At 43.1% G+C, this 72,089-nt stretch overlaps 1 protein-coding gene across 1 annotated transcript; it reads right to left on the reverse strand.

Moving 5' to 3' along the window:
* Positions 1-9,215: 9,215 nt before the first annotated feature.
* WSB1 (WD repeat and SOCS box containing 1) lies at positions 9,216-24,956 on the reverse strand. Its single transcript, XM_044744621.2, has 9 exons — positions 24,607-24,956; positions 19,103-19,271; positions 17,868-18,136; positions 16,568-16,699; positions 14,806-14,906; positions 12,377-12,549; positions 11,746-11,859; positions 10,618-10,725; positions 9,216-10,344 (listed from the first exon to the last, which is right to left on the reverse strand). The coding sequence occupies exons 1-9, from the start codon at positions 24,644-24,646 to the stop codon at positions 10,185-10,187; spliced, it is 1,266 nt and encodes a 421-aa protein (XP_044600556.1). The 5' UTR covers positions 24,647-24,956; the 3' UTR covers positions 9,216-10,184.
* Between the last annotated feature and the right edge of the window lie 47,133 nt (positions 24,957-72,089).

A 72,089-nucleotide genomic window follows, 5' to 3' on the forward strand; every position in this document is an offset into this window, starting at 1 on the left:
TATTATCTGTGACATGTTTTGCGGGGAACGTGACATCCACCCAGTCCTCCTTTCCCTCACCACTTGCACATTTTTGCTCAAGATTATATATTCTCTGCTTGTACGTCTTGTTCTTGAAATCCCATAGCCTCAGGAAGCAGTTTTAGTTTAGATAAAGGGAAGATAGTAAGCTTCCCAGTGTAAACACTAAACCCCCTGACTCCGGCCCACCCACAGGCCTGCGTGATCCTCTGTGCTCTCCATAACCTAATATTTCATCCACCTTTCATGAGCTTTTTCCTCCATCCAGGGACTCGGTTAGGGATGTGAACCCCAAGGAGGAAGAAGCTGCCTGTTGAGTAAGCTGGGTACCAAACCTTTGTTTGGCAAGACAATACCCAGTGCAGGCGAGATTGTCACACCACGCTCGTGCTTCTGCTTCCGGTCTCAATGCACGCTACACTTTTGTAAAGCAATCCGGCAGCACACATGAGAGCTAAGGTATAACTTTCGACCTGCATGAGTCCATCTTTGGGGTTACAAAAGCTTGGTTCCTCAGGGAGCTATTTTTAACAGCAACCTTAAATGTCTAGCCGTGGGAAGTTGTTCATCAGATGGAAAGCTCCTTATGTACAGGAAAGGGAGTTCTCTTCCCAGGCATGGAGCCTGGCAGAGGCTGTGGCTCGTAGTGGGCCCTCAGCGAATGTTCCGGAGCCAGCAGGGCCGAGAGACACAGTGTCGTGGTTAGAGGTACAGCTCCAAGAGCCAGCCGGCCCAGTGCAAGTCCCAGCTCTGCCACCAATTAGCCATGCGACCTGGAGAAAGGACACCACCTCTCTGTGCCTAGATTTCCTCTTCTGTAAAATGAGGGTGATGATTAGAGAAGGACCCATCTCACAGGATTGTTATAGGAATTGAAGAAGGCAAAATATGTGAAGTTGGGGTATAAATATTAGCTATTACTATCATCACTGAACAAACCAAAATATTCTGAAATATCATATGGTGATTATAAATGATAATAACTAACTCTAGGTAGCAAAATGGAGAAAACATTAATGAAGTGATAGTCTCCACTCCCTTCTCCCGGCCTCTTGCCTTGCCCTCTTTGGAACATTCTTTCTCAGCTGTCACACAGCCGACAGGCAGAACTGGCCCTGTCACTGTAGTGCTGGGCCTCTCCTGCTCCAGTTCCCCTCAAATGCCTAGAAGCTGCTTCAAACCTTCACGCCTTTACTGTCTCCCTCACCAACCTGGCAAAGGCCCACTCGCCCTCCCACCTTAGCATTGCATCTAGAACCTTCCTTCCTTGACAAGGCTGAGTGCTGCTGCTGTCTCTTTCTGAATCGTAACAATTGGATCAGAGACAAACAGGCTACTGGCCCTGCCTGCCCTCTGGGTCTGGGGCTCCAGCCACACACACAAATATTGTCAATGCCCTTCTGGCCCCTTGATGGCTCCCATCCATCCTTGAGTCATTGAAAGGCCGGTGCAGCTGCTCCTTCTCCTCTGAGGCCTTGCTCTCCCTGAGGGCAGGCAGCACTGCTATCTAAGGAACGAGCCTGGAGAGGTGTGACCTGCAGAAGGGGTCATAGAGTGTGCTTCGAACTGGAAGAGGCAGCCAGGTAGGGGGGCTAGGGGGAAGGACAGTGGCACCGCCCTGCGTGGAGTTTCCCAGCATCCTCTCTGGTTTCTGGTGCCCCACCCCCAGACCCCCTTCTTTTGAGGGTCCCATTTGCTGTGGGGACTGCTGGGGCAATGGGTCCAACAATAGGAGTGAAAGGAAACAGCACCTGCTTCCGAGCCCAGGGCCGCTACTAACTTCACCTTGTCTCGATCGAGTTGATGGACTTCAGTACAATTAAGGCATTCGAACCAGATCAGCGGTTTTCAGCTGGGGACCTACGTTTGTGCAGCACGGGTTGTGGTTCAGACTCAGAATCTCCAGGGAAAGAGCCTGGCAGGTACGTTTGCAGAAATTCCACAAGCGACTCTTATGGTCAACACTGGCCTTAGTTCATCTCTGGGGTCCCGAGTCACTCCTCCATTCTCCAGTGAGGACCGTGGGGCACCTCACTGTGAGCTTGGGGTGGGGTGGGTATGGAGCCCCAGTGCTATACCAAGAACTCACAGCACAGTAAAGAAAAAAGACTTAACAACGCTTACACCATGCCGTATGCCAGGCCCTGTTCCAGCCGTATAATTATTAAATCCTCGAATCCTCACAGCAACCCTATGCGAATGTAACTCTTATTATCCCCATTTTACAGCCGAGGAAACAGAGGCACAGAGAGGCTCAGTTCCTGCCCAAGGTCTCACAGCTAGTGAGTAGAGGGCTCGGGTGGCCCCCTGGCAGTCTGGCTGCAGACGCTGCTGGCAACCAGCTCTCTGTCGCTTGCTGGGAGAAGCCCAGCAAATAAAGCTGTGATTAGTGATCCTGCGTGTGCCCCATTACAGCAATCGTGAGCTTGTCTTCTCCTTAGCGGTCTGGTGGTTTGCAGGTCTGTTTTGTCTGCTTCCTAGACTGGGGTTCTTTGAGGGCAGGAACTGTGCCTTGATATCCCCAGCACCCAGCATGCAGGAAGTGCCCAAGTGCTGCTGAGTCGATGAATGAATGCACAAATGAATGAATGCATGCAAGAATGAAAAAGGAAGGCATGACACATGGATGAATGAAGGCGCTCATGAGCGAATGAATGAGTGCATGAATGACAAGTGCTGGAAGAGAGGGAGGCACAGGATGCTGAGGAAGCCAGGGTAGGACAGTCACTGCCTGGTGGGAGGTGGGAATCAGGCTCGAGAGGGTGATTTTGTGCCCAGTTGGGGCAGTAAACAGTGTCCTCTGACAGTCCGCACACAGCCCGCCTTGAGGAGTTAGCCAAGTACTGGTTCCAGCAAAGCCCTCCCTCCAGCTGCCCTGGGCTGCAGCCTCCCAGCGCCCGCAGGCTCCCCGCCTTCGCCTCCAGCGCAAGGCAGCTCCTCCTGGCTCCAGGCTCGCATCTAGGGGGCTGGAGGCCCAGCTCGCTCTTGTCCACTCCTCCGCCTCCCTGCCATCAGTCCCTGATCATCTGACTGCTCACATGAGGCCCAGAGTGGGGTGTGGCTGTTTTTAAGGCCCTTGGCATTTATTTCATGGAGAAAAAAAAACTTAGAACAACTGCCTAACACACTAAAAAATATTCTCTGAGTTCCCCTTTGGGGGACGGGGGAAATCGTAAAGGCCCCAGGCCCCTGTTGCTGCGGGATGAGATCTTTTAGGCATAATAATAACAGCTTCCTCCCTTAGGCTAGGCCCTGTGCTACGTGCTTTTGGGGCTTGATCTTTTAATCCTGATGACCCTGGGCCTTAGGTACTCTCGTGACCTCTGTTTCACAGGTGAGGAAGAGGAGGGTCAGAGAGGTTAAGGACTTGCCCAAGATCACACAGCTATGAAGTAGTTAGAGCTAAGATTTTAAACCAAGTATTTCTTGACTCTGAAGCTGATGGTCTTATAGGTGTGTAATCAATGGCCTCTCAGTGTTTATTTAGTACCCAGAAAACAGGCAAAGTGACCCACTTTCCACAGGAAAGCTCCACATGGCCATTCCACCTCTCTCTCTCTCATTTGCAAAGTGAGATACCAGGAAGGGAATCTCATATGTTGTTGCTGGGAGAAGAAACAGTATGCAGTTTTTTGTGGTCTTTGTGCTTTTCCACATAGCTTGACTTTAAAAAATCCTGAGCATTTATCTTTAAAAACAATAAAGTCGTGAAGACATTGCTTTAAAAATATGCGTGGAGCTTTATATTTATTGAGCTTGTATTTACTTTTTAGATCCTATTTTGCTCTACCTGCCAGGAAGCTCAAAGTTGAACTTTGCACTCAATTGCACCTTGAGCATTTTGCTATGTTTATCCCAGGGCCTGGAGTCAGAAAGCCTGGGTGTGAATCCTGACTCCACCATTTACCATCAGGTGGCTTTTTGGCAAGTTAGTGAACACCTCTCTGCCTCAGTTTCCTCATTTACGAAATGGAGATAACGGTATCTGCTTCATGGGGTTGTTGTGGGGATGAAGTTATACAGGTTAAGCACTCAAAACAGTGCCTGGATCATAGCAAATGTTTGTAAATCTTAGCTATGTTTCAAATTAGTAGACTTTCGTTGGCTGGATTTCATGGTCAAGCCATTTTTCCAGAAGGGCTCTCAGATCTATATGCATTCACTTGCGTCATCTTATCTCACACTTCATTTATCACCTGTTTCTGGTGTCTTCTACCGACATCACTGATAACATCTCACTGACCTTTTAATTACGTATAAATTCCACTGACTTTGTATTTCATGAAATCCCAGAGGCCACTGGTTATAATCTGTCCCGTTACAGTGTGTACCTCTTAAGACAAAAACTTAAAGACACCATCAATTCTACAATCCATCCCCACGGCAGAGATGTTCAAATGCAGAAGGGTAGAGGTGTGACTTCTAATCCATGCATACGGTGAGAGTGAGCTGAAACTTTATTGCTGACTTGGACCCTTCCTGGCTATGGACTGTCCCTGCTCCTTCGGTGGCGTCTGTATCAGTTGACCTGGGTAACTCCTTGACCCAATCGAGTCTAGTCTCCAGGACGCCGGCCCAGGGCCACCCTGGGTGGCTGGTACTCCCGCTGGGTCAGCTCCAGGCAAGTGAGCCTCACCTTGTCCACACAGCTGGTACAAGGGGTTCAGGGTCCCCCTGGACTTGGCAGTGTGTAACCTGACGTGGTGTTGATCTTTTTAAAGCCAGCGGCTGTGAGGTCAGCTGACTTTCTCACCTCCAGGACCCGCTCTGCTGCTTCCTGCTTTGGCCTGAGTGGGATGGTTCACACGGGCAATAAAAGAGATTTGTTTGAGATAAGTTCCTAAGGAGAGCAGCGTGGAGGAAAAAACCAACCAACGTCCGTCCGGTGTAATTTCCCCAGGCAGAGGGCAAAGGACACAGCCCAACAGTCATTTTCTTGTCTGTGTGGGTTTCAGTCGCCAAGTTATATTTGGAGTCATTCCTTCTATGTTCGTTTTTTCCACTATTCAGTGAAAGGCGGGGTGTGTTGGGAAAGGTTAAGCCTGACATCAAGGCTGACCCCACGGGATTGGCAGACACAGGCAGGGACTAACAGGAGTCTGGTGTTGACTGAGCGCCTCTCCTAAGCACAGTGCCCATCCACGGCCATTACGGAAACAGGGCTCTGGAGGCGTAACCAGAATTTAAATCCTGGATGTCATTTCTTAGCTGTATGACCTTGAGGAGTGAGTTGGTCTCTCTGAACCTCCACAGCTATAAAATGGGGATAATAATACTTCAGAGTTGTTGGGAACCCCTGGGAACAGCAATGAGCTCACGGCCAGTGCTCAACCACGGGTATACCGGATGTCGAATGTCTGCCATGTACCTGACACTGTGCAGATGTGAAATAAAAACTGAACACTGCTCACTGGGGGGAGGCATCATTACAGCATTTTTTAGATCAAACCCCCAAAGTTACGTGCTGTTAAGTGGCCAAGCCAGCAACCACCCAGGTCTTTCTTGGGACTGCGGCCTCAGCTAGCACTTCTGCAAAGTCCTCTGGGCAGCAGGCCCTGGGGGAGAAACTGGGCGGACCTGCTATGTGAGCATCCTCCTGATCTGAGGCCAAATGCGGCCAAGCCTCAAAGGCTGGGTCTCTGCCAGGTGTTGGGCAGCGTGACCCAGACTGTCTGAGGGAGCTGCTTTCTCCACCCGGCACAAGCTGGATGGGCTGGCACTGGGCCTGTCTTCCAAACTCCCCAACCCAGGGGTGCTTCCATGCCTGCTGACCAGGGGCCGGTCTCTCCTTTCCATGGCTCCACCCATCAGTCACTGTGACCCAAATGCCAGCCAAGGGCAGAGCCTAGTGAGAGAAAGCCGAGAGCCCCCACCAGTGGGAGGCATTCGCCTTCTAAATGAGGCTCCAACCCCTACGGAGGAGTAACTAGCAACAGGGCATATTTGAAAGTCCAAGGAAGGGGTTTGGAAATTAATACTGATGGAATTCAAGAAATAAAGGGGCAAGACCACTTTGGGCTGGGGCGGCTTGTCTGTGACCACCAAAAAGAGGCCATCTAGGTCATAAACTCAAATATCTACAGGGTTTGGACATGTGAAATTGAGTAAGACAATTGAAAACAGGCTCGTGTCACAAAATAGGGGATGGCGGGAACAACCTTTGACTTGGGGCCTGCAGACCCTTGCAACACAGTTGGCCCACAGTTGCTGTTTCTCTTCAAAGCTCAACTGGTATCATTCGGGAGAGAACTCGAGACTTATGTAATTCTTGCCAAGCCATCCCAGGGGTCTTAGGGCAGATGTTTGAGGACCACAAAGAAATGGATGTGTGCGCGAGAACAGAGCTTCTGTCTGTTTAAGGTTTACGGAGGCTTGCCTGCTGAGCCTGCAGGAAGCTTGACCTGTGCCGAGACCACATCGAGTCAGATCACTTCACCGGGTGGGCTTCCCATTTCACGTTAGTTTAGAGCCAAATATTTGGCTCACTTGGTGCAAATGTCACATCTTTATGGTTTCCGTCTTATATTTGCTTCATTCCTGGCTCTGTTTTATATCATTACCTTTCTCAGGTGTATTTTAACATCCATCATCCTTATTCTTTTTTTTTCTGTAAGAACATTATTAATCAAAAATTGGGAAACATGCACAAAACTTACTGGAGTCTTTACTTCATCTGTCTTCTTTGCAAGTCATTTCATCGTCCTCATTTCCTGACCAACACTAGATTTCTCTAGTTCACTCTCTACTTTTGGAGAACGATTTTTAAAAAGAGCCGTCAGTGCTTCAGCTCATTTAAAACAAAACAAAGAAACATCACCGTACTACAGGTCCTCCTAAACGAAGTCTAGTGTTTTCAGACCAGAAGAGCAACTTCTCTGTGGTATTACAGGTGGAGAAAGTTCCTGAATTTCTATCATTCTCTCTAAAAGAGAAACCATAACAGGGGAAATAATGCTGGAGTTAACCAAAATTGAATTAAATTGCTTTTCTTTCCCCAATCCCAGCCTCAATCTTTTCCTCTGATTCCTCAGCTGTTAAAATAAACCTATATAAATACCAAACTGTAACCAAACAAAGCTACCCAATCACCTGTAATGTAAGTAGGCCCCCTTATACCTGATTCAGACCAGATGTTTAGCTTTGGGCTAAAGGCAAGCCTTAGAGAGCAAAGGGCAGGCTGAGACTGCCTGCTAATCTTCACTCCTCCCAACACCTCACCGTAAACACGAGTCACGGTCACGACGGCCATTTCTCCAGGTTGCACTTTATCCCTCACTTCCGAGGGGAATGGATTTAAAAACAAAACCCAGTACACTCCAACTGATGCTTTATCTATGATTTTGAAATGGGCATACAACAGTAAACTCATATATAATTCTACTATAGTTATTATTTTTTTTTGTAACCTGTATGTTCGATAGTTAAAATGCATTGGGGCCTGCCCCATGGCTGAGAGGTTAAGTTCACACGCTCTGCTTTGGGGGCCCAGGGTTTTGCGGGTTCGGATCCTGGGCGCAGACATGGCACCACTCGTCAGGCCATGTTGAGGCGGCATCCCACATGCCACAGCTAGAAGGACCCACAACTAAAAAATATACAACTACATACTGGGGGGATTTGGGGAGAAAAAAAGCAGGAAAAAAAAAGATTGGCAACAGTTGTTAGCTCAGGTGCCAATCTTCAAGAAAAAATAAAAGGCATTGTCTTAGGCCAGAACCTGGTCAGAATTACTTGGACAAAATGTTTGTCATCCATAAGCTTCATTCTGATTCATCTGGAGGTTGAATTCACTGTCTGGTTTCCAGCTTGTGAGACGTTTCACTTCTTCTTCTCTGTATTTTCTGGTCCCTGTGCTGGCTGGCCAACAGCCAAGTCCTCCGCACCTGTTAGCCACTGCGTCAGCCCATAGGCGTGTGACACCGCAGTCCAGCCATTTTTGGTCTCATGGCCCTGAGGGCAGTGCAAGCCAGTTGAATCCAACTTTTTACCTCAATCACGAGCAGGCAGGGAATTTCAAGGATCATAAATTTAAGATGTGCCAACCTAAGATCAAGTACAGGTCTGGAAGTCATTTGAAATCGCTTTAAATCATTGGAAATTGTCAAGATAGCTTGGCTGTGGAGGGTGAGGCATTTTCCTATGTTCACATGTACTCTATGGGGCACTAAAACAGGAAATCAAATCTCAACATAAACAATCTCTCGCCAGTTCTCCAAATGACGTGCTTGTGGCAAAGAGTAGAAGACAGAAAGCGGCAGCAGCACTTTAAAGTCATGTAGTTAGAATCTGCGCCATGTCAATAACCCAACCACGCCTCCCCTACCTTCCTTGCTCAGTCAGTCTAAAGTAGCAGCATCCTGCTGTTTACTTCTTCCCGATAGACAAATGGAAAGTTTCAGTGTTTCTACTTACATTCTGCACTCTTTTATCTTGGCACTATGGTTCTCACGGGAAGAGGCAGCAAGCAATTCTGGTCGCCTTAGAGAATATATCTTCCAGAAATGCCATTTTTACTTGGTTGGATATGTTGGTTGGAGAGCAAATAATTTAATGGTGTGAACAGTATGAAACGGTATCTTACCATTTTAAAATTATAAAGCAGATATATTACAAAGTCAAACCCAAAAAAAAATCACGACAGGTTTCCAGATAAGATGCTGCTGTGCTTGTGTAAAACACAGGTGACTCTCAAGAAGTAACTGGGGCAGGTTCTCCATTGGCTTTTCAATGTATAACCTCTACCTATATACACCCTGAAAAGGGCCAAGGGTAAGAACTTACAAACAGTTTCTCAGTGGAAACAGCTCTTCAAAAGCACATGGCTAATCGAAGTTTTCCCTTTTTGCCTCCCCAGAGGGCCCACAGGACTAGCTTCTTCTCACGGCTACTTGAACCAGTTAGGTTTACTCTGAGTCTGTTACCATGTTAGATGAGATTTTTCTTTTGCTCAGTATTCTCCTTTGTTCTAGAGGTCTTCTGTGATTTGAAAGTAAGCAGTACTGCGACAGTGCTCTGAGGACAAACCGATGTAAAAGTCGTTGCACGCATTACTATCAGCTCTGGGGCAGCTCCCCCACGCTGTGCTCTTTCTTCACCACCCTTCCCGCTTACTTTGCTGGCGGTGCTCCATCAATCTTATGGCGAGACAAAAACACTAAGCCCTCCAACATAGTTAAGAAACATTTGCGATGATGGCCTTTTTTTTACAAGTCTTTAATTAAAAAACTCAACAAAAATATATAATCAAGCATTTTACATAATGCATACATTCTTAGTATCTGCAGGTGAGATAAACAACAGAAGGCAAAAGCAGACATGCTGTATGGCTTCTCTTTGGCAAGTCACCAATATTATCCCCTACAGAAACACAGGATACATGTAAAAAGAAACGCGCAAAAAAACATGGTCTTGAAATAATCGTCCCTTAGTACAAACAACAAAATATTTAGCAATAATACAGTAGGTGGATTTTTCAAATTGACTAAAAGTTTATAATACTTTATACCACAGGGGTTAAAGTAACAAGCTGCTTTCCAAAATTAAGGCCCGCAGCAGTAGTGAGGGGGTGGGGGGGAGACACCCTTTTTCTAGTTATATCCTGGCTCTGTTTTTTACACATTCAAACTCTACCTCTCAGATGCCATTCCTAAAGAAAACAAAATCCCTTCCCTATACAAAAACCGTGTCTTACTAGCAGGTCAGATGTCTGAGCCTCCCAACATACACATCTTGGATGAGGCAATTCAGTTCTCTTCAGTCAACATCTACCATCCAACTCAGTGTCCCAGAGTAAAGAACGATTCCTTCCTCCCTACAGCAAAGACACACACTGTGGCTCTACTGAAGCAATATACACACGGCAGCACTAAAAATTAGAAAAGCAAAACGAGGGGCCATTCAACACACAGCAGCTTACATCTAAATATATATACAGGTATGTATATGTTTTCACAGTTATAAATGTACATTTCATATGTTCAGAAATATTTCTCCTATAGTCTATAAATAATATTTTAAAAGCTCAACTGATCAAAATGCAATACAAGAATGTATCAAATTAAATAAATCTTTTAAACCTTGAAGAACAGATACTTGAAGTCAGTAAAGCTTGAGGTTTGTGTAAAGGGTGCTGTCAGCCCCTCCCAGCAGGGAAGGCAGACCCTCTAAATACGATAGGAGAGAAACTCCACAACTTTGGAAGGAATTGGCAGCTCCTGGACTTCTTGGGTGGGCATCACTCTCCGGATTGACATGCGACATAAATGTTGAAGGCTAGGGACTTGCCTCGGAGTTGCCCAAAAATACACACTTCCATCATGTGTCCTAAACAGAAAGAAAAAAAACTGCAAGTTCAGTCACCCAAGTACACGTATTTCAACATCCTGCAGCTCAAATAACTATCATCTAAGGCGGAGTATTAGAGTCACGAGCCGCAAATTAAAACCTAATTAAGGAGACCTAACCAATGATCTCCTCTATGATAAAGTTATACTAGTATACAGAGCCCTTATGGAAGATTTATTGACAATAAAATACTGCCTGCTTTGACTAAAAGCTACCTTAAATTGCTTAAAGAAAAGAGAAAAATTGATTTACCCAGCAGCTAAAACACTGCCATCAGTAGAAAAGGCACAGCAAAGACCATTGCTCAAAGGTGCGACTTGCACAGGATAATCCTCGTCAATTCTCCAGAACCTCACCATTCTGGAAAGGAAATAAATTGTCCAGTGAGTATCCAGTAAGAAATTTAAGATAAAAGCAAATTATAAAATTCAGAAAGAAATGCCACTCTGTTCTGAGTCACCACGAAATACACATACAAACAAATCGCTGCAGCGAGTGATTACTGTAAACTTATTTTATAAAATATTTTATAGTCTATACCAACCGCTAATTTGGATCAACTCAAGAGACTATGTAATGCATGGCAGCCTTCCCTTCCCAGTGTCCAGATCTACAATGCTCACAACCGGAAGCTTTCTCCTTACTTTCTTACACTTAAAACCCAATCAGCATCTGATCTGTTTTACTCTTTCCAGGACATTTATAAAGCCTTTTCACCTAGGCAGAGTGTCTACAAACAGCAGAGAACTGATGTTCAGAATCTATCTGAGCAAACAGGAAAACAGTGATTGCTAGCAAATAAAAAAGAACTCTCTTTGTACATTTGCTCACATTCTGGAAAGATGATAATGAGTCCCTTTCTAAACTGAGGTGACCAAATTGCTTACTGCTATATCCATGCACATTGTATGACAAAAGCGTGAGAAAATGGAGTGGCTGCACCTAGTTTCTGCTTCTTAACAGTAAGCAGCATATCTCACTTCTCTGGCATTCCATCTTCTAGTCTCTATTGCGGTGGATACAAATTATTGTTTTTACCATTTATTTCACCGTGAAAATGTCCTGCTTCAACCTTTGTAAGATATTACTGGAAAAAATATCTGCACTGAGCTAAAAGCTAATTAAAACTCTACCCAGCTTGCCTGAACAAGGAACACAGGAAATGGCACGGATTATCTCTAGTTTACAGGGACATCACCCAGGCAATGTTCTTTAAGACACAACATCTCCCAAGGTCCTGTCTAGAGAGACAGTCAAACCCCAATGGAAGAAAGGCTTTTTTTTTTTTAAGCCTTGAGAATGTTTTCATTAAGTAGAAGGATGAAAGGAAATCTTTAAAAGACAATAATAAACAGGTCAAGCTGTAATTTACACACTTACTTATCATCAGCAAGGCTTGCAACATGCAGTCCATCATGACTAAAAGATACAGATCGTACCCATCGGTCATTTGCTCCTCCAGCAAATATTGGAGTAGGTGGGGGAAACAGGTGCCTGAGGTCAAATACGTGTTATCAGTGGAAATGAGACACTTCAAGAAACTAAAGTATCCAACTATAAAGTACGTCTGTCTTTGAATAATGTTTAGAGTGGCCTTATCGAACATAACTGAGAAGACTGAGCAGACCTGATAGATTCAAATCACATGGAAGGGACCTTAAAAAAATCACTAATCTCCTTTTTACAACGTGGTTTAAGACACTAAGATTGAGTCATTTTAGTTTTAACCATCTTTCCCCAAACATGAGACTCTAAATATAATTACCATTTCTACAGAATCATGTACTGTTTAAATAACAAGATCTGTCTCAAGGGAGTCAAATTTATTTTTAGAATTTATCACTAGAGCTTTGCATTATCCGAGGGCTTAAATAATCCTGCAATTCTAATTCATGACAGACTGAGATTTCAGGTCTCACATGTTGATGATTCTCATCATTCACGGAACTTCTTAAAGCTATACTGACAGCCAGAGAGGAAGGCAGACTAAAATAATTCATGCTGCACCCACCCAAATTCCATCAGAATGCCTCCAGTATGCGGATCCCAGATATACACTCGAGTATCATAAGATGCAGTAGCCAGTAATGCTCCATCAGGAGAAAAGTCACAAGCTACAACATCATGGTGATGTCCTTCTAGTTTCCGGATCATGGTATATTTATCCATATTCCAAAGGAAAACCTGCAATAAAAAGGCAAATGTTATAGCTTCATTCGGACACACAGAGGACAAAATGGCACATCTTAAACTAAAACTGCTAAATTTAATTAAGATTATATTAAATTAAACATTATAAATTATGAATAATTAAAAGGATATGCTCAGTGTCATAGTCAGATTAAAAATCAATCTTTAAGTTAATTAAAGTAGACATGCAAATTCTATTTCAAATATTTCTGTTAAATGTTAATTAAAAAATAAGCCTAAACATAAAAAGGCAATGCAATTTAACCACAAAGTTATACTGAATCCATTTATTCCAAAAACTAACTAATTAAAATATACAGAAATAAATAGGGTTAAGTACTACAAACCCCCTTCTTTTTTTTTTTTCCAGAAACTACCAAAATTTTTAAAAAATATACAGACAGAAAATGTAAGGTTAACAAATTGTTACTCCATTGGCATCTCCCTTTGAGATAATCACTTGTTTACAATAGGCTTGGGTCACCAACGTGAGCCTAGGAAGAGAAACAGATACTGCAAGCAAAGAGAATTTTCACAGCCAAATGAAATATCTTTGGCAAACAACAAGGATCTTAAACCACATTACAAAATGAAAATGCTAATTTACGAAAATCATACAATTAACATTTCTGTGAATCAAGATTTGCCAATCTTACTTTTCCCAAACTGACCACAATCATTAGTCATTTTAAGTATAAAACACTTAAATTACTTTAGTACAAGTTCACATACAGTTATCGAGTCTAAAGATCAGTAGTGAGACTGTGCAGAAGGGCTCTAAATAGGATTCCAATGTTTACACTTCAGTCTGTTATATTAAATGTGCGCTTGGAGGTTTATAACAATCCTAATAAGACAATTCTCCTCCTCTTGGAGTAAAGCAATCCTTTTTGCTACTTATTTTCTGCACAGACACAATATATTATTTCCAAAGAAAAATAAGTACAAATTTTAAATTGGAACAAAGACTTAAGGTATCTCTAGCATCTCAAAGAATTCCAAAAAACAGCACAGAGAAACCATCTGAAAGCCAATTACATTACATTAAATTGGTTTCATGTGTCAGACTCCCAATTCCGTCAGACTGGAAGATCAATTTACTTGGAGGAGTCAGTAGGTTTCACTGTGGGGGAAGTTATTTTAAAAAAGAAAAAAAGAAAGAAAGAAAAGCAGAAAGTGGACATCGACCAGCACCTGTGTACGTACAGTACACCTTGCAGCCGAATGCAAGGTTACTTCATCCTATGGTAAAGGTCGCCCCCAGCCCGGTAGCCAGAGATGCCACTCTTTCTGCCCAGCTAACACCATTGTGCGCCTGTGTGCGAGTGGTGCCAGCATAACCTCAATCACACCAATATTGCTGCCACCACCTGTGACAGGGAAAGCAAGAAGCATATGGAAAACACACAGCCTAAAATAGCAATGTCAACATCTAGCTTTGTTCTTCTTATGATTTTTAAAGAACTAAACTGAATATTTTCTTCTAAATTTCCAACATTTGCAACTATCATTTTAACATATTTCTTGGCTAAATAAAATGCATTTTAACCAGCCCCCCACCCCCTATTAATTCAAAGTGTATTGTGATCATCACATGTATTTGGATTTCAACCATTTTCATAAATATCTGAAACTAGCAGAAGCTCTATACTGTACTATACTAACTCGGAGCTGGCAGACAGCCTAAAGAGAGTTCATCAATAAGCACAGCCCTCTTAAGAGTCACTCTATCCCTCATTTACCTACAGTTACACTATGCAAGACAGACCATATCAAATTTCATCTATCATTCACTCTAGGACATACATGAGTGCTATTTTTATTCTTATTAGATTTTTGTTACTTTTTTCAGTTAAATGTCCAGGACCAGCTGGGACTCAAAACTTTTTAAACAGCAAACTGGACAAAAAAATAGAACAACAGAGAAGAAAATAATTAGCAAGGGAATGTCTTAACATTTGGACTACATCTCTTTTATGGCACATAAACTTTCCTAGATCTTAGAACAAATAAATTTGACATACCCCTTAATTTATGAATATTATCTCTAACTGAAAGCAACCCAATTTCTCACCTCACAATCAGTGACTATATTTAAGTTTCCTCATGCAAATTCTCCCCCATCATGAAATAAAACATTTAAGATATTCAAGACACCGAGCACAGACTTAATAGGTTACTTAGATTTAAAATGATTATGCGCACATTATATCCAATTCACAATGAATGTACAAGAACTTTGACACATACTGCTTTACTGGCTCCCACTGAACACAGCATAGAAGAGTCAGGAGAGAATGCACAGCTGTATACCCAGTTCTGATGGCCCCTCAATACTTTCATCATGTTTCCTGAACAAAAAGAAATACCAGCGTTAATCCTAGAATCCATTTCAAATGAGCAGCTTTTCAAAAATGGCAGAATCACAGAAGCACACACTTCTACAGCAGCAGGGAGTGACCTATACCAAGGGCTGGCAATCTATCCCAGCTGCCTATTTTTTTAACTAAAAGTTTTAGTGGAACACAATTGTGCCCATTTGGTTATGCTGTACAACGGCACAGTAACTCTGGCAGAAGTGGCAAGGTCCACAAGCCTACAATATTCACCATCTGGCCCTTTAAGAAAAGGTCTGCTGACCCTTCATCTAGAGAAGATAAGAACTCTTGTAGTCTAATCCTCTTCAACTGCAATGAAGGAGCTGAAACACCACAATGTTGAGACTGATGAACATCTTCAAAACGCCTTTTCATCCTCCTTCCTTTTTCGGTAACCTAGATTCCACTCCAAAAGCTCTGTGCATTATACCCAAAGCACACAATTATGCTTAAGTATACTGCACTCAGTTTTACAAATACTTACTGAAAGCCCACTACATGCCAGGCACTGAGGAGACAACTGTGACTAAGACAAAGTCCCTCCTCTCTCGGAGCTTACATTTTACTGAGTCTACATTCTTAAAACAGGCACACAACCGAAAATATGTTGAGATAAGCAAGCACCATTTGATATGCAAAAGGAAACAATCAGACTGTTTTAACTGTTGGGATCCTCTCACCCCTCAACAGCTGAGCACTCAGAAGAGAACTGAGAAAATGCAGCAGACCCCTCATGCTCTGGTAATATCAGCACTGTTTTATCAGGCAATGGGTACTGACCGTCAGCTGGAACAAGGCTCCAAATCTGAGGGTTCCGTTTCCTACTACCTTCAATTTCAGCCACATTACCTCTAAGCAAGCCTGTCCATCTGCAAGCTTGAGGCTGTGAGAGCACCAGCAGATCTTATTTAAATAGAAGGTTTTAGTTAAAACTGTAAATTCTGTCATTAGAGGCTAAGAAGGGGGAAGAGATGCTCATCTCTGATCCTCCAAAACAAGGGAGACTCGCCAAAACTTTTTAAGCACCACAATTATCAAGGTTTCAGAAAAAGCTGAGTACTTGACACTGACACACCTTACTATTAAATTGGAGGGCAGATCTCTTACTTTTTACAAAATAATTTCTTACTTAATCTACCCGACTTATTATTATGCTTATTACCATTTACATGTTATGAATTCTGGAGTATAAATCATGTTTTAACCTAAATTTCATTAGATCACAAAGTTGTATCTGTTTGTTACTTCAAAATCTACTTAAATTTTCATGAAGCAAATGAAAGAGGTTAATAATCCTCCCTAAGATAAAGGAAATAAACGAACACAGATCAGTTCATATAAACCCTAAAATTGATCCAGATTTTGTCCTCACATAACTGATACAGATCTGTGTGGCTGGTTTCCAAATAACATCATCAGATTGTTTACTTAGAGTAACAGCTGGCTCCTGTTCTGGGTCACATTTACGGTTTTGTCTGATCTATACAGAGAAAGGGACCAATGGATTAAGCAGAGAAAAGGAAACTTTGATCATATGCCCTCTTTAAAGCCAAAAGCCCCAGATGATCCCAATGCCTCACAGTAGCAATATCAAAAAACCGATTCTTATTTCACGGCCTGGAAAAAGGACATACCATCATCCTTCAGGTCCCACACTCTCAGACTTTTGTCTCTTGAAGCAGACACTAGGATTAAGCTCCCATCTGGAGCAAAAGTTAAATCTCTGACCACTTCAGTATGATCTACCAAGTTAAGGAGGAGTTTTCCTAAATGCAATGGCAGGGGGAAAAAAAGACAATGTTAATACTTTTTATCAGCTTCAATTTTTAAAAATAGGGTCCCTCACCTTAAAAAGAAAGAAAAACAAAAAAAAAAGACTAGAAATACTTGGGCACCTCCTTAGTCTACCAAGTGTTTATTAGTGCTTTTACTATTACCCTCAAAGGTTCACCATTTACATTGATTTAAAATGAATTATTTCCAAGATAGCAAAGCCGAAATTTATTTAAAAAATTAAAAAGAAATTTGTGAAATGTAAGCAAACCCCTGGATGAAGTTTATTTACCATCAAGAAAAATTATCATTTTTTAATCTTTGTATAGTCTGATTTGAAAATACAAAATCAAATTTTTCCTTTCTTTTCCTTGGTCTAAGATTACTAATCAACTATCAAACTCCCCTAAAGATACGTTATCCCACAACAACCTAAATTTTCAGACAATCTCAGTGAAAAAGTGTACTTTATTCATCTAAGACTGTAAGAGATTTGTTTTCTATGAAAATCTATGTGCTTACCTTAAATTTTTTTCGAGAATCCAATCAAATTTACTGACTCATTATCCCTACTCAATGTTAGTATCACTTGCTGTGTTCTAATGTACATGTTTTAATGGTTATTTTTAAAAATCCTGCAAAGTTTTGAGGACATACTATCAGTCAGAAACTGTGTTAGCTAGTGAACAACACATTTACTTTTAATTGCCCAAAGAATTTAACTTCTCAACCTATCTAGTTAAACTTTAGATAAAATGTCATTAAAACCTTCCAAAGATTAGATAATGATTGTTGAGAAACAGATTTGCCTTGAAAGCCTCTAAGCTATCAATCATTGGAAAAGTATATGAGAAAACACCTTGCTCGCTGAGTCATAGCCTAAATTACGAGTTTGTAAGCGATAATTAACTAAACATTCCTCAGACATGCCCTTCCTGCTGTACTATTCTCTGAAGAGTGATCAAGCAGTGTGAACTCTATTTTCCTAAATTAAAACCATGAGCTGAAGATGCTATGCAGGCCAATTATAAAGATACATTCATAGCACCAATTCTTTCTTTTCAGAAATTAAAATCCTCATATCACATATTCTAGTACCCATGAGCAATGCCCTGCAGCACAAAATCAGTAGGTTTGCTTTTAAAACTACTAACTCCGTACCTGTATATACATCCCATATTTTGATACGCCCATTGTTTAACCCTGTGGCAAGGAGGAGCTGATCTTGTCCAAATCGGAATCGATGCCATTCTATATTTACACAGCGACTCTGTTTTTCTGGAACCGAGGATCCAAAAGCAAGACTCCAGACTATATCGCCACAGTCTATAATATGTTCACGAGGCTTATTTTTCTGACCACCATCGCTATTTTGTCTTGACAATCTCAAACTGCTTGAATTCGTAATATTCTTGGTGCCATGCAAGAGACTGGGGGGAAAAAAAGGTCAGATTGAAATCTAGTTGTTATTTATTCTGGACTCCTGTGGATAATAGTGATAAATGTTTGTTAAAGTAACCTCAGTATTATTATAGCGATGCTGAGTAACAACAGAATCCTATAGATGGAAAGGGGAAAAGTAGCTATTAGCTATGAGGGCATGACTGAATAAATTCAGATCAAAAGAAATTCTCAGTGGCTGAGAAAGAGAATAAGCCCAACAATAAAGCAACTTATAATTTATTTGTTTCAAAATTTTCCTCAAAACCACTATATCAATTAGGATTCCTTTAATCAACCTAAAAGAAGAATAAACAAGCATCAAAAAACACCCCAATAACTTAAGATATTGTGAAGCTGACAGCAGAAAATTACCTTTAAAAAAACCCATAGTAATCAGTAGCTTCCCGTACTTTCTAGGCTTAAAGTAATATGCAATAAAGACAACAGCGAACATAACCACGAAGGTCAACCAGACACACAAAGCAGGGAAAGATTAAATTCAGTATATGTTACATTTTGGAAAAACTTTCAATAAACATTCAAACTCAATCGACCCCAACCAGAGGGGACTGTAAGTGCATAAAAAGTAATTATGTGATCAACGCACCACTGTTAGCTAATAAATTATTGTGAAATCCAAAAAGCGTCACATAACAAAGGTCACCTATCCTGGCACAACTCAATACATACACCAACAAGGCACAATTAATCTCCCTTTTAATACACAGAAAAACTTAAAGACACAAAAGTATCTGAGAAAGTGTTCTATAATGCATAAGGCTAGATAATTCTTCCCACAAATTTTCCAATAAATCTATTCATCTTATGATTAAAATACATTTACGACAGTCTACAAAGGAAAAGCTTAAATATCAAAATCTTATTAGTCCACGGAGAGAAAACAATAAATGCCACAAATAGATACAAAATAGAAAAAAGAAAAAGAGTCTTACAAGTTCTTAAGGCACTGGGACCACGGAACAAGCTTTACCGTACGATGTCCTTGTGACCAAGCAAAGTAAGAACCATCTGGAGCAAAAGCAACAGTCCAATTTTCACGACCACATTTCTTGTCAAAAGGAGCTACTGGAGCTAAAAGTTCACCTATAGTACGTGATCTCACTAAAAGAAAAAATAAAAATACAGGATGTCATATGTAACCAACAATGAATTTGAGACTGTCTCCCTATTACTTTGGGACTCACTCAACTCCACCGAGTTTTTTCCCTTTTCTATGTAGACAAGGTATGATGAGTTCTATTTTCTACCCTTTGAGGGAAGATATGTGGTGTAAAGACCCCTTAATGATAATAGCTACAGTTGGCTTTCCATGTCTGCAGATGTGAAAACCACAGACAGAGGACCGACTGTATTCATCCTATTCACCACTGTACATAAGGGACCAATCCCCCTCAGATACCGAGGGATGGCTGTATCTTCAAGTTTTGGTGAAGTGATTTTCCTAAAATTTCCACAAGCAAGTGCTTTTTCACAAAGTTTCAGTAAAAAGATATGGCCAAATAATAATATAACGATCAATTAGAGTCAGCAATTACTAAAGTCCTGACTTTTGCATTGCCTTATGTTTTCACCAAACATTTAAATACAAGAGACTGAAGTTATCTTCCAAATTAAGTTTTGTAGTTTTCAAAAACCATAAACCACTATAAAATACATTACTCAAAGGAAAGCACTATAAAATGGTCTATATCAGCTAGACTTCATTAAAAAAAAAAAAACAGAACATTCTTATTTTTTTCAGGCCCAGGTCACAAGTGTCACAAAACCCTCAGAACTTGAAAGGACTTAACGGTTATCTAGTCGAACCTCCCAACCAGTGCTTTAAAACGTGTGACATTCGTGATTCTCGAGTAGTCGTTCTCAAGCATCTTCCTAATGGGCCACAAATTGACCCAACATGGAAGTAACTCTCTTGTTTTTTAAGGCCAAAAAATGGACTGTCATGTATTTTTAATTTAGTTAAGAGTATGTAACAAAAACTGGCACATTAACAGTATATACAGAGCATTTTTCTTCCTTATTTAACAAGAAGCATGGTCAACAAGCCACTACTGAACATGCATGCATGCAAACTCAGCTGTAATTTCCTCAGTTTTGGCAAAGGATCTTCTTTACCAGTGTATTACCAATGCTGTCTTGGGTTGGTCTTGATGGCAAATTTTGCTATTCTTCCTTTTTAGTTATAAGTTATTGTGGGTTTAGTTTCCCTATTATCTATTCTGTGGTTGGTTGGTTGTCTGGTTAACTCTACAGTGTATTTTTATGATTTCGGCTTAAACTTTCCAACAACCAAACTTCAATATAATCTATGTGTTGCAGTTCAAATAAGGACTCATACTCCTATTGCTAGAGCAGAGATATATACATAAACCCCCAGAACGTTCTAGTTCATTGTCACTTCCAGTTTCAACGTGTGCTCCGCCCCATCAATAGCTGGTGTACCACCTGGCATGACAGGTAAGATTTTATTTTTCCTTCTCCCCAAACTCCCACAGTACATAGTTGTGTATTTTTAGTTGTGAGTCCTTCTAGTTGTGGCATGTGGGACGCCGCCTCACCGTGGCCTGATGAGCAGTGCTAGGTTCGCGCCCAGGATCCGAACCGGCGAAATCCTGGGCCAACGAAGCAGTGTGTGAGAACTTAACCACTCGGCCAAGGTGAAGCCCCCATAAGCTCCCGTTCTTAAGTGATTTAAATACTCCCTTGCCCAATTCTTTGATACATTAACAAACGAACTACAGTTTAAAAAGTAAAAAACAAACAAAAGCAGAGACCTATTTTTTATGATATTCATAAATACGAACACTGTTACAAGGCTTATCCTATTTTAGTGCAGCTCAGATTGTCAGAAATTTTCCTTTTGATGACTTAAAATCTCCCTCCTTGCCACTCCACCCACTCAGTCCTGATTCTGGCCTAAGAGAATAAGCCTAATTCTGCTCTCATACGACATTCCTATATTGAAGATGGCCGTGACATCAGCAACTAAATCTTTTCAACTGGCTAAAATGTCTAGACCTTTCAATCATTCCTTAGATTACCTGGTTTCAAGTCCACTCTCCGTCTTTACCCTCATCACACTTTTCTGGATAAACTCCAGTTAGTAATGGCCCTCATAAAAGTGGCACCCGGAACTAAACGCAATACTCTAGGTGTGGTTTAACCAAAGCAGCAGAACCACTCACCTACCCCTGCCCCACTTGTACCAATACAGAAAAAGGTGACAGTAACTTCACTGGCAGGAACATGACTTTCTTAATACAAAATTCACAAACCAGTGACCCTCATATGCCCGCAGAACGATTTTTTAAATACACAGAGGACTTCTGAAAGGGCTTGCTGCTCCAGGTTCTTACACCCCTCCAAGCCCAGTCTTGTACGGTCATTTCACTAGGATACTTTATGTGCCTGGCCCCTGAATTTGCAACCCCTGACTAAATCTTTTTAACTAGGGTTTCTATTTAACCACATCTATCTTTCAAAATCTATAAATTTTAGGAGACAAAAGTCAAAGTTCAAAAGTAAGGAAAGGAGGTTTTTAAAATTCAACTGTAAAATGCAAACATTATCTTAGAAAGCCCTTGGTTAAACTAGATGAGTATACTTATGTAACTTCTACCTCAAAAAATAGAGGACCAGGGGGCCAGCCCTGCTGCATAGTGGTTAAGTCTGGTGCACTTCGTTTTGGCGGCCTGGGTTCGCAGGTTGGGATCCCAGGTGTGGACCTACACCACTTGTCAGCCATGCTGTGGCTGCCACCCTCATCTACAGAGGAGGAAGACAGGAACTGATGTTAGCTCAGGGCATCTTCCTCAGCCAAAAAAAAAAAAAAACAGGACTGGCCTTGCATTCAACTTCAAAACACCTGGTAAATTAGACTAGAACTCACCTCTCCTTTAGCAAGCATAACCAAGACAAGTCAACTCGCCCCAAGAAGACTCGTTTCTTGTCTATATTTTAGGATCACTCTGTATTTTTCTTTGTTTACCTGGGCCACAATCACAAAACTCCTCTTGTGTAAAGGGTGGCAATAAATTAACAACTAAAAAACTGGTTCAACTAACGAAGACCACAAAATAATTAGCTAATTTATTCTAGAGAAATTCAAGAAACAGAGCTACTATTTAAAGAACCGCCTAAGACGTTATACTGTGACAACTATTGTACTAATAAGTACCTTGTGAAACGCCTAGCAGGCATTTCAAATGATCTCTGCATTTCAGTCAAATGATTTCAGCACTCATTTAAATACTTACTGGTTACAACATTATACACTAACGCGAGGTTTAAAATGAAGTGCTTTGGAAAAAAATTTTTTAAGTTAAATCTTTATTACATAACCTGCAACTATTTAATGTTAGTATCCTATGAAATCTATGATTTAATGAGCTCCATATAAGGGAAAAACTGCCTGCCATTGGGAAATCGGCCATAAGAAACAATGCTACATCATTAATCTCTGTGGGGTAACAACACATCATCTGAGTCACTGCCGAAGCAAGTAAACCAGATTTAGCTCCTTCACATTCTTCCCTGCATTTCATCACTAAAAAGGGAGGATCTGTGGCAGGAGCCCACAGCAGTAACTCCGTCACAGACTTCTGTAGTCATGCATAGCATCTTGCCTCTCCTTTCAGTATGTACTTCAGAAACCAAACACCAGTAATTAACACTCAAGAAAAAAGGGGAAATGTCAGGCCTTACTGATAGACACAAAGCTACACCGAGATATTAGCGTTTAACTTTGTATCCAAATGATACTACAAAAAAAAAGAGAAACAAAAAACTGAGGTTCAAAAAAAGGTTAGAAAATGCCAAAGTCCTTTTGGATAGATATTTGGCACTTAGCTGGTAACTTTATACTATATTCAGGAAATAACAGGGACCTAACTACGCAAAAAAAAAATTTTAATTAAAAATAAAAAGGTTACTTAGTGGATGGTTCTACCTTATGCAGGTATGCTAAGAAGCTCTATCCGTCCCTTAGATGGGAGGACTGGAAAGTTTTCAATGGTTCATCAAGATGAGGTAAAACACAGATAAATGAAAGGCAGATCAGCCATCTGTAATATTACTGCGTAGTAGGGAAAAAACCCCACTGGACTGAGAATAAGAACTTTTGACTTCCACATTCCACTTCAGGAGGTACTTACTAGTCTTAAAGGACAGTTACAATAAAAATTGGACACGAATTCTGTGTTCTCTGTATGTTTAAAAAAGTTATTAAAAGCAGAATTAAAGTCCCTTCCTGACCAGCCATTCAACATCATCCCTAAGAGAACAAAAGTGCAGAAATCTCAGACAGCTGTCTCTAGATATACAAATTCACCTCCTACAGGGGAGAAGGCATTTTGCCTGCTTCAGTTCTCCCTTTCTCTAGAAATATCTCCTCCACGTATTTAGTAAAGGCACACATTTACTTGAAGAACAGGAAAATGCAGACTCTGCTCAGTAGTCACCTCCAATTTTCATTTAATAAACACAGTAAGTTCAGTGTTAGGCCGTTTTGGGGGTCTTTTTGGATGCTGAATGTATTTCATTTTTAAAATAAAAATTGTATATATTTAAGATGTCTAACACGGTGACTTGATAAGTTCAATGTTTACTAAGCATATCAATCAATGCACAGCACCCCCAACTCCCCCAAAAGTTGTTCCAGTTACTTTACCTTAAGAGAAAGGATTTAAATAATGTGAGGTGCTTTCAAATGAGCCCGAGTAGGTCTGGACGCACAGCGTTCCCCATCTACAGCCCTGACTTCGGCGTGGCAGGGCTGGCACGAAACCAGCTTCCAGACAGCCTTTTCACAGACTGCTCTTCCCTACAACAGCTTTTCTTCTGTCACTCCACCCAACCACTCTGCTCCTCCCTGCTCCTATGTGTGTGAAAGATAATGCTGCGTTTCCTCCCCTGAACTGCTGCCTTTCTTACCGCCGTACCCTTTTTAAAAATACTGCTTTTTCCAGGCTGACTGCACTTTTTCGGTCGCATTTCTCTTTAAAGCGTGGTTGGTATATGAGGACCCCTCCTTTCACTACAGCTCAGAACACAGAAGTTTAGTCTTCCCATCGTTAACTTAGGGTCCCCGAAACTTGCCCAGCACCCGCCTGTCCACTCGATGCCCCCAGGGCTGCGTGTCCGCCCTGGCCACACGGTCACTGGGGCCCCCAGGTACCCCTCGACCCTGAGATGCGCGCCCCGCGCCCCTCGGTGCCAGGCGCACAGTAGGCGCCGCAGCGATGTCGATCCTATCCACCTCCGGCGACAGCCGCTCGCAGGGCCGCTTCCTTCCTCTCGGCTCCAGGGCTTGGCTCCGGCTGCCCCTCCTTCCCTCGAACTCAGAGACGCTTCCTCCTGAGCCTCCCCCGGGAGTCCCTGCCTCTCCGCAGCCCCCGCGCGCCCCCCAGCACCCCGCACCCCCCGTCCCGTTCCTCACCGATCTCTTTCTCGTTGACCCTCAGGGGAAAGCTGGCCATCTATGGGGCACCGTCTGATTCCGGGGACGCGATGCGGACGCAACGACACAGAAGGGAACGGCAGGCGCGGAGGGGCGTGACACGGACTCGGTCCCTCCCGGTCCCGGGGACGGAGGGGAGGGGCGGGGGCGGTCGCGGTGGCCTCGGCCGACTGCCCCAGGAAAGCTTTGGAAGGCCTGGGACCAAACTATGGAGTCAAATACAGACAATAGACCCTGGTCCCTGCTTCACGCCTACGGACTAAGACACTTGCTTCTGCACTGCCGACGGCCAACGAGACACTAGAGACAAAATGGCGGGCGGCGCCGGTGATATCAGGGAGGCGGGGCGGGGTCTGATGACGTCACCGACCGAGGCCCCGCCTCCAGACGCTCGGGACGTGACGGCCTGGGCCGGGCGCCCCGCCCTCCCTCCGGGCGCGCGGGGGCGTGGGCTGGGGGCCCGACCCCGGGAGCAGGAAGAGCGAGGAGGCCGAGGGGGAGGGCCTGATGTTGGGTAGGAACCTGCCGACTAGGTTCAGCGCCATCTGGTTTTCCCGGGCGGCCCGTGAGTGTGGCATTTAGAAGTTGAGTGCCTTTGAAAAGGCCGAGACTTGCATAATACGTGTTAGCCCACAGCTTAAAGATTGCATGGAATTTAAACTGGCTGAACCGAAAAGAACAAAAAGGACATTTCAGATTTTAAGTCGACTTGGCCACCTCCCCAGCCCGCACGTGCTGAGGAACTGGAGGTTGCACCGATGAGAAAGACAGGATGAGAATGAACATCGCTATTCACCGCACGTCTGGCCGCGATCGTTCTGACGCGAGCCAGCCGGTTTTAGGAAGGGCGGTGGGGACCAGGCAGGATAGCGTCCCACCCCACCGCGGGACCTCCCTGGGCTGCCTTTGTCCTGACTGGCTGCTGCTGCTGGGCCTGCCCCGGGGCTGCAGCGAGGCTGGTGAGCAGCAGTGTCCTGGCCGCTGGCCGAGGCAGACCCCCACCGTGCCAGCTCAGAAGCGGCCCTTCCTGCACCCAAGGTCTAGGCCTCAGGGAGGCAGCCAGCTATTCACACAGCGGGGCTGATAAATGTGTCGGTGTCTGCCGGAAGCCAAGTTGGTCCCCCTTTACAGATGACATATTTGCATTTTCACGGGCCCTTCTATGGACCCTAAATCTTATTCCAAAGGAGGACATTTAAGGCTGGGAATTTCAAATATGCAGCAGATACTGATGGGAGAGGAGTTGCAAAGCCAGACTGCGAGATCTCAAGTGACGACATGTAGGGCATGTCTACTTCATCTTTTTCTTTGCCTGAGTGATAATAGTGAAATGTTTAAAGGCAGATAAGAAAGCATCCTCCCTCCTTATTAAAAAAAGTCACGTTGTTACACTTTGTTAAATACACGTTGTTAACGTGTTTATTGACGGATTACTCTGTGCCAGACACGGAGGCTAGTTGCTGAATATTTAGCGTAGAACAAAAGAAAATGTTTAATGCAGTCCTGTAGCTCATATGCCAATATTTCTATCAGTCCCTGTTAATCCTTTTACCCAACTGCTATTACTTCTGTTTACTTGTATTACACCATACAAATTCATGGAAAATACCAGTAGTAGTAGTTTATTCTTGCTAGCCAACAGCTTCCTGACCATTTTCTCAACTGGCAAAGCATTCCAGTGGAATGTTGTCTTAACAGTCTGGCCTTTTCATTTAGTTATACCTCTTAAGAGTATGTTTTTTCTACACCATTTTCTTATACTGACAAGGAGGTACTTAAGCTTAAGAGAGAGGGAGCAATAATTACTACATTCTTTTGTTCAAAGAGAGCAAATATAATGATGCAGATGTGAATAATTAGCATTTGAGTAGACTACAAAATAAAATGTTGTATCTTGCCTTTTTTCTTTCATATTATAAAATAATATGTTCCCATAATGATAAACACTTTTCATTGCATCGTTGGAGGTAAACTTAACTTAGTTTGGAGGTGAACTTTTTCCTTTCCTCCCCCAGAATACATAATACTTAATAGCGCGGAAAAGTGGGCTTCTCCTGTAATTAACTTTTCACTACTCATGTGGACGTTGAGGTGTACTTCCCTTGATGTCATGAGTCTAACCAGTTCACAATTGTGGCCTTTTTTAGGAGAATCCATATTCACCATAAGTTAGAGCAGTTCAAGTAGATTGCTTTTAAGATTGTACATCTATGTGGGTCTCTGAAGTTACAGATAAATCTCTAAGTAAGGAGTCCTGGGAAGGATTCCTGCAGGATCTTATTTCTAAACCTATTGTCTTGATGAGAGTATAAAGTAAGCGTCCTCTTCCTATAACTAAAAGGAAGCAATATTTATTTAAAACAACCACCAAACATGACTAAAATAAAAATAAGTAAATACATTTTACAACAGGAGTTTGAAGCCCACCAAATATTTTGTTCTTCCCTAATGAGGTTAAATTTCAAAGATGAAAAAGATTGCCATCGTTTTTTGACTCTGTATTGACCACGACCAAACAAACAAAAAAAAGTTAATAACAGCTTGGAAAGCCTGCCTTGTTTAAGCAATAGGAGAGTTCCTTCTTTGCTTGTTTTTGCTGTTTGGACCTCTTAGGGTTACTATAGCTACTCTAGCCTAAGCCTTAGGCAAAGCCTGAGAATTCATCCCAAATTATCCTGTGCTTGGGTGCTGGGCAGGAGTTTCAAATCGTGGGATTTGTGGAGTTGGGTATGGGATTCTAGGTTGAAGAGTGTGGAATTTGCTCAGGATTTAGAAGGATGAGCATAATTTATACACATAAACGCATGCATTAATAAATAGTAAGAGAGGGCCCCACCCCCCTACCCCCGGCCGAGTGGTTAAGTTCAAGCGCTCCGCTTCGGTGGCCCAGGGTGTCACTTGTTCGGATCCTGGGCACGGACCTGGCACTGCTCATTAGGCCATGCTGAGGCGGCATCCCACATGCCACAACTAGAAGGACCCACAACTAGAATATACATCTATGTACTGTGGGGCTTTGGGGAGAAGAAGAAAAAAAAGAAGATTGGTGACAGATGTTAGCTCAGGTGCCAATCTTAAATAAATAAATAGTAAGAGATAATTGTGGAACATGCTGGAAAAATAATAGGGCCCAGAGGAAAATTCTGGAGGCAACTCCTTTTGCCTATGGTAGTCTTGCTGGGTGTGCAATGTCTAATACTGCCCCCACTTTTACCCTGCTCTCTTATTCTTCACTTTTCTTCCTGATTTCACATTTTTCGTGGGGTGTTTGACAGTGTGGTATGAGAATATTAGCATGGGTTTTCAAAGATGTATAATTTGATCTTAGTTTACAACTATACCAAAAGGGCTCTAAAGTGTGAAAAATGGGTCAGCCAGTCTAGATGTTTCTACATCTTTGTCTGAGCCAGAATGCTTCTGGCAGCTTATAGGAAATTATTGCATTGTTATATCTAAAGAGTAAGCGGGAGCCTGTCTGGCCCCCCAGCCTCCCGCCCCATGTTCTGTAGGATTCTCTGTGCTTGAGGCTGAGCTAACCCAGCTCCATCTCCCTCCTTTCCTTACCCCCAGACTCAGGGCACTCATGTGTCGGATGTGTCCTTTAGCTCGACCTTCAGGAGAAATCTGTATAAAATGGAATGTTCCACCATATGATAAAGGTTTCCCTCATATCATTTTTTTCTTCCTCTGATAGAGCTTTGCGTTTTTGTTTTTCTGAATATTTCTGTCTGTGACCATTCTATAGTGATTATGAGGGGGAAGAAAATTATCCTTCACCGACTGCACAAAACTCAAAGATTTCTCTTACTGGTCCTCCCCCCGCTCCCCCCCACCCGCCCCGTCTTTTGTTTCTTGTTTGGGAAATGCTTCCTGAGTCTTCCCATGTCCAGTTGCCTGGCTTTTCTGGCAGACTTATAAGTCAGCTGTTTCTCCCTTCTGGTGGAGGGCCGTGGTGTTGGCTGGAATTGGAGTCTTTTTCCAGGAGACCCAGAGAGTCCTGCGGACGGCTCACAGGCTGTCTCTGTTTGAGCTTCTGGCCCCTGCCAGCCAGTCTTGCCCTGTGTACTGGATTTAAATGCAGGATCTTCCTATTGATGCCTTTACTTGCTAATTTTAGGTCATAGTATTTTTAGGCTGAGGGATTTCTGACTCCAACACTCCTCCACGTCATTTCTTTCTAAGGTTTTTAAAGTCATCCATATTGTTTCACTTTCTGAATTTGCTTTTTCTTTCTATGTAATGAATCCTCTTGATATATGGAAATGTTTTATTTTCTCTGCTTGGTTGTAGGTTCCTTAAGAGCTGTGACCTTTCTTTATCTTGGAATTGTTTTTTAGGACTTTGCACATAATTGATTTTCAATAAGTGTTTGTTGAATGGAATTGAACTGAATCTTTCATCTAACTTCCCAAAAGAGTGTCTGAGGTTAATTTAGAAAGCAAGTATTCGTATTACTGTCTTAACAAAAATAAAAAGAAGTCAAAATAGAAAGTTTGCTGGTAGCAGAGTTCAAAAATTGAGGCAATCGTGGATTGAAGCCAATAAAAAAACATTTTGTGGGGCCGGCCCCATGGCCGAGTGGTTGGGTTTGCACTCTCCACTGCAGTGGCCCGGGGTTTCACCGGTTCAGATCCTGGGCGCGGACATGGCAGACTTGGCAGGCGGCATCCCACATGCCACAACTAGAAGGACCCACAACTGAAAATATACAACTATGTGCTGGGGGGCTTTGGGGAGAAAAAGGAAAAGTAAAATCTTAAAAAAAAAACATTTTGTATGACTTTGCTAATTACTTTTATATGGAAAAATAAGTGTGTTGAAGAGATCATTTCCAGTATTTAGTTAAGAGTCTTCAGGGCTAAGCATTTAAAACTAATTCTCAGAGGCATACAATCCTTTTCAGACTCATAGCTGCAGACTTTAGGCATCATACAGTGTAACCTTATTTTATGGGTGATGAAACTGATGTTCGATTGTACAAATGACTCTCATATTCGTACAACTAGTTAGTGGAAGGGTGAGGATGAGGCACAGTTCTGCTCGCAAGAAGCCTAGCACTTTTCCCACTGCATTGTTGTTCTTTTAGCATAGTGTAGTTATCGGTATATGTGCCATCTCCCTGAAAAGGGTCCTAAGTTAATGGAAGACAGAGGTTGTGTCTTTTTCATTTTGCTCTTTATGGAAGATCAAAAGGTATATTTCCTGGCAAATATGGCTGCCAAATAGTAGGTGTTCAGTGAACTCCCTTCGAATTAATTAAGTTCTTACCTGATGAGATGTGATTCTTCTTGGCCTCACGTTCATGAGAAGCCAGTCTTTATTTATTCGTAAATATTTACTGATTACCAACTATGTACCGAGGTCCGTGCTAATATCAAAATGAGAGTTAAAATGAAGATCTCCTGTCAGCTTTGAGCCTCTAATAAAATATTACTGTGGGGTGTTTAATATCTCAGAAAGGAAAGGAAGTGAATTCTCAGGTGATGTATTTCCTTTTTTAGACTCATTTGGATCTCATAGAATGCAAGTGCTAAAGGGAATTTATGGTTACCTAAGATCACTCGGTCAGTAAATGGCAAAGTGAGGACCAGAAAGAATGTTACCTCCCTCAAAATCCACTGTTCTTTCCATTACAAAGAATTCCTTCCTTTCTGTTGCATTTTTGGAATAATATGTGCCTTAGTTATGTTTGTCTGATCCATATTTCTTCTGGTTTAGATATCAAAACGCCTGAAGTGGGGTATAGAAGGAAAATAGGGTAGAAGGTCAGAGCAATTGATCTTAGCCAAAAGAACAGAAAATGCCCTATTCATCTCCTTCAAATTATAGAATATTACAACTGGAAGGATGCCGAGAGACCACCTAAGCAAGCCCTGTTGGCATCCAGATGAAGATGCTGAGGCTCTGAGAGGTTAAAGTGACTCCACCAGAGTCACACGGTAAGTTACTACCTGAGGAAGGCCCAGAATCCAGGTGTCCTGACTCCCTGTCCACGAGGCCAGTGTTTCTAAAACTTCAGTCATTTGCGAAAAACCTTTTCAATTTGTCTGAATCCACATATTATCTGTATTAGTACTTACTTAATACTTTTATTTGAACCAAGTCATTTCTTAAAATTAAAACTTGTCTAATATGTAATATATTTTAAAACGAAGTTTTTTGGCCATTATCATAAATGGGAAACCAGCATTTTTTGCTATAATTAAAGATAAAAGTAAAAATAAAAACTTTGGAAATATTTCTAAGTTTTGCCTAACTACTCCTCTTGCTGAGAGCATGAAGCCTGAGGTTTACTCTCTTTTTAAAGAAAGGTATAAGCAAGTGTTAGAGACCCAAAATAAGACTTACTTCTTGATGTAATCAAAGACAATTGAAAAAGGACTAACTTTTCTCTTTATGTATTCTATGTCATTTATGCACAACCAATTCCCACCTGAAATCGTTTTGTGTACCACCAGCAATTCACATCCCACATTTTTGGAAACACTGCCCTGTCCAATAATAGCCTTTACTGAAAATGTGTTTTGACTCTGCACTTTCATCTTTGGGTAACATCGTATTTTATAAATGTTAATTGGTGTTTTACCTAACTGTGTTTTAAGGGCATAGATTGTTATTTCTTCATCCCATGGAGGAATGAGCTGAGTTCCAGAGAGGTTTTGAGAATTATCTCAGCACAAAGATAAGTATCACTGAGCCAAGGGCAAATAAGCTGGGAGCTTAAATTCCTGATAAGGATTTGCCACCTTCCTCCCCTTGATGTGATCTGGGAATCTAGGAGTTCTGCAGTCCTTAGGGTTTGCTCCAGCTATCAAGCTAAGGGCTAAGGAGGGAGAGGAGAAGGCTAACCTTCGTGAACCTGTTTGGCCCTTGCCTGGTTAGCTCGTTTAATCCTCCCAGCAAATGTATCCCCATTTCGCAGAGAGGGAAACAGTTTCAAAGAAGCTATGTAACTTTTGTAAATTCACACGCTTATGGTAAGAGACAGAGCCGAGATTCCAGCTCCTCTTCCTGACTTGTTAAGCTCAGGCACTTCATGGGTACCATGATATCAAAAATTTGGAGACCTGGATTCTAGGCTGATTTTGCCACCAAACTCCAATGTAATACTGAGCAGAAGATCAAAGGATCCTGAGCCATTATCATCTCTACTCCCTTTTGTCCAGACTGGGTTTCCTTAGTTTTCTTATCCTCTCACACAGGGCAAATGAGTGAATTCATGACGCGGGTCTCTCCCTCCATCTTTTGCCTGCATAGGTACCTGCATAAGAACCATTTGACCCTTAATTTATATTGCATCATGCAGTTCCATTATTAGAGCAATGGCAAAATTGGAGAAATTGGTTTAAAAAATAGACATTCCAAAGTTCTATTAAGTTAATTCTATTAAGAATCAACATAATCTAGACTAATTTTTTTCATACGTAGAAATAATCCATGTTGAGAGAGAATTTAGAAATCATGCGGGGCCGGCCCAGTGGCGCAGCGGTTGAGTGGGCTCGTTCCGCTTCTTGGCGGCCCGGGGTTCACCGGTTCGGATCCTGGGTGTGGACATGGCACCGCATGGCAAAAGCCATGCTGTGGTAGGCGTCCCACTTATAAAGTAGAGGAAGATGGGCATGGATGTTAGCTCAGGGCCAGTCTTCCTCAGCAAAAAGAGGAGGATTGGCAGTAGTTAACTCAGGGCTAATCTTCCTAATAAAAAAAAAAAAGAAATCATGTGACTTGCCTATCTCCTAAATCTCATCCACAAGGATCGAGGTGGGGGGGGGAGGAGTGAGGGGATGCTGAGGGGGAACTTCTGGGAGTGAGGTCATTAAAAGAGAGACTGAAAGGGCCTAAACATGCAGAGGGAAGGTGTCTTAATAACCAGAAATTCAGAGGGACCTGGCGATGAGGAACAAAGTGTGGGGGGCTAGAGATAGGGATGGTGGGGAGTGGGGCGGCAGGAAGTGACAAAGCAAGAAGGACAGAGACAGTTTTCTCCTTTCTTCAACTCCTTAGCCTGGCTGCTCAGCCTGCAGCAGCCCCTGCATGTGTCTTAGGGCCTCCTCCCCTTCCTTGAGTGGTGGTGCCCTCAGCCAGGCAGAAGATACGGCCTCATTGCTCCTTTTTGCTTCCTTTGGGCAGCAGCTCCTCCAGCAGCCTGATGCCTTGGAGAACACCATCATCCATCTTTTTACAGATCAGCAGATCACCCATAGACACTGCCTCATTCAGCCTCCCTGGATGCCCCCGCCCTACAATTCTCGCACTGCCCAAGCCATGGTTCTGGCGTCTCCATGGCCCACTGTATCATATATTTTAATACATAAGCTTTGTCGAGCATCTGGGGAATACCTTTGAATGGGGAAATAAGGGTTCTATCTTTCCATTTTATTTTTTGAAATGTAGCCAAAACTAATGGACCTCTATCACAGGAGCCAGTAGGTGACATAGCCCTCTCGCTTCTCAATGGCTTGTCTGATGCAATCATTGATTTTGGATAATTCACCTGCCAGTCATTTCACCCCCATCACAGCCTATTCCACACAGACACACAAATCCTACTCATTTTCTTTTTTGGTCCATAAACGTAAGGATTGTGGGTAGCCAATGGCATTTAAGAAGCTGGGACTTCTTAATATCTCATATCAATGTCATAATATTTTACAACGAGTAATTATTCTGCCATTGGAGAGATTCCAGTTTTATTAATATCTAGTTTGAAAGCACAAAGAAATTATTTTCAGAGTCACAGAGCAAGGAATACTGAAAGTCCTTGAGTCAACAGCTAAGACAACAGTCAAAACCTCTCCCTTCTTTGCTAAGCTCTTGACTTGCTCTTGGAAAAAGTGATTTCAAACAAGCATCTATAAAAGGAAATTAAAACTCAGAGTAGGTAAGAAGGAATTAAGAGTATGCAGTCTGATAAATGAGCTTGTCTTAAGGCCCAATTTCCATCCCAGGTTTCTAAAGGAACCTCCAGGTGAGAGCATGAGCCAGAGTAGAATCTCTTTGATGAGAAGTCAGGAGGAACAGGCGTTGACTGAATTTGTAACTGGTTGAGGAATTGTACCCAAACAGATTAATGAATGGAACGGAACGAACCTAGAGAAAGCTCGCTATGAGAGATTCCTTGGGAATTAGGAATCAGGAAGATGAATAATCCTCAATGAGAAGGAACCACAGTGTGGAAAGTATGTCACTGGGTGTAAAGAGGTGGCAGAGTTCAGTGGAAAAACTCCAGAACTTGAAGTCTGGAATTTGGGTCTCTTCCTGACAATTCACATGACTTAAGATCCACAGCCTTCTGTTGCGGTCTTCGAAATGCTTGGTGAATAAAAGAGAAAGTATCTGTGAAATGCTTTATGTCTTTAGAAGGAAAAAGTGTATAGGAAGGCAGGATAGTATTATGATCCTTTTCATTTAGTGCTCGGGCTTCCCTGGATTCATTAGAAATTTCTGTAGCTGGAATTACCAAATGGGTTAAGGAATAAGCTACAAATTATGGAGGAACAGGCAGTTCTAAAATGAATATAATTGAATTAGGAAGATAATACCTAACTATTTTATTACTTTGAAATAAGACTAGCAAAGCTGCCAAATTTACAGTTTGTTTTTCTTCTGCCAAAGTAGAACTGTTTCCCCAGAACTTTTCCTTAGATCTTTCTTGTTGTTTTCCTCCCAACCTTATCTTTTTTCTCTTTTTTAAAACCTCTCATCCAACTTTTTTGGTGGGGGAGGGGGACATTGTTAAAGGATTAACTACCTAACTTTTTTCACTCTTGCCTTGACTTAAATCACTCCTGATATTCTCCAGTCATGTTTCTGCATATAAACTTGGGTAGAAAACAATAGATGCTGAGGGAAAGGTCAAATTGGGGAGGGGTTGAAATCCAAATGCTTGAGTCACGAAAAGGAAATGAATGAGACTAAAACATAATCAAGCCGTGTGAGGAATCAGAGCGTTTTCTTAAGTGATAATTACTGTTTATGGCCATTGCTATGCTAGTCCCAGAACTCAAGGCTCCTCAAGTCTGTGAAATAGCTCTGAAGGGAGCTGCTTCAGTGTGTTTCAATAACTTCTTAGGTTTGGATCCATTCGGTACACTAGATATATATGAGAGAAGGCAGAGGTGGGGAGGAAAGAGAAGCCTGAGAAGATGCTGCCAAGATTTTCTTTTTGTAGCCAATGACTCTTCCAGAAGGAAGAGCTCATTCTCTTCTCCCTTTAAATCTTACTGTTTCATATTCTTCCCCAAACTTGACCTTCCTTTCAACTTTTATTGGAATCTCTCCAGAACTAAATTCTATTGTCCAACTCAAATGATAACCTTTCCCATTTCCTTTCTTCTTGCCTGCCCTGTTACAGATAGGTGGCAAGGATTTTGCTTTTCATTAAAACTTTCTTGTAACCAATGTTTGTTTTTATCAAAATATTCCATGTAACTAGTTTAGGGAGTCAAATAATGCTAGGAAAGTCTTATACCAATAGCAACATCTCCTTGATGCCTTGGCTTCCACTCCGTCACTTCCTGCTACTCAGAGACAACCACCCGACTGGTTAAATTGACCTCTTCTGAAATTTACCTCCACATTTCTGAGGAGAATGTGTGTGTTATCTCTTTTTATTTTGTCACAAAGCAATTTTTATAAGTTAGGCAGTTGTGAAAAGCTTAAAGATGTGAACAAGCTGTTCATCTGATCAAGTTTATTGTTCTCCAAAATTCAGGTATTGAGTTTAATTTACTTAATCTTCCAAGTACAAAATTTACATAACCAACTTACAGTACACCATTCTGAATGATAAAGTTTTTGGAAGTGCAAACCCAAAGAAGATAATGCATTTACGCAACTGTAAAATCAATATAATACAGTCAGGAGTCAATCACAGAAGCAGAACCTGCTAGGAGCTCTGTGTGTGTGTGTGTGTGTGTGTGTGTGTGTGTGTGTGTGTGATATATACCATATCTAGTCTTACACAATTGTGGGAACTGATAAGCAATCTCTGTAAAGCTGTTGTCTTCACACCTAATCCTGGAGCTTGAAGACTTCAGGGAAGGCCGCCTGGAAGGGAAGATAGATTTAAAGTAGGGAAAAGCAAGTACAAGCTGGAACCTTCAAGCATGAGCTAGAACCCCTGAGGACAGACTGAAACCATGTTAGTTCTCGCTGCCTCTGACCTTGATGGTATAGATATCCTGCAAGGGAAGCTGTCCTCCTTCATCATATACGTAGCCCAGGAGTTGGAAAAGCTGGAGAAGGATTCAGGGGAAGGTGGAACTGTTGTAGGTCTGGCTGCTGTCCCGTGCCAGGGAAGTAAGCCAGCCCATAAGCAATAACATGAGCTACAAAATGGCTGCTGCTTCACTTCCAAGGCCCAAACCCGCATAAGAATGTCTCTTGTGGTCCACTCTAGCCACAAACATACAGGGAGAGAATTCTGGGAAATGTAGTTCAGCCTAGCCAAGTTGACACATTACATTACAAAGCCACCACAGTCCAACTCTTCTCAATTTGGCACCCATATATATATACAGATTCAAATGCTCATCGTGCCCCCTTACCAAGAGAACAATGGAAAGTCATCTTACATTTCTGGGACCATGGGCACTTTGGGAAAAATTATCTGTAAGAGAGAAAAAGAAGAATAGTGGTGTTTAACCCCTGGAAACTACCTAGAAGCCCATCATCAGGGATATTGGCCCAGTTCCTTTTTCTACTGCCCAGATTAAGATAACTGCTGCATAAACTGCCTCTTCTGAAACTGTGTTCCCTAGACTGAAAAGCAATAAAATGTAGCAGAACGAGGCTTTTAACTCAGAGCCCTTTTACTTCCAATCAGCATCTTATTTAAAAGAAAACAAACAAAAGGCTTCCAAATGGATCCTCTCTGTAGTAATCTGCATTTATTTCCTTACTTCTTGGCATTTCAGTGAATTTTGTTTTGTTTTGTTTTAAGTAGGTAATCAAGTTTCTCATCATCACAGTGCAATCTTAAGAAATGCTGTTTATACTGTTTTTAACAAGCAAGAACAATGCATGCTATTCAGTAGAGAATAGGGGAAGTTGGACACATGTTAAGTTTTGAGTAGTAAGAAATGTGCTTTGATGGAGCCAAATAATTTAATGTTTTTAGATGAACAAATTGTTTTCACTTAATATTATTCTTTTTTTTCACGGAAAGTTATATACAAGGAAGGACTAGTCCTAAATTTTAATTATCAATTAAGTGTAGGTCTCCCTTTTTTCTCCTAAGCTATTCATAGATGAAATTTATCATTCTTTCCACTGTATGACAAAGCACATAAACAATAGACTTGAAGAAAAAAGAAAAAAAGCACTGTATCTGTTTCTTCCCAGGCTTCCCTATGTCAGGAGGAGTTAGGAAGCAGAAGATAGTCATAAAAATCTCCACTAAAGGAAAACTCTTCAGAAGTAAATTATGTCTTTATAAAAATGAACTTAGCAGGGGCCACCCCAGTTGTAGTGGTTGGGTTTGTGCAGTCCACTTCAGTGGCCTGGGGTTCAAGGTTCAGATCCCAGGTGCGGACTTACACTCTGCTCATCAAGCCATGCTGTGGTGGCATCCCACATATAAAAAACAAAGGAAGATTGGCACAGATACTAGCTCAGGGCCAATCTTCCTCACCAAAATAATAATAATAATAATAGAATAAAAATGAACTTAGCATGGGGCTGGCCCCGTGGCCGAGTGGTTGAGTTCACACGGTCTGCTTCAGAGGCCCAGGGTTTCGCCGGTTCACATCCTGGGCGCAGACATGGCACTGCTTGTCAGGTCATGCTGAGGCGGCAGCCCACATACCACAACCAGAAGGACCCACAACTAAAATATACAACTATGTACTTGGGGGACTTGGGGAGAAAAAGCAGGAAAAAAAAGATTGGCAACAGTTGTTAGCTCAGGTGCCAATCTTTAAAAAAAAATGAACTTAGCAGAAGTTGATCATATTGAACACAAAAAGCAAGCAAAGCCATAAACAGTATATAGGAAATCAATCTAACTTATAAAATGGTATTCTCCCAGGCTACTACTTTATGTAAAAATTGGATAACTTAAAGAACTACATAATTGTGTCCCAAAGGCAGAGGTAAGATGTTTAAATTACAGGCAGTTTTAAAAATAGTTTCTAAATGTTTCTGCTTCTGACAACAGGAGCTATCAAAACCCTTTCACAGACTTCTTTTCTCTGGATCCTAAGATATGCCCTATTTTTCTTGCCTTCTGGAGTTTTTTTGGGTGCTGGCAGGACGTAGCCACTTGGCTCAGTGTCTCAGTGAGTTCATCCTTCCACGTTGTGGGTATTGCCTCACTCCTTCTATGCCTGTGGGATCTCCTGCTTCTACAGACCCCATATCTCTGAAAGCGTTTCTACTTTTTACTGTGAATACCATTGGGGATTCAGCTGTGTTGAGCAGGGAGAGTCCTTCCACCGTTTCTTTACAGTATAGGTTTATCCAGATTCAGCAAGATCTTCCATAAGAAGCAATATCTTCATTTATCCATGTGCTGTGTGCACCTTGTGAAGTATGAAGAGCATTAACTACAAAGACTTCTACTAGACTCATAGATTTAATGAGCTCACCTGCCAAAGGCACTGAATTTGCCCCTATTTGTTATGTTAAAAGTGGTTGACTGGGCTGGCGCGGTGGCGCAGTGGTTAAGTTCACAGGTTCCACTTCGCCGGTTCCGGTCGCCAGTGCAGACATGGCACCGCTTGGCAAGCCATGCTGTGGCAGGCGTCCCACATATAAAGTAGAGGAAGATGGGCATGGATGTTAGCTCAGGGCCAGTCTTCCTCAGCAAAAAGAGGAGGATTGATGGCAGATGTTAGCTCAGGGCTCATCTTCCTCAAAAAAAAAAAGTGGTTGAAAATCAGAAATGTTTTTGTGATCTTTTTTCAATTTGCAATGCCTAAAGAGTGCATATGAATAAAAAAGCCAAATTTAATAGGCAAATTATATTATTAAATAGCAAAGGTAGCTATAATTTCACTGTGAACTAGAAAACATACTACCAGTAAAATTTCCGAATATCCCACAAATATTGAATTATAATCTTAAAAATATTCTACAGAAGCTTAACATGTCTTTTCATGACATTCAGGCTCTCAAAGTTCAGAGCCGTTTGCAGCTGGGGTCTCAAGAGGAAGATGCCGAGGTCACCTTTGGGACAAACACCCAGAGCTGGTCTCCAAGGTTTCTTCAGGCAGCAGGAGCCAAAATGACAGTCTCGTTTAGTTGGGGGTGGGGAGAGGGAGGAAGAGGAGAGAAGTACTCAGGGAAAACCTACAAATTCTGCCACAGCCAGAATTGCCATTTATTCTTTCTTGGGGAAAAAAAAAATAGACAAAAGAGTAGCAAATACTTTCTCCATGTATTTCTCTGGTTGTTTCATTGTGCTCAGTAAAACCAACTCTGTTTAAAATTCTTATCCAGGAGACGATGAATCAGCAAATTGTTTTCTTTTTAATTTGTGGTACTCAGTTCTTTTGCATAAACAGTGCCTTATCCGCCTGCAATGTTTCACCATGATACAAGTGACATTTTTCTCTGCTCTGAACCTGTAGATTTACTCAGCCGACTTTCCTTTTCAAAGGCAAGGCGTGCTTCTCAAGGAGAGCGTGCTGCCTAATGATGTTTAAATATTTACACTGGCACCTTTCAAATGTGCTGCTGTCTTTAGGGGCTTTGCTGATGAAGGCTGGAAAAACCAAGTCCACACCACCATTGTTGTTCCCTTGTTATGGTGAACAGAAGTTTCAGTGTAAAGAGCAAGGAGTAACCACAAAGGTGAGCAAATTTGGGTGTCGATTTCAAGTAAATTAGTTTTAGGTAGTTGTAAGAAGACATTCCTTTGTTCCCCTTCATTGTTGCATTATTTTCCTAGCAGTTGAGTCCCCAAGCCAAGAAACTGCTGGCTAGAGATGACCTCTGTTGCCACAGTCTTCCCAGTAGACGCTGTCGGGAGCTAGGAACGAAGCTTAATAAGAACTTTCTCGTATGTTCTCTGCTGCCCTGGCATAGCATTAAAAAGACGTGGATGCTCTTTCAACAATGGCCCGCATTGAGGCAAAAAGTCCCCTCATCTAATCCTTTACTCCCACCTACTGCCTCAAAAAAGTTACTAACGGATGTAACTAAAGAAATAAAAAAGGAGAAGGATACTAACAGGAGTCCCGACACCTGCTCTCCCGAAAATTGCACAGTCCGGCCTCCTCAACCAACAGCATTATACCCAGCAAGAGCTGTAATTTTGCAAAGTTGTCTGTGTTAGACCAGTGGGTCTAGAAATCCCTGGTGATCCCTCTGCAGTTATTTCCAAATTAAATAATTATTCTTTTGTTCATTTTTTGGCCCTATGAATCTTCAAGGTGTAGCCTCAAGAGTTAAAGCCAGATAGCGCTGAAAGGAATGTTTCTAAAAGCTGTCCTCCAGGAAGTTGGCCCAGCATGGGGGCATTTTGTAGGATGACTTCCCCGTCATCTCATTTAGAGTATCAGCCTTCTCCTTAGTCCAGCTGGATCTCTTCCAGGTGTTCCACTGGCCCTTTCTCTGCTTTGTGGTTTGAGCTTCAGCAGATTTCAAAACCAGCAGAGAAGAACCCTAGAGAGGCCAAGACGAAGGTGGACTCGTGTTGCAGAAAGCTGGCCAACCGTTTCCAGTCCATTATGTCCGTCAACATCCGAAACTCCCTGACAACTAGCCGTGGATGTGTGGGAACAGCTGCTGCCGGGCCAGCCTGGAGTCCCTTGGCAGAGAGGCTCTTGAAGGAGAGGAAACACATATCAAAACACTTAAACTGGAAACACTTGCCAGGCATGGCGACTCAGGACTCTCATGAAGGCCACAATGGCCAATGGTGGTGAAATTTGACACAAATCTCTAACTAGGAAGAAGAGCAACAGGAAAACTATCTGAAATATGCCTAGATTCCTTGTTACCTGATGGTCACGATAGCTACTTCACTCGCATGTCTGGAACTTGGGCTGGGATGGCTTGAACAGCTAGCGACTGGGCAGCATCGCTGTCTCTCTCCACATGCCCAGCTTGGGCTTCCTCACAACATGGCTGCCTCAGATTTCTTACATGGTGGCTGACTTGCCCAAGAACAAGCTTTCAAAGAGACCTGGGTGGAAGTGCGAAGTTTCTTATGACCTGTCCTTGAAAGTCCCAGAGCTTCACTTCTGCCGAATTCTATTATTTAAGAAGTCACCAGCTCAGCTTTAAGGAGAGGGGAATTCGACAATGCCTCTTGGTGGGAGAGGGGCCTGGTCACACTGTAGAAGAGCACATGAGGTGGGAGATATTGTGTGGCCATCTTTGGAAAACAGAATCTGCTGTTTCTCAAGACTCCGAATTTTCTAAAACTCTCCAATATTAGTAGTTCTAGTCCACTGTATTTCTGTAGGAAGAACCCTAAATTTTGTTCTCGGTAATTCTATTTGGGCAAGTTGGAAATTTCTTAGGCTTTCCAATCAACCAAATTTCTGCATTTGAGTTTTAACCACATGTAAGTGTTACTAAGATTTCAAAGAAGCTATTGATTCTGAAGTAGTGGACTCTGATTGGGTTGACTTTAAAAAAAAATAATAATACTGTTTGGATTTTAAATGTGACGCAGACATTTTAGTAAGAAATCATTGGTTATTTCTCTTCTGGAGAATAAATTTGATAAATGTGACAGTCAAAACTTTAGAAAGAAATGAGGACAAGTACAGATAAAGCAGCACCCAGAAAATCCTTTTCTAAGACTAATTACAGACAAAGTCACCAGGAGTCAATAAGACTCAACGAGGTCAACCTCCATTGTTGAACTTGGAGGAATAAGCCCAAGAGAAACCTGAGTCATTAGAGTTAATCTCCGTCACATCATCTTTTGAGATCCAGTCGGTAGAAGGGGACTCCATCTAGAAATCAAGCCAGTCAAAAGCACAGACAAAGACGATGATTAGGGCTGGGTGGGTGGGGAGGAGCGAGCAGATCCAGATATAAGCACAGATAGAGAAGCTTCAGCCTGGAGGGCAGTCTCCAGTTGGCAGAGTCTCCCAGGAGAGAGGCAATGCAAAACAATCGGCCCCCTGGGTGGGACATTACAGGATAGACCTTGAGGAGTCCCCAGACAGCAAGGATACCTTGAAGGCCCAAGATTCAGGGGCGGTGCTCAGATTCCCAAGAGAGGCTAAACGTGCAAAAGCAAAGGACACACAGTTGTTTGAAACAAAACAGGATTAATACCAGTTATATTGGCTCCTGCCTAAGGTTATGACTGATCCTGGGAGCAGAGGTGCCTCTGAGGTGGAGAGCAGCTGATTAGATGTGGGGGTCCTGGGAGGCCTATTCAGGGCAGGAACTAAGCTTATCTGGCCAGAAACGAGCCCACTGACTCTCAAAGATTACTGTGTCCCGGAATTGCCTAACTGGGTTGTTTTAAATGTCGTATTCTAAACTCTACCCCCAGAGACTCTCATGGGTCAGTATATCTGTGGTCCAGCTCACGAATCTGCGTTTTTACAACCACACCAAGGGATTCCGCTGGCCCACATTTTGAAAACGACGGGAAGCACAACCCTTTCCATTTGATTGCAGGCTCAAGGATGAGGACGACAACTGGGTTAAGGTTTTAGCCCACAAATAGCTCGGTTACAATTTGAGAGGCCTTAAGAGGGCCTTCAGCATAACTGGGCTGAGGGAATAATTACTCACAAATGATCCTATTTCACAAGTTTTGCTTTTAAACATCTGCGGCAGAACCGTCACATCAGAGGTTTGAAATGTAACTAGAAACATTTCACATCGTTGAAAAATGTTAAGCATTTGAGAAGTTTCCCAGCCTGATTTTAAAAGCTGCACACACATGTGAAAATAAAAATACTTTTTTTTCTTAAAGTAAAAATAACCTTTGTTGATGGTAGAAAATTAAAAATTTAGATAAGGAAAGATAATATTTTTAAACATCCATGGTCCTATTACCCAGAGATAACCACAATTAACCCCTTGGTGTGTATCTTTCCAGCCTTTCCCTAGACAAATATACTCATATATGGGCTTGTTTTTCTCCTCTTTGTTTTGATAAATGGGATGGTACCGTACATGCCTGGGTAGTGGTGGTTATTTTTAAAGCTTTTGTTTCAGAACAGGCTCTGAGGTCACTCTCTACCGCTCCTAGGCCCTGTGGTCTTCCATCTCTTCTTCCCTCAACATCTTGGCTTCTTTTTTCTCTATTAATTGGCTGTTACTTTGTGACCAAAACCGGGTGTTCTATAAGTTACTGATAAATGCAACAACATGCATAAATCTCACAGGCATTGTGCCAAGTGATAGAAGCCAGACACAGAGGAATGCATGCTATATGATTCCATTTATACAAAATTTTAGAAAAAGCCTAACTCATCTACAGTGGCAGGACATAGGTGAGTGGTTGTGGTTGCCTGGGTATGGGGTGAAGGAGTTGACTGCAAAGGGACATGCAGGAACTTTTGGGGGCAATTAAAATATTCTATCTCTTAATTACAGTGGTAAATTTCATGGGTGTCTACATTTGTCAAAACTCATTGAACTTAAGCTGGGTGCGTTTTATTATATGTAAATTATGTCTCAACAAAGTTGATTTGCCTTACGCTAATTTACTGTCCAAAATTTTGAGAGCGGGATTCTTACTGGCTCAGTTTGAGACTGATATCCACTCTGAGTCCCATCAGCCAAGGCTGGAGGGCCCCTGTAAAAAGACACAGACTGGGGTTGATTCCTGGCACACGAGACGCCCCTCTCCAGAAACAGCACTGAGACCCAGGAGGGGACCCCAGTGGTCACACCTGTGCTGTGGGATTCAGTCCACCCGCCACAGCTGGCTTGTGCAAGGTGGACACGTGACACAAGCCAGGCTCATCCTCCCCAGGAGTTTACAGGTGCTCCTGAACTCCCCAGGTGCTGCCACTCAGCAGGTCTGCTATCTTGGGGAATAAAGTTAACATGCAGAGAGGAGCAAGACAGAGCAAGTGCTGGTAGAAAAGGTTTCTCTGCAGAGTTGAGCGGGTGTGGAATAGGAAGTAATCATTTCAATCACCAAAAGTCTAAACGTGCCAAGTCAACCTGCTACTAGCTTTCCTCTTCTGGGGCTGGAGAAAATTCCAGGGATGGGGCTTCATCTGGGTAGTTTAGCAGAGTTTCCAGAAGCAGGCGTGTGTGGAGAGGGGCGTCTTCTCAGGCAGGGGAGCGGATGCAGACATGCGATCTAAGCAGCCAGTGGGAGATCAGACATAGGAGGCAGTTCTCTTCTTCGTGCTTTCAGTGCATACTTATCCAGCACCTACTGCATCCTCGAAACTGTTCTAGGTGCTGGCAACACAACAGCGAACGAGGTGGATAAGGTCTCTGACGTGTGTCTATCCCTTGTGCTGGAGGGAGAGAGGCAATAAACAAACAAGAAACAGACACATGGAAATTCTAGGTGGCGACTCACTCGGTGAAAAAATAAAACACGGAGATGTGATGGCAAGTAGCTTCAGCAGAGAGCAGGCCACTTTAGACAGATCGGGAAAGGCTTAGCAATCGAGGGAGCATCTGAGTTGACACAACGAGGAGCCAGGCCGCCAGAGCAGCTTCCGCAAAGGCTCTGAGGCAGGAAGGAGCTCTGGGTGTTGGAGAAAGAGAAAGGAAGTCTATGTGGCTGGAATGAGACCAGCAGGGAGAGCTGAAGCAGGTAATGGCAGAGAGATCAACAGGGGCCAGACCACACAGGGCGTGTAGACCAGGGTAAGGGGTTTGGTTTGTGCTAAGGATGATGGAAGACATTGGAATATTAAGAGTTGGTTTCCATTTTTAAAAGCTCCCACTAGCTGAACCATGCTGAACACGGAGGGTAGGAGGCAAAAATGGATGCAGGGAGACCACAGAAGACATCACAGTAGTAAGTCCTGTTGAAGACAAGTAAGCAGGTAAAAATTTGGAATATGCATAATATCAGGAGCTGAAAAAAGTCAAAAACAGGTGTTGGACATGAGTTTAAATGTGTAGACTATGAACGAAGCTAGGTCACATGACACAGTGGCTAGTTAGCCAACTTAAAACAAAATGCGGACAGCCCAGGAGGCTTGGGGTACCCGGATGCTGCTGCCCTCAGGGCCCAGAGGCCCACCTGAGGCTCTGCTGCCAAAGTGGAACCTCAACCTTTTTTTGGTCATGCATCTATGTCACTTGGGCATCAAAACCATTGGGCTTGTGCCTTGATGTTTCAGACTTGGAGATGACAGCTCCCTCAGCATCTTTTGGAAGTCCCTCTCTCCCTAGCTCTCAGATCCTGTCGTCTGGCATGGGCAAACGCTCTTGCTTCTCCTGCAGCAACTCTTATATAAACAGAGTCTCAAGAACCGACTCCTTCGGAGCCCCTACTTGCAGCCTCCACCCCCATGGCCATACGCATCTGAATAGCCCAGGGATGGACACAGTTAGGTTCGAGCCAGGACTGCTACAGCAGTATTATTTTAAACCTCTCTAATTAATCTTCCCTCACATGTTAAATATTAAGATCCTATTAGCAAAATTGATTTGGATAATCTAAGCTGGAAATAAGTACTTAACCAGCAATACCCCTAATCTGAGCTTTCTGTTGGACTTTGGAACATTTTCCTCCAATTTTAAAAAACAGAGAGACAAAACAAGTAATAAGAAATAAGACACGCGATTCTAATCTCCAGGGGAGGCACAGATGCTGAACTCAGTGCCCAGACACAGAGACATCAGTCCTCAGAGGTTCATTCTCTCTTCCCACTCAAATTCTCCCTTCCCACTCTCCCCAAGTTCTGATCTAATATTAGTAGGATTATAAATCAGTAGTCTTAGATTATTCAGGATTAGATTATTAGGAATTAATCTACCTATTCTTTTAGTCAAAGGTCTATTGCTTGCTAGAATCAAAGGCTCATACCTGGAAAAAACTAAACGTAGGTTTGAAGAAGAGCAGAAATTGGGGCTACCTTTTCTTGTCTCTTCCTTTTTCTCAATCCCACCCCCTTGTTTGCGTGTGTGTGTGTGTGTGTGTGTGTGTGTGTGTGTGTCTACTCCAGTTCTCTCTCATTTTCTCTTCTGGCTGGCTTCCTCTGCTTACTCATTGTCCCTATTCCCTCATACCTTAGGCATGCACATGGCCCATTAGAGCCATCCAACCTTAACTCTTTATAACTTACCACAACCCCAACCTCCACCCCACTTAACCATCCTAAATTCCCCAAAGAGGAATCTGATGGCCCAGCCGATAATTTCAAGCCAGTCCACAAGTCGAGGTCACTGGCCAGGCCAGGAGTCAGCTGCCCTTGGGCCTGACGTCTGTCTTTGACTACGTGAGTCATGGCCAGGGGGCTCAGAGTCACACAGTATGTGACATGATCACTCAAGGGCAGCTGGATGTAGGGACAGCAATCCCCTAGAAGAAGGAGGGGATGGGCAGACATCCTAAAATACCTTGTAGCACACCTTCCCCATTCTGGGACCCAATGGCCAGGTCATAACTGGTGGGTTCCCATGTTGCTACCCACGTCTCCTCGCTAGCAATAAAACCTAGGACCGGAACTTCTATAGATGTCCATCCCCGGGCATCCAGCTGATCCTGAGTCACCATCCTACCCCTCTTCCTCGCCTTTATTCCTTTAATTGCCTCAGTCCAGAGTGGTGGAAGTGCTTCGCACACTTTAGTGGGCATACCAATAACTGGGGATTTTGTAAGATGCATATTCTTAGTTGGTCTGGAGTGGGACCTGAGAGTTTGCATTTCTAACAAGCTTCCGGGGAGCACCAATGCTTCTGCTCCAAGGACCTCACTTGGAGTAGCAAGGCGTGTAGGACTCAGTCTGTTTCCAGCTCTTTAGTTGTAACTGAGTTTTGTTTGCAAGTGGTTTATTGTTTTTAAAGCCCTAGGCGTGGCACAACAGGAGAGCATCAAGCTGTACATACAAATTACGTAAAAACTAGACCCTGGTGTCTAAGAGACTTGAAATAAACTGTTCTTTATGTGTAAGGAGGTGGAGGAAATTATATTTCTTAGAATTCCAGGAAAGCTTCTCCCTTAGAGAGAAGCTGTCCGTGCAGAAGACAGGACCACACCCTCTAGGAAGCTCCCATTAGAACCATCCCTGCCTTTGCCGGCCCTGGGACTAGACCCACAGATCTTATGCTTAATCATTTAAAAGTCATAATTCAGGTGAACAAACTACAAGATCAAATGTGTTCTATCTTCCTACCTTGACAAATATATCTTCAAAATGACAATATTTAAAACTACACGTAAAGCTATGGTTTCACATGACCAAATCAGTAAATTATCAAAGATGACCAAACATAATTGTTATTGCTGGGGCCGGCCCAGTGGCACAGCGGTTAAGTTCGCACCTTCTGCTTCTTGGCGGCCTGGGGTTCGCTGGTTCGGATCCTGGGTGTGGACATGGCACTGCTTGGCACACCATGCTGTGGTAGGTGTCGCACGTATAAAGTAGAGGAAGATGGGCACAGATGTTAGCTCAGTACCAGGCTTCCTCAGCAAAAAAAAAAAAAGAGGACGACTGGCAGTAGTTAGCTCATGGCTAATCTTCCTCAAAATAAAAAAAATTGTTATTGCCTGTGTTTTGATATTCAATTGATGAATCAGGGATGTTTGGAAAAGTAATAAAATAAAGCAAGCATAATTTGTAATTTATATATTTATTTCATAAAATTTATTTATTGTACTTTGTACCTTCATTTCAGCAAAATTACTAAACAGTTGTGATAATCAACATTTTTCACATAATTGTGCTCTGTTGACAGTAATGATCTAAAGCATTGAAAAATAGGTTGTAATTGTATTCAGAGTGTAAAAAATTTGAATATAGTCTATCCAAAAATTAATGAGATGTAAAATCAAAATAATTACTTTTCATGTTTTCAAAACAGTTATTTTACTTCTAAAATACTTAACATTACATATTGCAATCAAAAGGCAATGTAATTGCAATTAATGAATACCAAAATTTTAAATAGAAATTACTTAATGCCAAAAAGTTTTTTTGTTTTTGAAAATTTTACTAAATTTGTTAACTATTTTCATTTTAAAACTATGCATTTCTAGAATAACATCCATGTAGCAGCCTTTGTAAAGGTAATATTACACTTCACACGTATTATGTATTTAGATGTAGTTGAAAAGTGAATTGTTTAATGTTGCAAAATCTTTCCTGGCCAGCATGTACGACTGTTTTGAACATTGTGCTATTTTGCTAACTTGTGAGTACCTCCAGGACCACAAATTAGAACACAAAGAGAAGAAAGACAATGGAGCCCAGCACTCCTGAGAAATGATGCCTCATTAAGCAAGAATCTGTTGCATTCACGCTATCTGAGAGGAAAGAGTTGACAAATTAATCAATTTGGTGTTTCTCTTACCTAAATATTCTCCCTGCAGACTAGGAAATATCTTTTTTTTTTTTTGCTAGGGAAGATTTGCCCTGAGCTAATATCTGCTGCCAATCTTCCTCTTTTTGTATGTGGGCTACTGCCACAGCATGGCCACCAACAGACAAGGGTGTAGGTCTGAGCCCAGGAACTGAACCCAGGCCACTGAAGTGGAAGGCACTGAACTTAACCACTAGGACACCAGGGTTGGCCCAGGAAGCATCTATTGTTAATGCTTGCTGTTACCCAACTCACTCACTTCAAGGCATTGTTCTTAGTCACCTTTTGTATTGAGAGCAAAGGACTAAAGCTGAAAGCACTGGGACTTAACCTGTGTTGGCGGATGCTGAGAGTTGCAGATTGTTTGCAGCCACGCTGAGCACCAGGTCCTGAGTGGTGGAGGCACCTATATGGTCTTCAGGGGCTTTGGATCGACAGTCAGGGAAGTCTGGGGAAAATGCTAAGGAAGGGCAATAATATTTAACAGAGTACTTGAAACATAGTAGTTCAAACAACTGGAGGTGCAAAACGTATTGATGATTTTGCTAAAGAAATGGTGATGGAGACTATTATAACATCACTTAAAAATTTTTGTATGGACAGAGTTGATTTCACTTATGTTTTCACATTTCAGTTTAGCTTTAAATTTTTAAAATATGTTAATTCAATAACATGTTGGTATTATTAGAAATGATGCTGTTTAATTATTAATAATGTTCTAAAGTGTGGCAAAGCAAAAGACTCTTGTTTATGCAACAGGTTAGGGGAGCATGAAGACCTCACAGAGATTTTACATTGGACCCGTTTAGACCAGTTGTGCCATACTTGGCTTACCAAATGGAACCTCATCTTGTCTGTATCTTTCTACCAGTGCCACTTAATTTGAGTTTACTGAGAGCAGTTTTTTCCCCCTGGATTTTGGTTACTAAACAGATGGAACTTCTCCAAGTTCAAGACAGCACCTTGGTGCAGAGCCAACCCCAGGTCCATGTTTTGGCTGCAGCGCGTCCTCTCTGAAAGGTGCCTGCTGTTTCTTCACTCCTTAGATTATTTTGGTTATTAGAGTCTGGCGTCCCCAGGGGATCTAGGGGCTGGTGAGAACAAAAGCAAACAAGATGCCCTTACAAACGTTCCATGTTCTCTTGACCTTAGAGGGACCCACTAGGAAATGGAAAGGCTTGCTCTGCTTCCTGAGAAAACTACAGCAAGAGGAATTTTCAGCTGGGTATTATTTTTGGGAAGTGTTCAGATTTCTCTAAGCTGATCTTTTCCCAGCAGAACAGGAGTAAAGAAATCTAAAGATTATCTTAACAAAAATAGGGGCAATGCCACCTTGCCTCCTTGTGTGCTAAAGCACACAGGTTATAATAAGTTATCTATCTGAGGAGACCCTCTCCCTACACCTGTTCAAAACTCAAAATGTGGTGAATATCTGATTTTTAACCTAAAGAGCTTTTCTACAAATTAAAAAAGTAAGAAATTATTAGTACTTTTGGATAAGATGGTGACTTTGAATGCTAACATCTAACTCCATCCCACCTCGCACCCCCGGTCCCTGGAAGAAAGGAATAAGACACAGTGAAGAGCCTCCGTGCCATGGCTGGAAGAGGATGCCATCCTCACTGCAGAAACGTTGGGGAATTTGTGCTAGACTAGAGCAGGCAGCGCGCGTGGGAGAAGAGCTCCAGAACGTCCTGACCCTCCTTCTCCCCAGGAAGCAGAGTCCTAGAATCATTGATGGAGAGCCTGGATCCTGCTACTGTCTCCTAATTAGGAAGAACAGAAATGAAAGGTAAAAATAGGCCCTGGGGCCATCACTCCACTCACGATCCTTTCTACCTTTAAAAAATAGCTGTGCAGGAGGCCCAAAGTTACAAGTGGCTACCCCATGGAGAAGGAGGGAGCCCCTTCCTGAGTTGGTGGGCACAATAGGCAGGCTATACCTGGACCTGGGGCCCCTAGGCTGGTCACATGGCCATCAGAGAAAGTGGCTCAGGTGTATCCTCGAACAGGCTGCCCATCAGCCATAGCCCGGGAGCCCTTTTCCTTCCCTTCGGCTGAGGATCAGAGGCCTTCAAATGCAGATCATAGCTGCATCTGGCTGGAGAGAGGAGGAGACGGGTTGTGGGGGTGCTGTGATGGGACAGCTATGGGATCCCTAGAGAATCATTTTGCCCTGTTTCAGGGCCTTATGGGAAGTTTAGATAAATCTTCCAATTTTCAAAGGTAGAAAGGCAGAAAAAAACCAATGTGGAAACCATGAAAATATTCTGTATCTGAAAAGGCAGAGAACATAGCACTCAAGAGGACTAAGTTGCTGTTGACTAAGGTGAAGTGCAGTGTACTGGCAAGGAAAAAATATTATTTTATGAGCTGAAGACGTAATTTCCCACAGGGAGTGAAATGTCTTTGTTTAAGAACATATCTTGCAGAGCATGACTAGCTTTGAAGATGAAGCCTTCTAGGCATGGCCAAGATGGTCTGGTGAGCAAAAAGATCAAGAGATAGGGAAACGAACCAGCCTTGGGAGGGGCTGGGGCAGATCAGAGGGGCCATAATGGGGGGAGACTCTGAGAAGAAGGGCTAGAGGTTCAACAGCCTTGAGGGGAAGTTAGGCCCTGAGCAGAGAAGAGAGCAAGCATGACGCAGAAGAAACAAATCAGGTCTAGATGAGCAGAAGCAGGAAACTGGGGCAAGAGGTGACCACAAGGAATCCACGGAAATCTTGTGTGCGGCATTGAACACCCACAGGGCCTACAGGGGAAGGCTGACCCAAGGTCATCTGGCTCTCCGGGGACAGGTTGATTCCAGCTGACATCACAGTTATAGCAGAGACCTGAAGTAAAGTCTAGATGGTAAATTTCATTATGATCCCAACAAAATTAAAATGTGGACTCTGAAACAGTAGCTGGAAATGATGTTCTCCAACGGTAGACAGACATGAGAAGATGTCTAGATGAGAGGCAAAGGCCAGTAAAATTTTTTCAAAAAGGGAATTGGATCGGGTAAGAAAATAATATAAATCTACTAAAACAGTGCAATGGAATTTGAAAATATAGAGAAGCAGTAAAGTCACTGGACCCAACAAGATAGAACGCTGAATCCATGATATGGAGGCCAAAAGTCCTCCAAAAACGCAGAAGAAAAGGATAAAAGTTCAAGATATTGAGAGAAAGGATGATAAATGCAGAAAGCAGAGAAAGAAGATAAAAATTAAGAATTAAAGACATTGCTGAAGACAAAACAAGAGCTTTAAAACAGACCTAATAATCAAAGATATAACTAAAGAAACTTTCCTGAATTGGAAAAAGAAAGTTTCCCATGTATAAATTCATTGAGCAGCCTGGGTAAAATCAATAGAATTATACCAATATTTAAACCCATCCTGGCAGCTATTCCTGATTTTAAAGCAAACAAAAACTATCACACTAAGAATTAGATGGCTGCTTTCCTTTTTTTTTTTTTAAAGATTTTATTTTTCCTTGTTCTCCCCCAAGCCCCCCAGTACATAGTTGTATACTTTTAGTTGTGGGTCCTTCTAGCTGTGCCATGTGGGACGCCGCCTTAGCATGGCTTGATGAGCGGTGCCATGTCTATACCCAGGACTTGAACTGCTGAAACTCTGGGCCACCAAAGCAGAGCACACGAACTTAACCACTCAGCCACAGGGCTGGCCCTGCTTTTCTTAACTATCTCAAACTAATATCTTAGTTCACAGTTAATACTTGGGATATTTCCACTAATATTAGGCCAAAATCATCACCACTACTGCTTAACATTGGTCCCCGAATTCCAGTCATTGCAGAATGACAAGAAAAAGAAATAAAAGAGGACTATTAGAAAGGTGTTGAATTTATTGTCATTTGCACATCCTATGATCATTTACATTAAAAAAACAAGAAAGGAGACCAGTTATACAATAATTATATAAAAATCAATAGCTTTTAAATGTTAGCAAAAAAAAGCAGGTTATATAATATGTGTATAATATGTATATTATGTATTATATTAGTAATAGCAACACAAATAGAAACAGAAAACCTCAAGCCTTTAACAAAATACACAAAGAGTACATGCAAAGATAAACCACATTCCTTGAGTGGAGGACTGGCTGTTCTCCTTAAGTAAATTTATCAATTTAATGTAATTCTGACAAAGAGATTTCTTCTTAGAGCTTAATAAGATATTTCGGAAAATAGCCATGCAAAAGCATGGAGAGGCCTCATCACGAGCGGGACCAGGACTGCAGATCTTAACATGTGTTCTAAAGCTGCCCTGACTTGGGCAGAGTCGCCCCAATGGAAGGACAGGCAGCTCCATGCATGCGACACTGGACGGACATGCATATGCAAAGAAATCAATATGAAAAGGTGAAGGCTCTAATTTTTTAAAGGATCAATTCACAGAAGAAGGATTACAACTGGCCAATAAACATATAAAAATAGTTTTTAATGCAAAATAAAACAGGACGTCATTTTCACCTCTGTAACTGGGAAACAGGAAAGATCGTTGGTGAGGGTTTGCGGGGAGGCATCCTCTCAGACACTGCTGGTGGGAGTAAAGATTCTTGCCCAGCATCCTTGACCTCTTTTTTTGGTCTTGGAGCTTTGATTTCTCTATCACCAACCACCGCTCCTTCTGCTACAGTCCGTGTGTGTCAGGTGGGACTGCTCTCGTTCCCCCTACCTCCACCCCAGGGAGAGGCAAAAGACCCAGGCCTGGATAAGGACAGAACTTTTGCTTTAACCATTAGAAAAGAAAGTTCCCTTTCCACTGTGACTGCTAAGGTGGTGGGTTTTGGCTGAAGCTTACATCTTTTCCAGGACCTGGAGAAATCATAGCTCAGAGACAGAGCAAGACAATGTTCGGAGAGCATCATTTGAGCCCCTGGATCCAGCCATTCCTGAAACAGGTTACACCATCCTTGCTCCCGAGGTCCTAGCCATATGGGCCGATGAATTCCTTTTGTGGTGATTGTTATTGCTTAATCTGGTTTCACTTAGTTTTCTGTCACTTGCAGCGTTCCGACTAATGCGTCTATCGATTCTGCAATTCCCTTTCTAGGAAGTGGGCAGGATAAATCATCAGATAGGTGCACAGAGTTTCACCTCTAAGCGTGTTTATCACGGACTTATTTATACGCGAAAAATTGGAAACAACAGGACATTGGTCAAATAAATTATAGTACATCTACAAGATGAAAGATACAATCATTAAAAATAATGATTTGGAAAACTAGAAAAGGAAATATTTTCATGATATTACAGCCAACGTTTCTTTTCTTTGTGCTTATATGTTTATCTCAATTTTTCCATAATGAGCAAATATTATTTCTATAATTAGGTGGGAAAAAACAAAAGTACGCATGTCTTTAAAAATCCGTAATTAGAGGAAATTACACATGCCGCTGGTTTCTCCCTCTTTTTTTTCCCATCATGATATCTTTTACCTCCATTCCATCTCCTTTATGATTTTTTAACCCATCTCACTGGAGTATATAGCCCTGGAGGGTGGGGACTCTTATTTCTAGGTTCTGTACAGTTGCTAGCACATTGTAGACATTGAATGAAATAAGATCGTCATTGTACCTGGCAAATACTCTCTTCAATAATTTTGTTGTAATATTAGGGCCAAAGTGGTGAAGAGAAACGCTTACGTCCAGGTCATGCAAGAGAGCTCAGACCCTCACCTCTTCTACCAAACTTCCCTTTCTCAGCAAGGTGTTCATCTCAGCCCAACCCTTGATTGCATTTGTGTGCACTCAGCCACAGGGGAGGGGTGGACGCAGGGTGGTGATGGGGGCACATTGTCCTCTACTCTTATCATTTTATTTCTTTTTATTTTTATAAAAATCTGAAGCTATGTAATTCTATTGTTTCTCAGCGACAACCCAGTTGTGTCCAGAGGTTGCAGTCACGGGCATCCTGAACTGGTAGGACCTGGGCATCTCTCTTAGCAAAAGAAAAATTCTAAACTAGTCTCCTAGAACTGTGCTGTCCGATATGGAAGCCACATGTGGCTACTTGAATTTAAATTGAGTAAAATTTAATAAAAACAAAAATTCACACAGTCAACACTAGCCACACTTCTGGGGCTCATAGCCACACGGCTTAGCTACAAAACACTTCCAGCATTGCGGAAAATTCTATTGGGACAGCACTGGTCTAGAAAATCTCTTACACTCCCCCACAGAATGGAAATTCAAACAAAGGAAGATGGTTCTTAGGGTAACCACGTTAGCCACGAGCAGAGATTGTAAATATTCCTCTTCCTGGCAGCACAACAGGGAAATTCCTTTCCCTTAACCTTTCTGATTCAGTTGACTTTGGATGCTTAGGGGTCTTTATCAGAATTTGTTTTAGGAAGGAAGACAAGAAGAACTTTTAAAAAAAATCTTTTATCTGACTAAGTTGCAGAGTATTCTTTGTCAAGTTTCTTAGCCATTTTTCATCCAGTTTACTTGGAAATGCTAGGACTTGGTTTGGTGAGTCTGCTTTTTGGGTCAACAGACGTCACAGTATTTTCTCAGACTCTCTGTCTGCTAGTGACTTCTCCAGAATGTCAAGAAGCTTGTTTCTTGTTTACTATTTTTAACCTATCAGATTGGCAAAGATCAAAAAGTTTAATAGCACCCTTTATCCCTCATAATGTTGATGATGAAAGTATAAATCATTACAACCTCTATGGAGAGCGACATGGTAATCTCTGTCAAAGTTGCCAACGCACCTGCCCCTTGACCCAGTGATTCCCCTTCATGAATTTATCCTGCGGATATACTCAGGCGGCATAAGATGACATACATGCCAGGTTATCCATTGCTGCGCTGTTTAGAAACTTGGAAACAACCTGAATGTCCATAAATAGAGGCCTGGTGAAATAAGTGATAGCATCCATAAATAACAGAATACTATGAATCCATACAAAAGGATGAAAAAGCTCTTTATGTACTAGTCGAGAACAATTTCCAAGATATATTGTTAGGTGAAAAATAATCTACCCTCAACGCAATCCCTATCAAAGTTCCAACAACATTTTTCACAGAAATAGAACAAAGAATCCTAAAATTTATATGGAATAACAAAAGAGCCCGAATAGCCAAAGGATTCTTGAGAAAAAAGAGTGAGCGAAGCTGGAGGCATCACAATCCCTGATTTCAAAATATACTACAAAGCTACAGTAACCCAAACAGCATGGTACTGGCACAAAAATAGACACACACATCAATGGAACAGAATTGAGAGCCCAGAAATAAACCCATACCTCCATGGACAGCTAATTTTTGACAAGGGAGCCAAGAACATACAATGGAGAACAGAAAGTCTCCTCAATAGATGGTGTTGGGAAAACTGGACAGCCACATGCAAAAGAATGAAAGTAGACCTTTATCTTATACTATGCACAACAATTAACAAAATGGATTAACGACTTGAATGTAAACCCTGTAACCATGAAAATTCTAGAAGAAAACATAGGCAGTACGCTCTTTGACATCAGTCTTAGCAGCATATTTTCAAGTACCATATCCGACCAGGCAAGGGAAACAATAGAAAAAATCAACAAATGGGACTACATCAAACTAAAAAGCTTCTGCACAGCAAAGGAAACCATCAACAAAATGAAAGGACAAGCTAACAATTGGGAGAAGATATTTGCAAACCATATATCTGATAAGGGGTTAATATCCAAAATATGTAAATAATTCATACATCTTGACAACAAAAAACTAACAATCCAATTAAAAAATGGGCAAAAGAACTGAACAGACATTTCTCTGAAGGAGATATACAGATGGGCAACAGGCACATGAAAGGATGCTCAACATCATTAGCTATCAGGGAAATACAAATTGAAATTACAGAGAGATATCACCTCACACCCGTCAGAATGGCTATAATTAACAAGACCGGAAACAATGAGTGCTGGAGAGGATGTGCAAACTGGTGCAGCCACTATGGAAAAAAGAGTGGGGATTCCTCAAAGATTAAGACTAGAACTACCATACGATCCACTATTTCCCTGCTGGGTGTTTATCGAAAGAATATGAAAACACAAATGTGTAAAGATACACGCACCCCATGTTCATTGCAGCATTATTCACAATAGCCAAGACTTGGAAGCAACCTACGTGCCCATCAAGAGACAAATGGAGAAAGAAGATGTGGCATATATACACAATGGAATACTGCTCAGCCACAAGAAATGATGAAATCCGGACATTTGTGACAACATGGACAGACCTTGAGGGTATTATGCTAAGCAAAATAAGTCAGAGGGAGAAAGTCAAATAATGTATGATCTCACTCATAGGTAGAAGATAAAAACAATAACAAATAATCACATAGAGACAGAGATTGGATTGGTGGTTACACATGGGAAGAGGGGAGGGAGGAGGGTAAAAAGGGGTGATTAGGTACACGTGTGTGGTGATGGATTGTAATTAGTCTTTGGGTAATGAACATGATGTAATCTACACAGGAATCGAAATATAATGATGTACCCCTGAAATTTGGATAATGTCATAAACCAATGTTACCACAACAAAAAAAAATTTTTTAAATGCCACCTCCACCCCCAGCAGTCTACAAGGAAAAAAACTTACCTTAAAGCTTGAGGACATGGAGAACTCCTTCCCTAACCCCACGCCCAAGAAGTCTTAAATTGAAGCTGGATTTCAGGGTTGCAGCCTAAACTTCAAAACCTCAAGCTGAGGGGCCAGCCTCATGGCATAGTGGTTAAGTTCGGTGCACTCTGCTTTTCTGCCCTGGGTTCAGATCCCAGGAGCAGACCTACACCACTCATCAGCCATGGTATGGCGGCAACCGACATATAAAAAAAGTGGAGGAAGATTGGCACAGTTGTTAGCTCAGGGCTAATCTTCCTCAAGCAAAAAAGGAGGAAAATTGGCAACAGATGTTAGCTCAGGGCTAATTTTCCTCACACACACACCAAAAAACCCCTCAAGCTGAGGATGTACAGTAGTCCCTGACAGCGTTCTCCAGTGCCTGATAGAAACAAGCACAGCTCCTTTCTGAAATAATCTACTTTTTATCCTTGAACTCAAAGAATTTCTACAACTAAATTAGAAGAAAATTGAGAAACTCACCAAACACGTAAGGAAATGAAGCATCACAAATGGGAGGCTGCAGAACACAAAGGCAGAATCAGACTTGCAAAAATACCTCTTATTGAAATGATCAGAACTGGAACATTCGAGAAATAAAAGAGACACTTAAAACTCTGAGTAAAGAGCAAGGATTGGTCAAAAAAAAACTGCAGAGAACTCATAGAAGTAAAATATATTTACTTTGTGCATATAGACGCCAGTGGAAGAGCTTGTTCTCCTCAAGCAGCTATGAAGCATATGCACCAGAGACCTGTGTCTGGCAAACATTGTTAGTGGCCCACCCGACAGAATCCAGCTTTAACTGAGCATCTGGTGGTCGTAGCTTCAGCGGATGCTGGCCTTCTCTCCAGCCCCAGGGGCTGAATCCTGATTGGTCAAACTCTAAACCAGTCATGGTTGTCTGGTCTCTTTGCCTGTGATTGGTAGGCAAGGGTATATGAAACCATTCTAGGCATTAAGATGTGAGAGGAAGTCTGCTGGGGGCTTTTGGGAAAGTCATCTTTGCTCCTGAAAAGAGGTGAATGGCAAGAAACAGCCTTTTTCGAACTCTAGTCATTGCTGTCTGTAAGGTGAAGCACGGAGCTTCAACAGCTGTCTTAGGACCATCAGGGAATCTAGTCTAAGAGGACAAGCCAGCATAATCTGCAGATGACCTAGCAAGTACTCGAGTCCTCGATGACCCAATTTTGCTGGTAAATTAACTAACTCTGGAATCGCCTAACCTCCCGAATTCTTGTTGTGTGAGCTATGCCTTCACTATTGGTTAAGGCATTTTGAGTTGAGCTTTCAGTGACTTGCAACAGGAAGCTTCTTGACTGGTATAACATGCTCTCACACTCCAACACACACTTGCGGTAGCAGGTCAAATCCAGACAAGGGCGGCAGGGACTAAATTCACAATCAGTTGGCGGTTCGCCTGGAGCTTCTAGGAAAACTGTGATTGGCTTCCCACCAGCTTCCAGAGGACGAGGGTCCAGGGGCAATGGGATGTGTTTTGGCACTCAGGGACTGAAGAAGAGTATCTGTTTTACACCAAGATTTCAGCTTTGACGTCATTCGTTAGTTACTGATTACAGGTCTGTATACACTAGGCAAGTGTAAGGACAAACAAAGGTGCAGAACAAACAGTGCGTCTTCTGAGTTCCCTCCCTCCCGCGTTTACCAATCCCCTTTGCGGTGCCGTACCCACCCATCTCCACAGGAACTGGTTCCTCTTGCTGACTCTTTCCCAGGAGGTAGAATTACACACCATCTGAGAGCTTGTGCATGGGCTGGCTCAGGCCCAGTGTGGACCTTGAGAACTAAGGAATCAGACTGAATTCTCTGTAAGCATCTTCCTGCTTTGGGGTGAACTTTATTCCCTAGCCTTGTCCTTCTACTCAACACACCCACTCTGAACCTAAAGCTGGGCTGAAATCGGTCTGCTCTACAGGAATTCATTGGTTCGCTCAAAAGCCTTTTATTATAAGGGCACAGGAGGAGCTCACCATGCTCTGTTTAAAGCTCTATGATTTGGCACATGCCATTTACTCCCCTTCGCCTGACAGACTCATACTCACTCCTCAAGACCAGTTTAAATACCATCTCCTCCGTGAAGTGACCATAATCCCAAACTCCCTTCTCACCATTACCCCTCTTGACAAAGACATTGTCTCTTTCTCCACACTCCCAACGTGCTTTGGACACATCTCTGTTTAGTACGTATTGAGACTCTTTTGTTGTGTGTCTATTTCTCCTTCCATGACTTATTCGTCTTTGAATCAGTCTCTATACGTGGCATATAGGAAGCCCTCATTAAATGTTTATTGAAATGAAATGAGAAGAAATGAAATAATGAAACCCTTTCTGGGGCCATGGTGTCCACCACACTGCAGAATGTCACCTAGCCCCTACTCTGCTGTTGCCTGCAGATTCACCTTCCCTGTGGGGGTGGACTTGAGGTGGCACAGCAGTTCTGTTTTGTTCCATCCAAGGAAGGCATAGAAACAAGGAGATATGTTTACTGATATTGACGAGATTCTTTTAAAGTTGCTCTTTGGATCTCCTCCATTCCAGGGGTCTCTAGGGCACCTATAATGTTGTATCAGTTCGCAAACACTTGTACCTCTTGATCAACACACCCATCTGTATTCTTTGGATTCAAACACATTGCTGCTTTGATGTGAGTGTGTAAGTGATTGAAAAAAAGAGTAATTTCAACAAGATTAAAATAAGGTCCCCACTAGAATATATGAAGAACAATAAACGATAAAAAAAAATACAATCAACAATAAAAATCAACAACAATCAACAATAAAAAAATACCCAGTTAAAAATGGGCAAAGGATCTGAATAGACATTTCTCCAAAGAAGATATCCAAATGTCCAATAAGCACGTGAAATAATGCTCAACTTGGTTAGTCAGCAGGGAAATGCAAATCAAAACCACAATGAGAGTTCTATTTCACTTCCACTAGGATGGCTATAATGGAAGACAGATAGACAAGTGTTGGCGAGGATGTGGAGAGACTGGAACCCTTATACACTGTTGGTGGTAACGTAAAATGGCGCAGCCACTTCGGAAAACAGCCTGGCATTTTTCCAAAGGTTAAAGATAGAGTACCCTGATGACCCAGTCATTCTAACCAACAGAAAGGAGAACATATCCCCACAAAAGCTTGTACATGAATGTTCACAGCAGCGTTATTCATAACAGGCAAAAAGTGGAAACAGCCCCAAATGTCCATCGACTAGTGAACGGTGAAACAGAATGTCTTATATCCATATAATGGAATCCTGCTTGGCAATCATAGGAATAAAGTACTGATATGTGCTACAACATGGATGAACCTTGAAAACGTTATGCTTAAGTGAAAGGAGCCAGTCACATGAGACCACATAATGTATGGTTCCATCTATATGAAATGTCCAGAATCAGCACATCCCTGGAGATGGGAAGTATTTTAGAGCTTGCCTAGGACTGAAGGGGTGGGGGCGGGAATGGGAGACTGACTGCTAGTGGGTGTGGGGTTTCTCTTTTGGGTGATGAAAATGTTCTAAAATTGTGATGATGGTTGTACAACTCTTGAAATAGGAAAAACCATGAAATTGTACACTTTTAATGGGTGAATTGTATAGTATATGAATTATATGTTAATAAAACCGTTTTATATATCAAATAAATAAATAAATAAAAATAAACTGCCGCGACAGAGCCAGCAGGCAGCCTTCTTCCTGTTTCCACGGCAGGGATTTCTCTCCTCTTGGCCTTTAATCCGTTTATCTTCGTGTTGACTAGAATCCAGCCAGCCAGCAAACTCATGTTTGCTGTGGTAACATCCCAAGGATGCCCCAGGCCCGGGGCCTGACATTTCTCCACAGTCCTTGCCAACTAGGTCAATGCCAGGGAAGGCAAAGAGCCTGGGCTGGCCCTGTGGCTAATTCGGAGCGTGACAACATGAGGGCGTGAGAAGCAGTCAGAGAGCCCCTCCATAGACTCCCTTGGATAGGACACTGGAGCTCTTTCTTCTGATTGAAACCTCCCATTGGTGAACCAGGAGGTGAAGCTGGATACGAATGTGCAGAACTGGAAATAGGAAAGCACTTCTCCAAGGCAGGGACCGGCTCTGGGGAGTCATGACAGTGGGAAGGAAGAGAACAGACGGATCAAACACTGCCCTGTGAAGACTCTGCTAGTTACTTTACACACTGATCTGATTTAAGCCTCCCAATGACCCTGTGACGTTGGGGGAAGGATTCTCTGTATTCCTACTTTACAAATGATGGAACTCGAGGTCAAAGAGGTTAAGAAACTTGCCTAAAGTTGCATGGCTAGAAGTGCTTGAACTGGATTCTACTCTTTAAAAAAAAGAGATTCAAAACAGCCTATATAGCTCACAATAGTGGACAGGTTAAATTAATTACGCTTTGTACAAACAGCAGAACACTATGCATATGCTAAAAAGAATTAAGCATGCATTAAATACTGACATAGAATGAGCGCAAAGACGTGTTCTTCAAGGGAAAAAGCAAGGTGCAGAACAGTGCTTACAGTACACTATCATTTGTGTAAAAGAGGGAGGCAAACAGTACATATATTTTAATTGCTTGTGTCTGAATAAAATAGCTCTGAAAGGACACGTAAGAGACTAGTGACATTGTTTGCTTCTGGGAGAGGTGTGATTGTCAAGCTCCAAGACCCCCAAGATTCCAGCGTCCTGGGAGTCATGCCCTGGAAGGGCTGCATCGGGCTGACTTGTTAGTCACAGTAGGGCATCGCAGGAGTGATGGTGTGAGACCTCCAGGGCTAGGGCAGAGGCATTGTGGACTTTGTCTTGTTCACTCTTGCATCATTCACTGACATGTCACGGGGGCACTCAAGCAGCCCAATGGAGAGGTTCAGGTGGTGCAGGAACTGAGGCCTCCTGCCAACAGCCATGAGAGTGAGCCAGCTCGGAAGTGGGTCCTCCAGCCCCAGTCAGCCTTTCAGATGACCACGGCCCCAGCTGACGTTCTACTGCAGCTTCGTGAGAGACCCAGAGACAGAACCACCTAGCCAAGATGCACCCAAATTCCTGACCCCCTGAGTCTGTGTGAGCTAATAAATATTTGTTGTTTTTTTAAGCTGCTAAGTTTCAGTGAATTTGTCATGCAGCAACAGATAATTCATACAGATTCTGCTGGAGTGCTGCTGGGACAAAAGTCTAGAAGTGTGGGAGTGGCTTTGGAACAGGACAATGGGCAGAAGCTGGAAGGACTTTGAGGAGGGTGTTCGTGGAAGCCTAAGATGCCTTGAACAGACGATTTGTACGAGCCTGATGGCGTTTGGAGAGACTGTAGACTCACAGGAAAATGCCACTGGAAACTGGGGAGAAGAGGATCCAGTTAGGGGACTGGAGGGCTTGGGGAGGGGGTGGAAGGAGACTTTTCACTTTGAACTGTTTGAATATTTAATGTAGTATCTAAATGAAAAAAAATTCATAATATTTAAATAATAATTTTTAAAACGAGGTTTGGAATATGACCTCCATAACTCAAACTGACTTCTAGGGCTTCTGGTCACTCCTGCTCCCCGCCCTTCCACTATAATGCACAGGCCACCACTGCTCTGAATGGTCCCATTTTCAGGAGGACTAGAAAGTTCCACATGTCCCCGTCCCCCAAAGGCCATGGCCAGGGTTCCCCCAGTGCACTTCAGGTGACAGAGGAAGCTTTGGGATATTTGAATTAGTCCCTTAAATATATTTTCTTTTCTCTTTTTCATCTGTTTTTCTTTTTGTCCTATGTTCTGGAAGATTTTTTGATTTTACTTCCAAGTATTCTTGGACTACTTTATTTTTTCTATCATATGTTTAATTTCCAAGAACTTTTGAGGGGCCGGGCCAGTGGTGCAGCAGTTAAGTGCGCACCTTCCGCTTGGGCGGCCCGGGGTTCGCTGGTTCAGATCCCGGGTGCAGAGATGGCACCGCTTGGCACGCCATGCTGTGGTAGGTGTCCCACATATAAAGTAGAGGAAGATGGGCACGGATGTTAGCTCAGGGCCAGGCTTCCTCAGCAAAAAGAGGAGGATTGGCAGTAGTTAGCTTAGGGCTAATCTTCCTCAAAAAAAAAAAGAACTTTTACTTGTTCTCTGTTCCTTTTTTGGAGCATCCTAATCTCATTGTATGAATGGAAGATCTTCCTCTATCCAACTGAGACATACATTAATTTTTAAAATTGTTTTCCCGTTTTTCATATTGTCTGTTTTCTCGAGTTTCTTTTTCTTTTTTTTTTTTGAGGAAGATTAGCCCTGAGCTAACATCTGCCGTCAATCCTCCTCTTTTTGCTGAGGAAGACTGGCCCTGAGCTAACATCCATGCCTGTCTTCCTCCACTTTATACGTGGGACGCCTGACACAGCATGGCTTGCCAAGTGGTGCCATGTCTGCACCTGGGATCCGAACCTACGAACCTCAGGCACATTTAACTGCTGTGCCACTGGGCTGGCCCCTCGAGTTTCTTTCTTTAAATTTTTTCTCCTTTATGCTTGAGATGTCTCATAAGTGCCTGGTGTGTGCTGATTCTCTGCTTATATTGAAGAATGAGGTTTAAAAGTCCCCTGGGAGACAACGTGTGAGGACAGGCCTTGTTCACTGAAGGCGTCTCCTCGACCAGGAAGGAGCTGATCTTTTCTTGCCAAGCTCCCTAACATTCGCATATAAAGGGCTTTCCTCTGGGGTTTTTTGGTTTCCCAGAGGAAAATCCCTAACCTACTACCTGAGATGTAATGACCTGGCTACAGGCTTTCTGGGCGCAGAAGAGATGGAGAGAAAGGGGAGGCTAAGGGTTCAACCATTTGTCAAGCTTTTGCTCCCCCTGTTTTCAGTCCTATGCTTCTGTCATTGCCCTCACTATTCCTGAAGCCCTTTAATTTAGTCTACATCCCGGGGATGGGTGGTCTTATAGGCTTTCCGTTAATTCCCCCATTTTCACTCTCAACCAGACCTCCTGTGTACTGTACCTTGTAGCCTCAGCCCCTCAGGGGTTCCAGGGGAAAATCATTAGATTCTCATGGACATCCTCCTCTGCCAGCACTTCAGTTTCCACTTTCCTCTGCCCTGCTAGACCAGTTATCCCTGCTCTGCCTGCCCAAAACATCTTGAAATTTCTTATCTGATTGTCTTCTCTCCTGTTTTCTTTGTCCTGGGATTTTCCGGCTTTGCTTTTTTTTCATTCCTTTACCAACGTTTTCGTTGTGTCTCTGTAGGAAGAAGGGGTAACCTCCTACAACCAATCTGCTCTGTTTTATGGGAAGGAGCTCCTATTTTCTTAAAATATAGCACAGCCTCAATTAAACACACCTGTGGGGAGCCTTCAGGCCATTGATCACCAGTTTCAACCAATATAATGCTGATGTGGGCTCCAATAAGTGGATCAAAGCTAGCCGCCAACAGACAGAGCTGGCCTGGAGAGGGCAGGCAGAGCCTGGGGACTTAGGGAAACTCTGAGGTAGAGCAATAACACCCTAAAAGGATCAACGATTGAGCAGTACATTCAAATACGTTTATGTGGCAACTGCAATCTAATCAGGATTATCCGGTATTTGGTGCTGACCTGGACTGTCTGGATTTTTAGCTTCTTGTCTGAGTGGACAAATATTTAACTGGGCATGTAAATATCCTTTCTTTTTATCATTAAGAATACTTCTTGATTGAGCAAATATCTGGTAACTATGGTAATATGATTTCCGTGTAGATAAGCAGTTTCCTTTATAGTAAGCACAGGTAGATGGGAATAGTATAGTGTTCATCAGGCATACTGATTGGACATTAGTTGAATTTATTTTGGTACCATCTGCCGAGTCCAGTCTCCAGCAGGCTCAGAAAGAGTTTTCAATGAAATGAGTGATATGGAGACCCATACATGGAACACCTGGTACTTGAAATCACTTGAAAGTCACCTTTTATGTTTCTTCCATATTCAGTAGAATTGTTCCCCCAAAAGGAACTGGTTCTAAAAGAAATTTTTAATAACAGCTACAAAACAATGTGTATAAATTATCAATTGAAATGTACGAGGATTTTGTTTAATTATTTTGCACAACATTGTTCCTCTCATGTGCTGGCCCATCATTCTGCGGAGGCTGCCTGGCAACCTGGGGTCCAGTCACACAAAGGTATCAAGTGCAGGGACTCAGAGTGGGCCTGAAGGGGCAGGGGAGGAGAGATGGCAAGCCAGGGCTTATATGGGGAGATCCATCCCAGAGGTAGGGGGTCAAATCAGGAACAGGGCTCAGAACTAAGAGACGGAGCTGCCTAGAGAGAGGCAGAAAAATCCGTGCATGTGGTCTTTTGAGGTGTAATCAGGATTCCTCCCACTGCTTAGGAACGGGAAGCATCCCAGGCAATGGAAAAATCCTGTGTTACCAAGATCCCCATACTCTGAGCTAACACCTGTTGCCGGTCTTCCTCTTTATTCTTTGCTCCTCAAAGCCCCAGTGCATGGCTGTATATCTTGGTTGTAAGTCGTTCTGGTTCTTCTGTGTCATCTGCCACCACAGCACGGCAAGTGACAGACAGGTCATGTGGTTCCACAACCAGGAAGCAAACCCAGGCCACCAAAGGGGTGAGCAGCCAACCTTTAATGGCTAGGCCATCAGGGCTGGCACCCATTTCCATTTTTTGACAGTCCTACTGCATTCAGGAATAAACAAGTGCCAAAATAGAGAGGATCAGACAGAAATGCTTTAGGCTACAAATAATCTAAAACCTGACTTATTGCTGTTAAAGAAATGAGTTTGTTTCCTGGCATAAGAAGAAGTCTGGAGATGACGCTGATATTGGTTTAACTGGACCCTAGGCAATTTCTAGCTTTCTACCGCATCATCTTTAGCAAGCTAGCTTTGGGACCTATGTACTGTCCCTACCCCCAAGACGGCCACCAGAATTCTAAGCATCACAGCCTCATTCAAGGCAGGAATTAGGGTGACTAGGGGTGGCACCAGCAGCTATGGTTCCTTTTATCAAGGAAACAAAAGTTTTCCCAGAAGCTCCCAGAATTCTTCAGCTTCTACTTCATTGGCCAAAACCATGTCATGTCACACTCTTCCCTGCAAGGAAGTCTGAGAAAATGAGTATTTTCCCCACGATTCTATAGTAGAGGAAGCCAAGAAGAGGGGAGTTGGGAACTGGTATTAGACTAGTCAACCAGCAGGGGCTGGTGCACTGGCTTACAAAAATTGTGGCATATTTTTAGTATTCCCATTTACCAAATTATTTTAGTGCTTTATATATATATATATACATATATATATATATATATATTTTTTTTTTGAGGAAGATTAGCCCTGAGCTAACTGCTGCCAATCCTCCCCTTTTTGCTGAAGAAGGCTGGCCCTGAGCTAACATCTGTGCCCATCTTCCTCTACTTTATATGTGGGACACCTACCACAACATGGCTTGCCAAGCGGTGCCATGTCCACACCCGGGATCCGAACCGGCGAACCCTAGAGCGCCGACCCAGTAGGTATGCACTTAACCGCTGCGCCACCAGGCCGGCCCCTGGGGCTATATATTGACGGAGATATATGCAAAATGAGCTTCAATTGTGCCACTAGGAAGGTAATTAGCAATTTATATTTTAAAATTTTAATTTGAAGTGCCCTGCTGGCAATGTGGCCCAGTAATGAGAAACAAATTTAAAGACTTAACGCCATCCGTGCCTCTCTGTGACTCCATGTATACTTTCCATTCCAGAGAACTGACAAAGGCTAAAATTGAAGTATCGGGTTTGTTACTAGTTTACTGTCTGTCTGTCCCCACTAACATAAGAGCTCCAAGGGCAGAGAGCTTTGCCTTCACCACCGTCTCCTCAATGCCTAGAAGATACTTCAGAAACGTTTATCCAATGAGTCAATGAATGAGTGATGCTCTGAAGCCCATCCCTGGACCTCAAGGGAAGAGCACAGCCTTTCAGGATGATTCAAAAGGGAATCTTTCAGTATTTGATAAATTCTGTGTTGACTATCAGTAATTACTGATGGGATTGGGGGGTGGGGGCGGGGCGGGTTGGTAAATAGCATCCCTTTTCCTGGGCTGAGTTCTGAACTACTGAGCTATGAGGGAAGAAAGCAGGTGTGGATTGTGATGCCACCTTCATTGCTGGTGAAGGCCAGGACCGAGGGGTGGTTTAGGGGAACTAGGCAACAGCCAACTTCCTAATACCATACCCAGAATCAGACCCAGCTGCTGAAAGCCCTGGGCCTTGCTGCAGAGCTGGCCCCTTTACAGCCGGGCTGACAGCTGGCCAGCTGGTGGGAGACAGCCCCCATCCCCCAAGGAAAGTAGCGGGCAGGGCTTAGTCTGTCCTCCCAGCTGGCCAACCCTATGAGCTCTACCCCAACTTGCCCACCTCCTTCTCCCAAGAAAGGAGGGGGACAGAGGCCTGGAGAGTGTGACAAATGGAATGGAGTCTTTCCCGGACCCCCTGACTTATCAAGATTATACTAATGGGGCCAGCCTGGTGGTGCAGCAGTTAAGTGCGCCTGTTCCACTTCAGCGGTCCGGAGTTCGCAGATTCAGATCCTGGGTGAGGACATGGCACCACTTGGCACGCCATGCTGTGGTAGGCGTCCCATATATAAAGTAGAGGAAGATGGGCATGGATGTTAGCTCAGGGCTAATCTTCCTCAAAAAAAAAAAAAGATTATACCTTTCCCTTTTCTTGCTCCTGGTTGCTTCCTTCCTGCATAATAAAAGGGATTGCGTCAGCCTCAGGCCAGGGCCTGCCTGAATTCAAAGATAGTAAGTGCTCAAAGATAGTAAGCCTCCTTTCCTCCTGCTCCCCACTCAAATGATCTCTCCACCAAGGTAGCGAGAAATGAGACTTGCCTTCTTCCTGGAACATACTCAGGCTTCAGTTCTCCTTGGGATTGCTCAATTTCCCTTCCTGTGTTTGCAATTTCCCTGAGCATGTGACTCGCATTTGGCAACTCTTGCCTTGTGGCTGTGGGGACGCCTAGTTATGATGCGGGGTCGATGAGCCGAGGAGTCAAAAGAAAGATTTCTTAGACTCTCAAGATCTGGCAGGAGTGCTCTTTTATTTAGAGAATAGTGTGGAATAGCATGGGGACAGGACCCACGGGCAGGCAGAGCTGGTGCGTGGGGACAAGACCCACGGGCAGTCAGAGCTCCTGCTGCTGCCCCGAGTTGAGGGTTAGAGCTAAATTTAAGGCATAGGTATATGATTCATCTCTTTACAAGACAAAGGAAAGAACATGAAAAAAAGTTAAAATGGTATCAGTGCAGGTGGGGTCTGGTCATTGGGTGATCCCACGACTTTTAGACAAGAATCAAATCGGATTAAGTAAAGGTTAGAAAAGTTAGACGCCACCACCCTAAACCAGTTACATGAGATTGCCAGACAGCAACCAACTTAAGTTCTTGCCTTCCCCATTAAGAGTTTCTAGGGATAAGGTCATCTCTCCTCTTTTTCCTGGTACAGAGAGGGAGGCACGTTTTACAGGTAGAGATTTACCTTACAAATGTTAATGTGTCCCATCAAGGACAAGTTCCATTCCCCAGAGCCTCCTTCCCTGTCCCAGTTTATCAAAAGCAATCAGCCCAAAACAATCCCGATGCCAAAGAGTCATATCTTGGGGTGGCCAATTTCAGGTCCCTACAAGCTCATCCCCCCCCCCTTCCTTCACAAATGCAAATGTCTCTCAAAAGGGCAAGCAAAATTCCAGTCCTCGGAGCCTGCTTCTCATCTGTAGTTTTAAAAATAACCAGCCTAAAATCCTCATCAGTTATGCCTCAGACATCACGTTCCTGCACCACAAAGTCAAATTGCAATTAACGGCTAGAGCCACCTGCCCACCTGTCCCCACCGAGGGTTCTCCTCTCCCTAGCCAGCTCCAGGACCCATCGTGTCTTCCTTGTGCTCCAGTTCCAGTAGGTAGAAGACATTTCTCTCTCTCTGTCTCTTTTTTTAAGGTATGCTTTTTGGTGAGGAAGATTGGCCCTGGGCTAACATCTGTTGCCAATATTCCTCTTTTTTTTGCTCTCCAAAGCCCCAGAATGTGGTTGTATATCATAGTTGTAAGTCCTTCTAGTTCTATGTGGGACACCGCCTCAGCATGGCTTGATAAGCGGGGCTAGGTCCGCGCCCAGGATCCGAACCAGCAACCCCCGGGGCCACAAAGTGGAGCACTCGAACTTAATCACTTGGCCACAAGGCCGGCCCCCTCTCTCTTTTTTTTTTTTTGGCCACCCAGCATTTGAACCCCTTTCTTATGTTTGTAGGACTCTCCACTTTATGATTTTATTAGGAGGAGGCACCCGCCTTCCGCTGGGGAAATTGAAAATGCTAGGTGATGCGAGCTCGGTGAGTCGAGGAGTCAAAAGAAAGATTTTTTGGACTCTCCAGGTCTGGCAGTAGTGCTCCTTTATTCAGAGAACAGCATGGAGTAGCACAGGGACAGGGCCCATGGGCAGTAAGAGCTGCCATGTGTTGAGGATTAGAGCTAAATTGATAAGGCATAGGTATGTGAGTTATTTCTTTACAAGACAAAGGAAAGATCATGAAAAAAGTCGTTAAAATGGTATCAGTGCAGGTGGGGTCTGGTTATTGGGTGGTCCTTTAACTTTGGATAGAAGTCAGATAGGATTAAGTCAGGACGTCCTATGCTTCCGGAGGATGATGTAAATCCATACATAAGGCAGGACGCCTTGGGCTTCTCCCGGGGGTGGCCTTGATCCTCATCAATGTTCGTGGGGCATTTCATGGGATCAGATTTTTAGCGATGGGAAAAATTTAGAAATCCAGTTCAGTTATAAATCCAAGCATTTCTGAGGAGAACTCGGGCTTCTGCAGGCATATTTAACATAAGAAAACCTTTTTCTGATCCTAAACACTTTGAAATAAACTGAAGACACCTAAGTAGTCTTAGAAGCTCAGAAGCCCTAAGAAATCATGGGAGGAATTCAGTTGATTCTACAGAGGTTCTGTGAGCGCTGAGTCTGTGGCAGCAGGAAACCAGACCAGCAAGGCTCCCCGCCAGGAAGGAGATGGCCATGCAACAAAATAAAGAGGATGCGAGATAAACGTCATCATTTGAAACAGGAAGTTTTACTGTTGAACTCTGCTGTTAAAGTGAGAACAGAGAAGAAAACATTTGTTCCACCTGCAAGTTCAAGTCAAGATTATTTTATAAATTAGGGATGTCACCTCTTTTCTGGGAGGCCAATGACGAGGTCTCACCAGTGGTGGCCAACATTTCTTGAAGATCGTTTTCCCAGGCGTTAGCTGCAACACAATGACCACGGCCTTTTTTTTTTTTATTTGAGGGATGCAAGGTAAATTAATTCATACTTGTAAAGCTTCACATTAATTTAATAAAAGTTGGAACAAAATATACTTAATGCAAAAAGAAAACCACAAAGGGATAATTTATAGTTCAAACTAAAACACTTTCAAGAGTGAAATGGGTGCAATTAGTAATTTGCCCCTGAAAACAGGTCTAAATTGGGGCTGTCCCCAGGAAAGTGGGACTTGACCGGCCCCTTAGCTGTGTGTCGCTTAGGAGCCTCATTCCAAGTCGAAGAAGAGAAAAACCGACTATTAGTTTATTCACAAATAAGGGTGGATGCTTTCCTCCATCCCCCGCCCCCGTAAGCAGTCTGCTGCTGGCCCAGCCGCTCCAGCGTGCACGGGCAGAGGGCTCGAGTCCCTTGGCCTTTCCGCCAAGAGTGCCAGTGTGGTCGTTCCAGCCGCTGCAGCCGCACAGGAAGACGAAAGGGGCAGCTTCAGGATCAGCTGAGGCTTTCCAGAAATCCTCAGTGGACTTGTGCTTATTCAATATAGTCCAGAGCTGTGTCCTGTAGCCCCCGGCCTCAAGGGAGGTGAGAAGGCGTGCTTTCGATAAGGGAGTAAGCCAAGGGAAGAGAGGGCTGGAAGGGTGTTGGGTCCAACCTGGAGTGTCTGCCAGTCTCCACATGGGAAACACGCAGAGCTGTGGGAGCAGAAGAGGGCACACCTAACTCGTCAGGCTGGTGGGGGTGATGGAAAAAGGCGTCCTAGGCTGAAAACCCAGCCTCAGCTGCCTTGGTGACAGGAGAGCTCTCCAGACAGCTGAGAGTGGGCACAGGTGTTCTGGGCGGCGCCAACCACAGGAAGCACAGAGCGCCCGCTTGGGAAATTAGGCCCAAGAGGTAGGAAGGGGCCAGATGCTCCTGAATGTGGTTTCCATCAGCTAATTTATGAATCATCTGGGGCGCTTCAGAAACAGATTTCAGGGTGCCCCCAGATTTACCCAGTCGGAACCTCCAGGCGATGCCTGGCAAGTTTGCAAAAGTTGGCTCCAGTCTCCACCTGGGGGTCTCAAAGGGTGGGTGCCGGCTAACACTGCCCGCAGGGGCCCACCCAGAGCACCGGGTCAGAATGGGAGTCCAGCAAGTGGGGGAGCTCCTTGCTGAGGAAAAGGTCGCTGGGTCACTGCTCACCTGTTGGTTTGGCGGAGCTAGAAATGAGGGTGGACCAGCTCTGAAGGCCTAGTGAAAACAAAACCCGGAAGACCAGCAACAGAGAGTCATCCAAGTTCTCTCTGGGTGCGACCAATGCGGCACCTTCTCAGCCTCTTGGACCTTCTTGAAGCCACACCAGCAAGTGGCAGCAATAAGCTGCTGGGCCTGAGGGAAGGAAGGAAGGAGGAGGAGGACCGTGTGGCGCTGGCGTCTTTACCCTCTGGGCTGGCTTGGGACAAACACAGGGCGGCCTGCTCCCTGCAACCTTGGCTTTGCAGGGCAAAGCATCACTCGTCTCGAGTCAGATATGTATCCTACATAAAACCGGGTGATGTCTGGGACTCCAGGCTGGCACTGGAGTTTGTCGCTAGAGAAGACAGAGAATGGAGCGCTCATTGATCGTTCATTGGTCATGTGTAGTGCTGGCCCCTAAGGGTGAAGGGGTGCATTTGTCTTCGGTTACCTTCCCATCTTCCCTGTTGTTTCTTCCACAAACATTTATTCAAGGACCTGCCATCTGCCAGAGGCTGTGCTAGCCCTGCCCTGAGGCGCAGAGGGCTAGACCTCCAGTCTGGAGTAAACAGAGGCAGTGAAGACGTGATAAGTAAGCAGGAGCTGTGACTACGCTGGGGCCACCAAGGAGGAGCACTAACCCAGAATAAGGGGATGGGAATCTAGGAATAAGGGATGGGAATCTAGGCCGTGAGGTCTGAGCTGAGTCTTGAAAAGCCAGCTCACGCTGATCAGCCAAAAGGAAATTTATTCTTGCTAGAATAAACTAGCCAGAGGGACGAGATCATGGTGGGATTTCAGGGAGAAAACAGAGAGTGTTTACAGACTTCTCCATCCACCCGCAGAGAATCTTACACTTACTGGCTCCCTTCTCCGCCCTCACTCCCATCCCTAGTTAGACTAAACTTTGGTATCTTGTGATCC

This window comes from Equus asinus, chromosome 13 (assembly GCF_041296235.1).
Source record: "Equus asinus isolate D_3611 breed Donkey chromosome 13, EquAss-T2T_v2, whole genome shotgun sequence".
Classification (NCBI taxonomy): Eukaryota; Metazoa; Chordata; class Mammalia; order Perissodactyla; family Equidae; genus Equus; species Equus asinus.

Bases quoted from the DNA above. Each gene is read 5' to 3' on its own strand.
- WSB1 (XM_044744621.2), bottom strand. From the start codon at position 24,646: ATGGCCAGCTTTCCCCTGAGGGTCAACGAGAAAGAGATCG. The intron at 14,907-16,567 runs GTATGTCCTTTT...CTTTTTGTTCAG, and splicing joins GTGGGACCTGAAGGATGATG to GAAACATGATGAAAGTATTG. The intron at 12,550-14,805 runs GTATGTGTCAAA...TTTTTATTGCAG, and splicing joins CAGTGGGAGCCAGTAAAGCA to GTTTTCCTTTGGAATATGGA.